Source organism: Poecilia formosa, unplaced genomic scaffold, assembly GCF_000485575.1.
Source record: "Poecilia formosa unplaced genomic scaffold, Poecilia_formosa-5.1.2 Scaffold3, whole genome shotgun sequence".
NCBI classification, from domain to species: Eukaryota; Metazoa; Chordata; class Actinopteri; order Cyprinodontiformes; family Poeciliidae; genus Poecilia; species Poecilia formosa.
This window is the reverse complement of record NW_006799942.1, coordinates 4,428,754-4,500,842: the sequence shown is the minus strand read 5'-3', so window position 1 is coordinate 4,500,842 and position 72,089 is coordinate 4,428,754. Positions and strand designations below refer to the sequence as shown.

At 36.6% G+C, this 72,089-nt stretch overlaps 1 long non-coding RNA gene across 1 annotated transcript; it reads right to left on the bottom strand.

The window, feature by feature from the left end:
• Positions 1-32,521: 32,521 nt before the first annotated feature.
• Positions 32,522-40,242, bottom strand: LOC107836901 (uncharacterized). The gene is made up of 3 exons (XR_001662877.1): positions 40,156-40,242; positions 35,818-35,936; positions 32,522-32,848 (listed from the first exon to the last, which is right to left on the bottom strand). It is a non-coding gene; the product is annotated as an uncharacterized LOC107836901 (long non-coding RNA).
• Between the last annotated feature and the right edge of the window lie 31,847 nt (positions 40,243-72,089).

Genomic DNA, 72,089 nt, shown 5'->3' with positions numbered 1-72,089 from the left:
CCTTAACTGTAAAGACAACTACAGATATATGCATCTACAGATTCTTAATTGTTTGTTTTCTCCTTCTCTGAAAACTGCAGATGTTAGCACACCACAAATCCTCACACCTGCAAACTGATTACATTAGATGGAGTTAGGTGGAGATTTTGTTATATATTACAAAATGAGGCTCCTGCTTATCTTCACATTGATTAAAAAGCAAAGCTCGCCCAGAAAACTATCTCCAGTCCAGAATGGTGAAAAATGAATAAATCATAGCGCCTAACTCAAACAGCAGAAGGAGAAAATGAGCAATTTCCTAGAAACCTTTAATTTTTTTCCCCGTCTGTGTAAGGATGAAGGGTTGTTTAGTGAATTCCAAGCAGATACTTACCTGATTGGAATTTGATGCACAGCAGAAGAGGTAGAATTATGAGGAATGCAGTAAGAGAAACCATTTTTGAAATACAACCTTTGACTCCAGCATGAAGGAGAATTAGAAAGCACTGGATACAGTGTATCTGAAGAATAAATTGCTTATGTAATTTGGCACATATGGGAGTATTGAATTCTATATATAAAAACTAATAGAATAAAAACATGCTTTTGGCTTGCATTTTTCATCTTGTGTTAAAACCTAATGTGGTACCAGGTATTTTTTAAATATATTTTTACAGCAGATCTATCACTCTGCCTTGTAATGACAGACTGCATGAAGTAGGCTAGGATAAAAAGTTAATCAGCCCAGAATATAGATTGCTTTATTTTTATCTCAGTCATTTGCAGTTGTGAATTGGACAAAAGGTTTTTTCTTTTTTCTTTCTCTTTCTCTAAATGATGGAATGAATTGCCCTATTTAAAATGTAGGTTATGGCCATTGCTCTGATTAAGACAAAAAACATGCCGTAAATGCATGCATTAATCCCGGTGGCCAGGCTACGTTATTGTAGACCTGCATACATTTCCACACAGTGTTGTGCTGTCATGTGCATTTTTAGACTTAACAGAGTGTTTATATTTCAGCTTGTTAGAAGAGATGAAAAGTGAATAACATTTTACAATCACAGTAAATAGGTTTTGACTATTTCCTGGCCTTTTTCTGTGATCTACAGTTACTTGCGTACTTCAGAGTATCAGGGCCAGACTGAGAGGTTTTTTTGTTTGATTGTTTTAAAGAAAAGTTGGAAAAGTAGGAGAATACATTTTTAACTTTATGAGAGCTCTGCACCAAACTGCATTTAAAATGAGGAATACTGAGCATCTTGTGAAGTTATAGTTGGCATTGGTTTGACAAATAAAGACACACTTGATCTTTCAATGTGTCCACATCAAATTATCAGCCTCCAGACTTTGAAACGATTATTCACACAACTGTTTATATCAAAGACAGAACCAGACTTGCTGTGCTGGTCATGTCAGACCTTAATAACCATCTTTTTTTCTTTGATAATTTAAAGATGTGGGTCTAGTATATTCTCGTAATTCACTATTAATTAAAATGCAAAGTGAAACATACTATATTATTTGAAAGACATTTTCAAGAAGGTCCTTAGTTCAAGTTCACTCTTCTAAACACTTCATCAAAAAGTATTTAATTTATTATAGATGCTAACATTATCCATCAATTTGCATATGCATTTTTATCATTTGCAATCTGACCTTAGCAGGCAAATTTACATTTGTTTAGTTCTCTTCTGTTCTCTTTACTACAAAAGGCACTTTATTTTGACCAAACACTTAAAAAAAGATAGCTCTGTACTGCACTATGAAGTTAGTGTTTTTCGAGAAAATCTTGTTTTTGTTTAAGCACATTGAATAGAAATGGCCTTTATTGTCCCATAATGGCTAGATTCAGGTGTAACAGTAGCAAGAAGAGATATGGAGTCTCACAAAAGATCAAAAAGTTTTAAAATACATTTAGATCAAAAAGTTTTAAAATGCATTTAGTTCTCACTAAAACCAGGAAGATAGAGGACTTAACACCAGTGTTATAGTCCCTACACTGACTCCCTGTAGCTCAGAGAATAGACTTTAAAATACTGTTGTTAGTTTATAAATCACTGAACGGTTTAGCACCACAATACATTAAAGATCTGTTATTGCTGTGCCAACCATCTAGACCCCTCAGATCTTCTGGTTCTGGACTGCTCTGCATCCCCAGAACCAGAACCAAATGAGGAGAAGCAGCATTCAGTTTCTATGCACCACAAATTTGGAACAAACTTCCAGAAAACTGTAAAACAGCTGAAACACTGGGTGCCTTTAAATCTCAACTTAAAACCCACCTGTTTAGAGTTGCTTATGGCTAAATTAGGGTTAGAGTGTGGGTTTTGATGTCTTCAATGTTTTTATCTTTACTTTTTATCTATTTATGTAAAAGTGGCGAGTGATTGAGGGTCATTGCGCGCACAGAAAAACCCTGTAAATTCTAGACTCTAACAGGTAAAAATAGTGCACAAAAATCCGTGTAGGACGGCGAAGTCCTAGCGCAAAAATTTGCGTGACAGGTGGACGGAGCCTGGTGCTGCAAAGTTGGAGACCTTGTCCTGTTAGGCGACAGGGCCTGGATGATACCCGTGTTAAACGGACGGTGGAGTCCGGCGACGACAGGCGCTTAAATTCCATAACAAAAGTATGTTTTTATCTTTATTTTTTTTATAAAATCTCTCTCTTTCTGTTTATTCAATGTCACATGCTGTTTTTATTTTGTTTTTTAATTATGTAAAGCACCTTGAAATGTCTTGCTGCTGAAATGTGCTATACAAATAAAATTTGATTGAAGAATCAATAATAATTATAATAATATACTGTACAAGATTATAATCTAAAATATAGTGCAGTCATCAGAAAAAGAAATGCCGTACTCACAATCCAAGGGATGTGCAACTGAGTTGGATGACTTTTTAAATTTTCATGTGCATCTGTATTGAACATTTAAATAAAAGAGATACTGATTACAATACAGTTTACAATATCAGTGCATTACAGGAAAACAGATGTGAAATTGTCAGGATCTTGTGTTGCTTGAGATTGTTTTGGCTTTTGTCATTTGTGTTCCTTCATTCTATTAGTTCTGCATTTTTTTCTAGTTCGGTTCTTTTTAGTGATTGTAGTTATGCTTATGTCTTATGTCCAGTCCTTTAGTTACTCTAGTTTTGATTATGTCCTTTATGTCTAGTTATTTTGTTTGATTAATTTCCTAGTCCCCAGTGTCACTTCCTTTTCCTCTCTCTGCCTCAAACAGCGTTTTAGTGAAGATGATAAAAAAAGAGTGACAAAAATGAAGAATATATGGATTAATTACAGCTAGCAACGTAATAGAAATATCCAACAAAAAAAAAAAAAAACAATTTCCATCATTTTCTATCATCTAATCCTAATTTAGGGGCAATCACTTTTTCACATGGGGCTAGGTTTCTTTGGGTAGTTTTTTTTTTTTTTTTCCAATAATAATATGCCATACTATTAACAGCTTGATTTTAAGTGTTACACAAATTAATTGAGATTGACATAATTGTATTGGGTATTAAAAACAACTAATTTCAAGTGTGGTTCATTTATTCATATTTATGGTTTCTCAAGCACTCAGAAAAGGAGTTGTTTCTCCTTAATTCAAGATATTTTATATTGCTGCATCAGTAGGTCTTGCTTCCCACCAGTAGCATGCTCCAGTACAATAACAGATATAACTGTGCCTAATTTAGGTTTCAATAACAGTTTGCGCTTGAGTCTTTAGTTTATATTATGTTTGTGGCAAAAAGAAAGAAAAACACAATAACCAAGTCTCTAAAGATGATGTGCGGAGGACTGCGTCTGCCATGCCCTCTTGAATTTAGGGGAGGTAAACAAGCAATTTGGATACAGACAGGGGAAGATGGTCAACTTGTCATAAGTGTGAGTTGAGAAGCATGTATGCTGGGCAGGTTGATTATTAGAATGTATTTTAAGTGAGCCCAGCAAACCAAATGCATGGTAGTGGTGCAGGGAGCAAGACTTAGGTGCAAGATGACATGAGAAGCTGAGGGAAACTGAATAGTTAGTACAGAAGCAACGCAACACAATAACACAACTCAAAGTTGTTTCATTCTTTGAAATGTGTGGAATCGGTAATTTGAAGTTGCAGTGATTGGAGTGATGTGAACATGATTGGTTTTTCTTGTAAACCGGCACCACATAAATAAGCTGAATTAATCAGAAAACAGTTTCTAGTTCTTTCCCACAAATACAGGCCTTCGCTTCAGGACCAAGGGAGAGAAAAGAGAGGTCTGAAAAACGACATCTGGGATGTCTAGACCTTTTTATCGAACAAAGTCTTTACCTGTTTGTATCTATGTTCCATGCTGCTGTTGCTGTGTGTGCAGTTGCTTGTGTGTGTGTGTTTGTGTGTGTGTATTTACAGATGTGACTGCTTTGCAGGGGGACTTGCCACCTGGTGCTTGACTGGCATGTTTGCTGCACAGCAGGTATTGTGGGCACATCTCCTGAGGCATCATTACACATCCTTCCATTTTCTGTTACCAGCAAGTTCACAGATTTCCTCTAGTTGTCTTAATGGTTTGATAGTTAAGAGCACACCCTCACAGGACTAAAAAGTGCATCTGTGCTTTGTTGGTTTGAGTGAACAACAACTACTTAAGAGATAGCACAAGTGTTAATGTTGCAATTCAGTAAATTGGAGATTTGCATAACCGCATTTTGAAGAAATGTAGCAAATACAAATGTGTTTCTGCTATTTTTAAGAGTGTACATGTCTTTGTAGACATGCGTAAATGTGCTGTAAACCCTTGAGCCATGAGAGCTCATGGCTCTTAGTGCCCAGCCCCTCCAATTAAAGCATGTTAAAGGCTGAATTCTCTTTACTTCTCTCCACAGGGAACCAGCAGAGAAGGGTTGTCTAGTTTTTCACTCTACCCAGAGTAATAATTACCTGAGATAATTACTTTCCTCTCTGAAGCAATTAATGCCAATTCCAGGGGCGATGATTTGGGACTAAGGCAAGAACTGGGGTTATGCACAAGCTTCGAAGTTAACAGCAGGAAGTTTCATTTTTCCATTGTCTTCATTAAACACTTTCAGATATGAAACCATGAGACATGTAAGTCATGTTATGTGCTAATGAACTGCAAATCTGAAAAAAAAAAAAAAAAAAAAAAAAAAAAGAGTGAGGGAAACCTGAACAGAATGAAGTAATTAGAGCAGGTATGACACTTTAAGTTTAGCCCTCTCTGACGGCTCTTTTCTCTAACTTTGCATTTCGTCTCACATGCTACATTAACAGCTAAACTGACTGAGGTGGAAAAACCATTGTATGTTAATAAAAGCAAAAAAAAGTACATCTGCTTACATATCCAGTTTCGCTTGTTAAATGATAACAGTTATGCACCTTTTTGATTGACTGAAAAAAAAAAGCTCTTGGCAGTGTCACTTTGAACTTTATTCAAATGAGTGGGATAAGGATCAAAACAGAACATGTCTGGATCTGATCCTGCTGCGTGTGAGTGTGTTTGCCTTTGCATATGTGTACATGTGTGAATAAGCAAAGCTGATGGCTATCACATGCAGCTGCCACCCTGGGCTGAGTGCTCATACATCGGTGCCAGTCTCTCATCATGGGGTATGCAAAACACTCTGAGAGCAAAGAATATCCTTACGGCAAGAGTGCTCTCAAAATTCTTAAGCTACTTGTCGTCCTACCCAGCTATATTCATTGCTCCAATAGTCAAAGACCTTAAATCTTCTACTCCATATCAGTGAGAGGTTTACCAAAAATACCTAATTAATTGCTACATTTTATTAATATAGGATGGTTAGCCTATATCAATCCATGACAGAGAAGGAAATATATGGTATTTGAGAGTGTCAAACAGGGGAGATGGCATTTAGAACGTACAACACAGTTATAACTGTTATATACCACAGGGAGCATGGTATTGTTTCATCAATAGTGAGTAAATGACAGTGAGGGACACTTTTATCATTAGAGTGAGCAGGGAAATAATACCTGTAATGGCTCATTATGCCCATAATAAACACAGCAAGCTAATCTTCTTTCAGTGTTTTAGGCTGTCAGCAATAGATAATGTGGTTGTTAAATATTCATCTAATTACTGTAGATGAAGAGCCTTTCATGTGGACGCGAGATGACATTTTAAATGGCATTCAATAAATCCTCAGGTCTGCTCCTTCTTAGTTCAGGTTCAAATAGATTAGATGGAAATTTTAATGATATCCCATGGGGCAATTCAGTGTTTCTACATCAACTGTCAAGAAAAATGCTGGGATGTAAATTTAAAGCAAACTGTAATGGTGTAGGTAAACACAAAGATCATGAATTAGTGCTGTCTTGACAGACATTTTAAGAAAAATGTCTGTCTATTGTCTATATTTAAATAATGTACTCGGTGGCAATTTTCTTTTTACACAATAAAAGCATCAGGCATGGGGAACAGAGATGGTAGATAGAGGTTTAAAATAACTTAATAAATGACAGTTTTGATTCATGCAAAAACTTGTGATTTACTTGGCACCGTGTCAAAATGTATGAAAATACCTATAATACAATAAATTATGTACTCACTTGAATAAAGGAATCATTACATCAAATAAGGCTGCATTGTTGAGTGCACAATAAAATTAAATCAAATCATGTCAGTAATTTTGTTATTGATTCTTTCATCTATGTGTTTTAGTATTAATGTAATTGGAAATATAGAACTTCTTTTCAGCAGCACTGAAAAGACACCAAACAATACACAAGGTGGTATGCAGACATATTAATCTTTTGTTCTAAGTGAAGCATGTTTCGTCTGTTTTTTTATGGCTTCAAACAAGATGAAAGAGGACTGAGAGTGACCACTAATGTTTCTGCTAATGTGAACAAATTATGTTTTATCATTTCTGAGCCTCATTCTTTCCGCATCTAATGGGTTGTTATGAAAGCTGCACCACCCAGTGGCTCAGAGGCCTCAGGCTTGCGGCATCAAGGAGTTTTTTTTTTTTTTTTCACCAATTCTCTTCTATGATTGCTATGTTCTCTTTCTACCAAACATTTACACTCAATTTGAAAAAAAAAAAAATCCTCCTTCAGAAACTGCATAATGAAGCAAAGTTGATGAGTTTCTTTTTAATATTCTCCTCAGTCTACTAAAAACTTTCTCTTCCACCCTGACATTTCCCTAAATGAATCCCCATTCTGAAATGGTATTTTACCTTCGAATAGCAGGTTAATTGATGGTAAAATTCCTTTGCACCTTGGATGATGTCTTAAAAATTATGAGATTCAAAGTTACTTCTTCATTCTTGCAAAATTGTATGGAAGCAATGTTTTGTTTTGTTTTGTTTTTCAATCTACTTACAAAAACTCATTTGTTGGTAGTTTCAGTGTGTTTGGAACAAAATATTCAGTTTAATAGAATGCATTAAAGCCTATGACATAAATACTAACATAATAAGATATTGACACATTGCACCATGTTTATATTTTGTCTATATTTCCAGTGTCTAAATGACCTTCTGTTGCATCTTTATTGTCTGGACCGCTTCCTTTATTCTCTTTCTTTTTACTGAGGAAATGTTATTTAACGCTGTGAAGTCATCTGTTAAGACGGATTGCAAACAGTTGATGTGCCAGTCCTGTCTAGACAGGAGCACTTCCATCAATTATGTTGGAAATACAAACACAATCACTACAACAAAAGCAGGATTACCAACACTGTAAAGAAGAAAAAGAAAGAGGAGGATGACGCATGATTAGGATGAAATTGAGAGTTGAAGATGGTAAAAAAAAATCCCAGACAGTGAGGGACTTCATAGTGTCAAGCTTTCATTTTGATTTATATTTTACAATGACAAAGAAATACAAACATTTGAGACGGTATGATATCATGCTATTTGCAGGGCAAATATGTGAAATGTAAAATAATTTTTTTTTTTTTTTTGCTGCAAACACACAAGCTTTCAGTGAAATTGTGTTTACAGAAATTGCATATTTTGATTTTGCAGCCTCTATTTGAGAATGGCTACAGGCTTACTATCATATTCTTTCTCTATTCTCTTTCATGCAGAAGATTTTTTTTTTTTGATAGAAATAATTTTAAGCTTTGACATGTAGATGAAACAAGTCACTTGTTGAGGCAGAGAAGCTGCATAACCAACTAATGAGGATGCAGCCAGCCGACTGAACTCAACGAATGAGGACACATGGGCCGCGGTTAGCTTTTTAGAATCAGGCTTGGCAGCTTAACTTATATACAATCACAACATTTACACTTGCCAAGTAAGTTTTTGGTCACAAGAGCTCAAATAGCCATTGCATCCTTTGATCCAGGCAGCAAAGCTGGAGGTACGCAGTGAAACCTACACTCATCAGTAGATTTATCTGGTAAATGTGCTTCAGAACAGATTTAATTCCTTGTGGTATAAATTAAACAAGGACTTGAAAACACTTTAAACTAAATCAAATTCCTATGGTTCTCTATCTGAGTTGAGAGCAAGTGACTGTTGAGGGATCTCGTAATTTTCATGTAACCAGTTTCAGAAAACCTCAGCTTTGTGACACAGTAAATTATCTTGAAGAAGATAATGAAGAAAAAAAATGGGGTCCTAGAAGGATGGGCATGTCAGCAAAACCTATGCAAGCTGTCAAGTTTAAATACTTAATCAGTATCTCCTAGACTGCTACACCATCAGTAGCAGTCTGAACGGTTGGAGAAAAAAGGCAGGATGGATCCATGATTTGATGTTTATACCAGTAATGTTTTTCCAGTCTAGTATTGTCCAATTTTGGCCAGCATTCGTGAATTGCAGCCTTAATTGAACATGTTAGATGACTTGAGTCAGCTATGTGATCGTCTTCTGCCAGTGGCATGTTGTATACTTCAGTTGTAACAGAGCTACTGTTCTATCTCAGCCCAGTCTGTCCATTTTTCAATATGTCATAAACAAGGGATAATTGCTACTCAGTGGATATTTTCTCTTTTTCAGGTGGTGTTGATTACTTAATCGGAGAGCAGATTGCAGTGGATGAACTTCCTTGTATGTGGCTGACAAAAAAAATCTAAAGATATGCTGACTTTATATGCCCTAGCTGTCCTTTAAAACAAAAGAATAGAATAGAAAATTGAATAGAAAATTAACATTAAACACCTATTTTACAAGGTGTTAAAGAGAGAGCAGAACAGTGAGTGTAACTTAGTAGGACTAATAGTCATAACTTCTGAGCGTAACCAACTACTCATTGACCTCTTTACTAGTTTAATGTTACATTAACATATATAAAAAGATTTATTGAATTTTCAGTTACAATTATATAAAAATAAAACTGAAAAAAAGACTATCTATCCATACAAGAAAAACTTGAAAAACTAAACCTAAATTAAACTTTAGGTTTAATTTCTTCTTAAAAGAAATTGTATGAACTCAGTGCAACACTGAATAAGGCCATAACTAAATAGTTGCATGCATTATTTTTCCTACTTTAACTTTCACCCTTTAAGATGTTCAAAAAGAAGAAAAAAAGGGAGAAAATTTCAAGTCCTATTTGACTTTCTGTGATGCAACAAAGCTCACCTTGACCAAAATGTAAAAAATGGAGGAGTTCAGCCTTCCATGTCTAGTGACTGTGCAGAGGTTTTATACAGTGAATATAGGAGGGGGAATAAAGAAAGCTGACGTAATGTCTGATGACGGGCTCTACAAATAGGCATCCCGCCAGACAGTTTAAGATGATATGTGGCTAGATCAACCTCCTCTAAAAGGTTTTTCATACTAGCTCAAACCAGTCGGCTGTTCCTTTGCCCAGATGTGTGGATGTCAGGAGGAGAACAGCACACAGGCTTGCACTTTTGTATGTTTCCCCATTTCTCATCTTTCCGTTGAGCTGGAAGAATATTCCTCTGTATCCCTAAAGGTTCTGTCACCAGGTTGTGGTCTTTCTCAGTCCTTTAGTGTTCAAAATGATATATATATTTTTTTGTTTTTGGGGACATTCCTTCTTTTTTTTATTATCTCAGTTTCTGTTGCACTCTGCTTTGAAACAAATATTATTCAAATTGCACTCACATGAGGTCTGTGTTTGAAATCTGCTGAATTCAGTGTTTGTTATTATGCTGATTTGAAAATCTAATACCTGTGGAGCCAAGGTAGTTCTCTGAATTAAAAGGGGAAAAAAAATACTGTTTATGAACTGTGATTATACACTGAAATATAGAGATTATAAACTACTCTCAACGTGTTTCATGTTCACATTTGGTTGTGAGATATCAGTTGCTCTTTTTTTTTTAAATTAACATATTTGGACTAAAGCTGATTTCTTGAAGATGGGCAGATTTAGACTTGGGTTTCACAAAGTTATTACTCACCTGTGGTCATACATAAAGATTGAACTAATTGATAATTAAATTGAGCAATATTTGTCTGCTGCCTGTTTTAAGGCACATAATAAATTTAAAAAAATCAATCTCAACATCAATTGAAACATAATGTTCTACTTTGTAAACAGTAATTAGATTAATGGATGAAGAACTCGACTTTGACTCTGAAGCCTAGATCTTCTGAGCTTTTGCGTGTTTGCAGTGTTGCTCTCCTGATCCAAGCTGTCTGATATCAAACAGGTGGTGATATTCAGTGGACCACTAAATATCATTGACATATTTTAAAACTGTGCCTTGAATTCATCCTCACTGACTGTCTAGCCCAGGACGTACATTTTCCCATTGACATCTATATCGTCACAATAGTTCTGACTTCCAAGAACGTGGTGGAGTATAGACATGTGAGAACACTGGGCTTCAGTTTCATGGTGTCTGACTCTAAGTAACCATGACTTGAGCAGCACCGGTCCCTAGCGGCCCTGGCAGTCCTGCATTTTGCCAATTATTGTTACAGTTAGTGTTGATTTAATAAGAAATATACAGAACAAACTGTATCCCATAAAAAAAAACAAATAAAAGGATGTGTGGCAATCCTAGGATATGTTGTGTAATTTCATTGGACAGAATACAGGTAGAATTGGAGCCAGGAGGAAAAATAAAGATACTTTAATAAATGAACACAAAAGGACAGATGATGAGGAACTGATAGACAGATACAGGGCAGGGAATCATTAGCCACTGAGAGTAGGAGCTAATATAAGGAGCTATGGCAGAAAGACAGGCACAAACCAGAGAATCCAAAACTGAGTAGATGTTAAGTGAGGAACTTAAATACTGGGGAGCTTGATTACTGACAAGAGACAGGTGGCTGATTGGTTAAAAGGGTGCAGCTGTCAGAAGAAGGTGTAACAGGTTGAGTAAAGGAGGTTAAAAGCTCTTCTATGCTTCATCTAAAGCCGAACTATCGACACTCAGTCACATGGTTGCAGGACGTTTGCACACACTGTTCATACACGACAGACCACCTGGGGACACCCCTTTCGCTTCAGTATGCATATCAGTAAGCAAAATGGTCATGGAGACCACAGACAGTCTCCTCTGTGTGCAACGACTTCAAATTCCATCCTGGGGTTTTTGGAGGTATTTTGTGAAGAAGTACAAAACAATTAATCAATGTCACCCGATGATATTGGCTCTAGTGGCCTCTACTTGAGAGTGGTCAGACAGGAAAGCGGGTTATGAGAGAGAGAGGGAAGACATCCAACAAAGGTCGTCAGGCCGGGATTCAAACCTTTGATGGCCGTGTCAAGGACTATATGGATCGTGCACATGTAGTCGTGTTGCCTTCTGGTGGAAAAACCGGACAGTGGAAGTGAACTGGCAGAAATGTAACATCAACATTTTGTTTGGAGCATTTTTTTTTGCATTAAATGCATCCACAAACGTCTGATCAATCACACAGCATATCACACAGAGCTCTGTGTGAAGCATTTTGATGTGGGTCTGGTGTGGACGAGAAAGAAGACTTGCTATAAACAAGATAACGGCATTTTCGTCATGTGAATACATCAACAAGAGCCTACTTTCAACGATAGGTTTGATGAACATGAAAGGAGTTGTGGAAGGAATAAACAACAACCAAGGACAGAAGCTTGACACGAATTCATGGAAACTAGACTCAAATATAGAAAAATGAAATGCATCCCACGCGGGAGAAAAGGATTCGAATCCCACATGGGGCATAATATATCATGGGATATATCGGGCTCATAACATCATCTCATAATCATTGTTGGTCCTTAGGCAAGACCATTAATGCCAACTGTCTACCTCATGATATGATGAGCGCGAATAAACAGAGAACCAGACTGGCTGAGACGTTGCCTGGGTAAATGGGCTGCTGGAGCAACACAGCAATGGGGACAGGATGAGAACAAGCAACTGTTGGAATGTCACTGCTCCAGTAACCCTAGCTTGTGGGTTTACATGAAAAGACTGAGGGGAAACATGGATGCTTTGATTCCCACAGTCTAACTACATATCTGCATACATTCAAGTCATGAATAAAATGGATGAATTATGCACTTTTTGAGATTAACACCTATTTCAGACGTCTCTGCAGGCTGGCAATTTTCTTCTTTTAACTAAGTTTTTTTTTTATGATGTTAATTAAGAAAAAGGAGGGCGTGTTCAAATTTTAAATAAAGTCAGAAGATCAGCACAAAATTTAAAGGAGGAAGTAATGGATGTAATAAATTACTGATGTAAAAGATTTAGGATAATTACTTTCTTCTGATCAGACATGCTTCTTGTCATTATCTTGCCATAAATGTATGAAGAAAAAAAATCTTCTACAAAGGTGCAGGCGTTAAAGTATGGATACTTCCAGTGTGCCAATAAACTCGTTCTGCATTTTAATTAAGACTGGATCGCCATGGAGTCATTGGAAGCTGCACATCCTGAACGAACAACTTTAAACGTAGCGGCAGCAGCCTCTGAGGCCAGTGTGCTAATAGAAAAGTTAATTACATCAGAAGCATTCATGTTAATGTATGTACATTGACAGAAGCGATATAATAGAAGGTTAGAGGAGTGTGTTCCAGTCCCCGGATACCAGACGCATTTAATTGCTTTGTCTTGGGTTGTGCACTCAGTCATCTTGACAATGTTGTAAAATTCTCTTCCATATACACTTTGGATAGATTTCAATTTTGATAGACTTATCTAATAGTTTAAGTGTTCTGTTGCAGTGTACACAGAAGCATTTGGAAATTACTGTATACATTTGAGGGGATGTTACTGATACGAAAGACAGACAATGTAAAGATTAGCACAAAGAAAAATAAAACACAGAAAAGAGATGACCTACTCCCACACACACAAGGACATAAAGCCTATGCTGCATTGCAGTGATGTATAACAATGTTTATGTGACTGTTTGTTGGATATAATTCATGGTCAGAGACAGAGAAATCAAGGTCTCTACCAGTTTAAGTTGTGTGGATTCAAAGTCAATGTAAATACCAATGCGGAACAACTTAATATTCACACCCAGTATCATTCCTGAGACAATCTGCACAAGGAGATGTTATTAACATGTTATTAACATGTTATTAACATGTTAATACTAATGAAAGACATTAGTATTTTGTTGTAATTCAACTTAAAGTGGCCAAACTTAAAGAAAAAAATGGTCAAAAGCCCTGAAAATCTCCTCCAAATTGTCAGCCAGGGATCACCGAGTTGTTTCTGGAGTACATCAGTTGCCATTTTTTACAGAGAAATTTTATTTTGACATTTATTTTGTTTTTGTGTGTTTTCACCAACTTCAGCTTGCAGCTTTGTGAAATGAACCACGGGGCTTAAATTCAAACCCGTACACTCTGGAGAATTAACTTTAGATTAGACTCTTTTAACCGGATAAAAACATTTTAAATTTGTAATATTTGGCAGTTTGACCTTATAATTTACAGTAAAATTGTATAATAGATAAATCAGTCATGTAAACACGAATAGCACTAATAACTTAAAACAAAGTCCGAAGAATGTTCTATCAAATGTATTTTTGATCTGATTAAATATTTTAGTCATTTTCTTTAGATGTCTTTTAATTTTTAATGATTATATAAGAGCACAACAAGTGTAAAATGCTACTTCAATAACTTGATTGATGAAGTGTTGTGCCACAAGGCTTCTGCTATTCATGTCTGTTGTTGCCATATGTTTGGCACGCTCATTCTGGCCAAATGTAACCTGGCAAAAATGTTTCTACATCTTGGAGTAGGACACAGAACAGACTGGGTTTGAATGAGCTGGCAACTTAGGGTGTGATAAGCAGACAAACACACTACAAATGCTAACACCGTTAAACAGACACATTTTGAAATAATCTCTGTGAGAGATAAATGATCGGCATATTTCAGCAGAGTGGAAAAATAATGAACCAAGTAGAACCAAAACAATTCGCCATCCATCGTTTGTCTGAAAGTCTCCAAAACGTGACTAATAAAATGTATATTAATCCACCCGCTTCAAGAAGCCTTTTCCAAAAATCCATGACCCAAAATTAATTATCCATTACAAAACAGAAAAACATTAAGAATGACTGTTTTACGTTTGAATGTTTCTCCTAAAGAACAAATAACTTAATTGACAGGAAAAAAAGACGGCTGTTTAACATGAATATTGCAACGACTTTACTATATTATAGAAGCTCCAACGTGAAGTACAGTCTCAGAAAGGTCACATATGTTGTGGCAAACCTGACACGTGAGGTTATTGCTGATCAAAGCTGTTAGGAGACAACACAGGTTTTTAGTTTTTGTTTGCAAGGGCACACTTGTTTTCCAGAGGAACTTTGACCCCTAGTACCAGTGCACAAGAATTCCCACATAATTTCTATAAAAATATTTTAATGATTCTAAAGATAGTCTCAAGCAAATTGTTCAATGCATTTCAGTAGGTCACATGCTTGATATTGATAAAATCTTGAATTCATTTAAAAATTCAAAATAATAAATGTGAAGTTTATTCATCCCAGTAACTGAACCATACATTACTGCATATAGGTTTAATACACAGAGTGATGCCCTTCAAACATGCACTTCTATCACTTTACTTGATTATATCTTAAAGGTAATGAAACCCATTCTGGAGTTTTGGGAAATTTTCACAAGGCTTGGACTGTTTTCTAAAATCTACTAAAGCTTCCTGTCAGCTCCCTAGTTGTTAGGTCCATCAGAGAAAAATGCAGACATGAAAGAAGTCAACAGTAACGCGCAGGTTACAGTGGAACAGGAGAGCAAGCTATGTTTTATAGATGTGTTGCTCTAGGGATAATTTCTTTAACTGAGAGGATGAGGAGGTTATGTTTCTTTATAACCAAGAAATAGAGCAACTGCCTAACACAAAAAAGAGGGACACATTCAGGCTGCATATTTCCCATTTCTGACTAATTAACCACCATCTTAAATATTATTCTATGTTCGACAAGTTACACTAACTAAAGCCAAATTTCCGTCGTCAAATCTCAAAAGAATGCAATCTGTAGGTTTGGGGAACACTGTTGCACTTGCTTTGACCCTTCCTATTCGTGAGGACAGACAGTGGTGTTTGACCACAGTGGACAGATTCACTGCTGAGCAGAAACATGGAGAGGTGGACAGATGGATGGGCCCTGTGGACATATAGCGGGACATAAATCAGATTAATCATCTCATCATGTGTGAATAATTTGGAACTGTGAAGCTTCAGCAGGGTGGCCCAAGAAACAAACGCCCCACTGACAGGTCAATATGCTTACGCTGATGAATTTCCTCTCGCACTTCAGCTTCTTTAAGCACACACCACACACACACACGCACGCATGCATGCATAGACAAGAAAAAAACTTGGTTTTGAGTGCATGATTAACATAAATACTGGAAGAAAAGATATATTGTTTTATATCTTTTGTTCTGCCACTTGTCAGTAATGTTGACATCATTACAATTAAATTGAAGATATAAGCTGGTTTTTGAAAATAAATGAAAAATTGCAAAATTTTGCCCCATAAATATGACCTATTGCTTACTGCATAGCAAAACACAATGTCGAGTATTTGTCAAAAGTTTACTTGTGTGAAGGACAGCTCAGCAGCAAAGTATACACAGATAAGAGATGACCAGCTCAGTATGTAATGACCTCTCAAATGGAGTACTTCAATACACTCATCCTTTCTCTGGCAGGAATCAAAACACACAAGGGAACAGAGGGGGGAAAACAATGGTGTGTCACCTCATGGCTGCAGAATAAAATGAGAGATGCTTTATGATGCTTCCCTTTTCAAACATGCAGGTGTGCTGGCAAGCAACTCAAAGTGTGTGCGAGCGTGTCGGCGTGTGTGTATGTGTGAGTGGTTATCCGCTCACCTTTACTGTCCTCTTCTGAGCTGCCCTTGATCACTGAAATGTCCTGCGTCATCAGAAAAAAACAGACACATCAAAACAGAGAGTGTTTGCAAAGTTGTGAGAAACGCTCTCTGGGGATTTGGTGACTTTTGTGATGTTCAGGGGCCCGTTGGAAGAAAGGGAGAGAGATGGCAGGAGCGCTCCACTGTCAGGCTGCCGGAGATAAAGAGGAGACGTTATCACAGCAATCCACTTCCATGACTGTCCATATGTCATAACAGCCTGCACTCGAGTAATCTTCAGTGGATGCAGGATACAGAACGTTTATTTAAACTTTGATTGTCCACTGCCAGTCCTAACGGTGCAGGGAGCCGCTGAGTTGACACTTTGCTGAAAATATCCCAGAGTTGGGGCAAACTTTGCAACAAAGTTAAACATGTTTGCAGCAATAGTTGTTTATTATGTCATTTCTGCTCATAAAAGAAAAGCTGGTGATAGGGTAACTTTTGGCTTATCATTATTTTTTGTGTGTGTGTGTGTTTAAGTTGAATAGTTATTGGCTTCAGTAATCAGAAAGTTTGTAGGGTTGCCTTTGGTTTAAAATGTCATCCTATGGAGGTTGGTGAATCTTCTGCAGACAAAGTGTCTGCATATGATTTCATACAATTAAATAATGGTGTTACCATCTGTCATAAGACTATGGCAACCAAGCTTAGCTGCAGCTAAATGGTTCCACACTGTCAAATACGTAAGCTGCTGCTTTCTTTATTTCTCAAAACAGTCCTGAAATGTTAGGCAGCTAAAAAAAATAGTGTAATAATGCTACAGTAATAGTATCTTGAGAAATATGTTATTTATTATAAAAATAAAAAAAAAGACCTGTCTGGGGGTAAAATGGGCATCATCTGCCAAATATATATTTAAAGTTATGTCTTTCATATTTTCTTGTGGTATTAAATATTGTGAGAACTGGAGAATTGTCAATGGAATCTTCAAATTCTTCTCTGTTCACATTCCTTTGATGTGATCATTACCTCAAGCTTTCTAGCACTACAATAAAATCCGCAACACAATCTCCCTGGAGTCTAGATGAAGAAACATCTAAAATGTCAAGCCGAACATTTATCAGAACTACTGAAGCTCCACTAATTGCTGCTCTTTCAGGCAACAATATCCATTTGAACCTACGTCTACTACAGTAAAGCATCAACAGACCAAGGGAAAACTTTTGAAAGGTCAATGTAAGGGTCATTATATTCTATTAAAATAAATCTAGAAGACATTTGCTTCAGCTGCTGAGTTGGTTGTACAACAAAAATTATCTATTTGATCAAAAATGATGGCAATAAGCCAGATAATATCTCGCTGCCTGAGGCAAGTGCATCCCTCATACATTATTTAACCTTAAGCACATTACAGATGTAGCTCTACTGACAGACACACAAACTCATCAGTGAGCATCAGGCCACTCTCAGGAAAGTAACCATGTGTGTAACCATTCTCAGGATGAATCTAAACACGCTGTTCAATCAACCAGTTTCTGAGGGAGAAATGTAAAAATATTTACCTGCTCACAATCTGTTTGCTTGGGGGAAAACAGCTGCAGGTATTTTGATTATTAGGCATGTAAATGAAGAATAAAATGTAAATGTGTCCTAAAGAACTTTGAAACAAAATAAATAAGATTTTCAGGGAACAAGGCCTTTTACAGAACATGACACATTTCCATGTCAGTTGTGTGGGTTTTAGAGACTATCAAAGTTAAGAGGCGTGGAAGCGTCTCAAGGCCGGCACTGAACTGCACTTATTCACATTGCAAGTTTTTTAAAAGTTACTCACACGCCTGTTCCATCCCTGCTGGTACGCTGAGACACTTTTTCAGCTTTTTCAAAACACTAGAGACACAGCAAAAAGAGTGTTATTGCAAGGGGAATTATTAGCTTGAATTTTAGACCAAGAGAAGAATATTTAATATTTACTGATGTAATCTCCCTACCACTGTCTGATTCTCACTGTATAATTTAATTTCGCCCAGATATGAGTGTGTAATTTTACTGAATGTGAAGCTGAATTAGGTTACCTCCCCAAACTATAGTCCTGCACAAACAAATAAACTTATTCATCAATCATTCATCGAACATTCTGTAACTACAGCGGTCTTTATTTGACTTACACAGTTCTGTTGTCCTTACTGTGTTGAGTTTGTATGTTCTTTCTGTTATATAGGTTTTCTCCAGTAATTCAAGATTTCTCAGACAATGTACAAACATGCATGTATAGGATTAAGAAGTACTCATGATTGATTCTGACTGTGGATTTGTTTGTTGGAATAGTAATGATATAAATTGTAAATTGCATGTTTAGGCTACTACTTTTATAAATGTGGTTCAAAAGTAAAAGTTTAGCTGCATCTCACAGCCTCCTGGTGTCTTTCGGCAGCCTGTACATTTCTATCCTTCGAAATAAAACTGCATTGTTTCCATCCACTACCACTCTCCAAAAGCATTTTTGCATCATTCACAATCTCTATGATCCTTTGTAATTTTTTTAGTTGCCTAATATACACTAGCCTGTGACATTTTTTTTTAGCAAGCCAAGTGAGAAGCAAGCATTAGAGTAGAGAGAAACGGGGATTTAAGTCACTTTAAAAATGGCATGGTTGTTTGTGCCAGACAGGCTTGTCAGTGTATTTCAGAAACTGCTGATGTACTGGGACTTTCATGCACAACCATCTCTTGGGTTTACAGCACTCTGAGTGGTTGCTATGAATAGAAAAGTGCTATAAAAATTCAGCCCATTTACTATTTATTTACAGAGAATAATAATAAAAAAAAAGAAAAATAGAAAGTGTCCAGAGAGTGGAAGTCGTGTGGACAAAAATGTCAAAGGTCAGAGGAGAACGGGCAAGCTGTTTTGAGATAGGCAACTGCAACTCAAGCATCTCTTTACTCTTTCAAGCAAGGTAGAGAGAATAGACATTAAGTGCCACTCTTATCCAAGTACATGAAATTGAATCTACAATTCCCATGGGCTTACTAAAATTGGACAATAACAGACTTTGAAAATATCCAATAAGCTTTAATTTCAGCTGCAATATTCCAAATCTGAAATTAACAAAATGGAAGCATGGCTCCGTCCGACCTTTTACAAACAGTTGACACCGGAGGTGATGTTTGACGGATTGGGGGATGTGTTCTCAGTAGGCATTTAAGTACCGATTGAGCAAAATTTAGATGCCACAGTCACCCTGAGTATTGCTGACCATTCCTTAATGACCAGTGTTTTGCTGGGTGCTTCTAGCAAAATAATCCATCTTGTAACAAAGTTCATGTTATCTCAAACTGGTGTATTGAACATGGAAGTACTGTAACTTCACTGCACTCCATTGGCACTTATTCAGCCATTAGAGCATTAAACCTCTTACACTTGGGAGCGACTACGTATGCTGCATTTTGAGGAAATTGTAGTCAACAATTTTACAGCAGAACTATGGAATCAACATGTTAAAATGACACAGTGTTTTGTATGAACTGTGCAATGCTGTGAGAGTTCTAGTGGAGTCAGCTGCAAGAAACAAACCACGAAGAAGACAACTTCCTTTTGTCTTCTTTGTGTCTTTTGCCACTAGTAACATCCGACTGTTGATCATGTGACTTGTGTGGTGTGAAAAATGTTTTCACTGAAGTTCTGCTAAATACAACTATTTGAAAGACCACCTCAACCCATTTTTTTTTTTTTTTCAAAATTAGCTAATTTATTTTTGTAATTTCAATTTGCACAATTCTATGGTTAATTGAAATGGAGCAAATTCATTTTACTATGATATTGGTATGGAGCAGTGGTTCTCATGATGAGGCAGTCAAATATCATGAGGAGTCATAAAAGGGGAAGCCTCAGCAGAGCGGATGAACTAAATACTAAACCTATGATCTTTAGCAGGTTTACTTAATGAAGTCTCTTCGCTTATTTAAACAGCAATCTCATTGCCTCTTTTCAGTTTCTCTGTCACTGCTCTTCAGAGTCTCATGCAGGCTCTTTCAACTCAATAACCTTCAAACTCAGACTTTTAAAGTTTACAGCATGTGATGACCAGAGAACAGATTTTGAGAATGGGATTCTGTGTGTGAGCGTGCGTTCAGCAGGCCATGAGCCACACAGAGGCTTTTCTCTCTTCTTTTGTTTTCACTCTGTAGTCATCAGACACCCAGTGCATCTTTATTCTACCCTGTCATGTATTTTTTTTCTTTTAGAAAGAAACATAACTTTACATTTCTGGAGTGGGTCAGCAGCCTGGGTTAAGAGACCTGGTGGAGAACTTAATCAAAGTATGCAGATTTTCTAAGAGAGTAATACAATTTTCACAAATGTTCTTATCTAACTTTTATCAGTCTGCTGTAGAAAATGTTTTTGTTTTGTTTTTTCTTGAAGCCATCTGTTGGAGCAACAGCATCATAGTCCTCCACTGAACAAACTGAAAAAAAGAGGGCTGGCTGTGTGTTTTTGGGACAATTGTGCAGCCCCTAAAGCTGACTGTGGAAAGACAAATGCTGCGGAAGCTGCTCTGCATAATGAAAAAGAGTGCATGTTGTAAACACAACATACTGGTTAAACAGCACTGTCTACAGTTGAGGGATTCTTCCACTTCAATGCAGCAAGGAGCAATGCAGGAGCATTCAACTCTTAGCATTATACAGTGTACAATGAATGATAGATAATAATAATAATAATATATGTTTTTAGATTATTTATGTTTTTGAGATCTCAAAGGACTGCAAAGGGCTAAGCCAAATAAGCATTTCCATTGGATTAAAAAAAAAAAAAAATAGAAGGTTAAAATGAAAATCTGCGAAAGTGAACCAAAAATCTCGCTAAAAAGAAACATGTTTATACCCTTCAGAGTGTGAGGGAGAACATTTCATAGAGGTGTTGCAATAGAGCAGAAGGCCCTATCCCCCATGGTCATCACCCTGGAGTGGGTAGAACGAGTTGTGTTTTGTGGATATAGGTGGAGGTGTGTACATAGATGCACTGGTGTGTTAGGAGGGAAATCTTGCATTCTACCCTAGCAGAAATAAGAAGCCAGTAGAGAGAGTGGAAGATAGAGAGTAATATGATCATGTTTGCGCACTCTCATCAAGCTGCAGAGCTTTGGATGTACTGGAGCCTGATGAATTTTAGCTTACTTCGTTTCAGTTTTTGTTCCTCCCAAATTTTGATTTGAATTTTCAGATTTCCAATCTCTTTAACCAGACTGGATTCAAGAAAAAAATTGCATAAAAACCAGCAGAATCAACTGTGTAGCAAGAATACTCACCAAAACCATAAAAATATGATCAAGTAAAACCAGTTTTACACTCACTCCTTTAGTCTATTGCCAGCCAGAATACAATGTAGGAGCCATCTCCTTACCCACCAGCACCTGATCCCGTCTGCCTCAAGGGACTGCTCACCCTGCATGTTCCCTCTGCTTGAAAGCCCAGTCTCTTCTATGAGAATTCCTCCGACTAAATATACAACCATGGAGGACAAGGCTTTCTGCTAAGCAGCCCCATGTATTGGAATTTGCTTTCAGAACACCTGAGGGCACCGCAGACCACAAAAACTTTTAAACAAGAACTTAAAACTTCTGTCCTTCAAATATTTTATAATTGTTACTGATTTTATCATTCAAATAAATAACAATAACATACTTCACCAATCCTGGTTTACCGACATCTAAAAAAAACAAACACTTGCATTATGAACCTACTCATAAAATGATAACGCGGTACACAATTTCAATCTCTAATCAGACTTTCTATCGACTTTTTCAGGATAGTATGTGACCTTTGCACAGTGCAGACTGACATTACTAGAACAATAAACTGATTTGAATAACTGATACAGCCGGAAAATGGAGCTCAACTTTAATGCTACGTTTGATGTGCTCTGGATTTCTAAGCATGGGTATGCTATGAATATCTCAGCCAGTGTGCAGTTTTTATTAATTCATCACCAGCTGCGACACCCAGCTGATAACAAATCTTTCTACCGCATTTGGAGAGACCACAGATAGAGCACACATACTGAGTTTGCAAAACACTGTAAATTGCTATAAAAGCCTAGATGGAACATGACAGCCTCTGAAATATCATATTTGGCTGGTTGTAGATTTATTCTTTGAACATTCGAATACATGGGGGGAAAAGGTGAATAAATATGGCGGAGAACCCATTTGTGTTAACTGTTTGAGGATTAGCAGCCGGCCCGGCCCCCTCCCTTCAATGCCACCCACCTTAATTTCCATACCTCTCTCTACTTTTTCCTCCATCGTTTCCATGCCATTCTACCTACATTAATGTTTATCTTATCAGTGAATGCAGCTCTGAGGGACAGTACATCGAGGCAGGCTGAGTGTAAATGGCGCTAAACTGGCCTTGCAGAATACAAGCCACACCGGGGGAGGTATCTGCTTCCGTGTGGTCAGAATATGTGCATGTCTGCGAGTCATATGGGCTGCTGAGCATTTGTGCGATTGATCTGATGATTTGGAGGAAAAACCAAGCAGACAGGGATGGCATTTGTTCCATGAGGAGGGGGTTCCACAGCTACCATCAGCCACACACACACACACACACAATATCACATGCACATAAACAGTATGCAAACTACATTGCCTGTGGCGTCTCGGATGCCCCCGGGGCTTTTCCTGTCCATCTGTGGTGACAGAATGACCACTCTGCCCCCTACAACTTGAGCAGGGCCAAACAGTGCCACACACATGCAAGACCGCCACACCAGAAGCTCGACACCAACCCACCACTTCCCCGCAGAAAGACAGCATGAATCTTGCTTGTCTAATTGACATTGTTCCAGCTAGCCAAACAAACACATCTTGTTCCTGTGGGCTCAGACACATTTAGCTCAAAACACCAATTTCTTTGTAAATCGCTGATGTGCAAAAACACAAAATCTTAGTCTAGTTTCTAATGCAAATATGTTAGTAAACTTGAAATAAGACATTACTAACTTTCAAGTAACTTTTCAGCAAGATATAGGAGCTTGTTTAAAGACAAACAATTCTTTAATATTAATGGAAAGTTCTTGTTCCATCAGCAGTTTATCTGAATGGCCTTTCAGCCAATGCAAAAACATATTTGGTTTCATTGTTGATAGTTAAACGTCGTTAGATTGGGATCTTCACAAGTGTATTTTCTTTCATTCAGGGGTTGAGGTGCACATTTTGCCCCAAAATANTGATTTAAGATGGAAAGCAGTGTTCCCTCCTGTCTCTTATTTTAAATAATGCTGTGCATGTGCATGTTTTCCAAGCTTTTAACAAAACAGCCCAGAAATGTTGCTATTGCTTTGAAAAGAGATACCGTAAGTTACCTCTGCTATTTCTTTAGCCATTACCCTTGACAGGCTGTTACTAACAAGCTGTAATTGGTTAATTGCTTCAATGCTCGTGCGACTGAAATAACTTTGAATGTCACCTTGTGTAATCTTGCAGCTTCTAAAGTAAAGTTAGTGCATCGCCAAAGGCTGTTCTAACTGACTGGCTTTAACAAAAAATGAGTGAGCAATTTACATCTATTGCATTAGAAAACATGATGTTTCTCTAAATACTTTAAGTTGCACCTGCTGGGCTTGAAGTAAATGTTTACATGCAAATACAAATATATATATATATATATATATATTTTTTTTTTACTCTGCTGTCTATCAGAGTTAAAATAATGTGTGGACTTACTGACAGAAACCATGCACACATTTCTAAGTCTCTGACATTTGAGTTGTCAGTAATGTCATAAACCATTTAGTTATTTGATCTTTTAAAAGCAGATGTTCATCGGTCTTACAAAGAGATCAATCTAAAATAGAATTGCATTTAGGACAGACAGGTTGGCAAAGGTCTACATGTGTTCCCAATTGACTGATCAAACTGAATTTCAAAAACCATGATTTAAAACACTGCAATATACATGAGAATGAATTATTTATGCTGCTGTACAGCTTCAATCAAGGAAATGAGATGAGCTAAGCCCCGATCATTACAGGGATAGCTTACATCAAAGCCTCATAATGTGTGCGTATGTGAATGTGTGTCTTTGCAAATGCATGCCCAGACCTTGTACATGATTGACCTGGAGATTACTGCAAAGAAAATTATATGATGGAAATGTATGAATTTAATGATGACAGAGGTGAAAATGGGTTGCATTTATGTCCGTCAACCTTCACTTGCTCTGTTGTTGATTGAGCAATCAACAACAGAGCACTGGTGTCATTGTACTTATTGTCCACTGGTGTCATTGTACTTAAAAAAAGAAATTGTGACTTATAGGGAAGTTCCCCTAACATTATGAGTGCTATCAATTAAAACATACATTTATATTTTTACCAATCTTTTTATACATTAGATGTCAAAAGCATTCATTCTTCTTTAGTGGGAGAACGTCTTGATGTTTTTAATGATTACAAAAGTTTCTAAAAGTTACCCGATTGTACTGACATTTCTTTTTTTGTCCAATTTAGCTGTAGAATTTTGCTAGACTATTTCAAAAAGTAAATCTTCTTTGAGTAAAATAATTCTTTTGTTGATCTGGCTGTAAACCTTGATTTAAAAAAGGAAAGCATTTTCATTTGCCTCTACAAAAACCTCTATTCCATGCTGCCACCACCTGGTTTCACTGTGGGTATGTTGATGGTAATCCGTAGCCTTTTCCTTATGCCAAATTTACCTTTGGGAATTACTGCAAAAAGGTTCAAGTTTGGGTTTATTAGACCGTAACACAGTCTTTCACAAGGTTTTGTGACATTTTCACAATTCGTGCATGTTTTCTTGCTACGCTGTATCTTGATTACTACATGTCGTATGTTTTGAAACTATGGTTAACAGCTAATGAATTTCTTTTAAACGTAAAAAGAAAACATTATTGTAGATCAAACTTATTTTTGATTAATTTGAATTTTTTCTGTGTTGTTAGAGAATTTTATGGCGACAACCTTCCGCAGCTCACCTGCACCCCTGCTGTGTCATGAGCAGAGCAGAGAAGGCTGCCGTGAGTCGTTTCCTAAGCACTGCAGTCAGTCTGAAACATTCGTCCATCCATCCTGCAGCAAGGCTTTCCATTCTCTCCTCTACGTCAACAAACACAACTCATTCCACGTTGGTCCATCGAGCTGCTGTTGAATCGCCACTGGGCAAGGCCTTATGTCTATCAGTGACATGGTTTTATACCCGAATGTGGGGCTGTGATGAAGTTTAACCAAGCTGAACTGCTGCAACCCATAGGAAAATCCAACTGTTTAGACACGGTTTGACTGAAGGATGCCAGCACTCTGACTATTTTAGCTAAAACAGCGCAGAACTAAACAAATTTACACTAAAACATCAAAATTTGCACAACAACAACAACAAATTTACAATGCAAATATATTACTTTTGGGATATTTGCTCTATAAATTTTATTGTTTCTACCTAGCAAATTGTGAGTTTACACAAGTTCAAGGTAGGAAAAGTTTTGAAAAATAGGATGTTCTCATTTTACACTTTTTTTAACAGGAATATGAAAAACATCTGAGATGCAATGTGGAAAAAAAGAACATAGTTTACTTTTGCAAAAGAAAAAAAATACTGACAAAATTCAAGGTATTTACTTTTTAATCTACTGGTTGAAAGACTTGCTTCATTTTTACCGATATTTGTTTAAGTTATCCTCCAACTAAAATGTCAAATATGTTTTTTCATGTCAAAACCGACATCCTGAACACCATACCCTAAATATTAAATAACTGCTACAAGTATCAAACTGGAAGATAAAATTAAGTTACAATATTGATGATAGAGATAACCTAGTAATGTGATCTTAAGAGGAATTCAAGAACAGTAAATGTAATAGCTTTGGAGGAGAAGCACAGACAGGTGTACTAAAAATTTAATCATGTTTGTATTTAAATGAGTAAAACTCTTTATGTCCATAGGAAAGAATATAATAAAAATATTTCTATCAAATATTTTAATTCTAATTCCTGTATGACATTTTACACTTATCTACAGAAGAATATGGTTTTTAGCCCCATTGTAACAGGCTTCCCAATTCAAAGACTGTCAGACGGTTTATTTTTTTTGGCATATATCAAGTCGTTAATTTGTTTCTGCTTTAGCTCTCTACAGCTACTGAGCTGCTCTAACTGCACAGACAAGATGGCAGCAGTACGTGAAATGCCATACAGCATCACTCGGGAGCTGTCCATGCTCCACTGGTGCACACACTGATACATATTCTCTGTAAGGGGGAAAGACTGAGAGTAACCCACTGCCAGTGACAGCCGAGGGCTCCTCTCCTTATAGGCATCAGCAGCATTTGGAAGCCGTTGGCGAATGAGCAGAATAGACCCGTCATTGAGACGCAGCAGTCGTAGTCAGCTGTTTCCACCTGAGAGCTGCTGAATCCATTTTTTCTGCCTCCTACATGCTCTTTCACTAGAAATAAGGTCAGGCTCCTTTGAGTGTCTCCCACGGTTGGCGTTCGCTGTTTACACAATACCTGATATAATTGGAGTCATGTGAGCGCTTTGGAAAACGTTTCACCTCTTTTGTAATCATAGGTCGCATAGAGGCAGGATAATAAACGGCGGTGTAGAGGTTGGATGTGGAGCATGTGTTGGGACTTATTAAAAACATGAACTGCTGAGAAAGAAAGGAATGAGGAGTAATCATGGAAGAGCTCTTAGCTATTTATCTATTTACTGGCTTGATCCACCATAATGATGTGTGCAGGCAAACTAAATGATTTTTTTTCTCCTTTTCCCATGTTTTATTTATTTATTTTTTTAGTATTTTTTTCTACTTTTCCTGCCGTTATCTCCATATTCTTCACTTCCACCGTTTGAGGAGTCACATTAAAAATAAATAGAGAGAAATGATGGGCAGAGAACTCTAATTGTTTGGACACCATACTGAACTTTAGAGGTCTCTATTGAATTAATGGGCTATGATTTTGTTATTAAAAATTCATGACAAGATCGTCTGGATGTTGGCTTTATGTCTGCGAGTAGTGAATGCCCAGCTAGCTGAGCCACAGAGGAGCAGGATGAAATACAGTCACTGTAAAGTGGAATAAAGTCTGATCTTATTTAACTCCTGAAAAAGGGCTCTTAAGAGACAATTGAGTTTAAAAAAAATTGTAAAAAGCTGTACAGAGGGTGATCAACACCAATTCAGCCATATCAAAACTGAAGTTCGTAAAAGAGAGCGGCTCTGTGCAAAAAGAAGTGATCATATATGCATAAACCTTCCTCTGATACTGACATGCAACATTTACATAGAAGAACACATAGTTACACACCGGCTCACTTAGATGTAATGGAGACTTGTACCCTTTCTTCTGTCCCTTTAGGAAAGGATTGCAGGCAGCAGTTCCTATTTATCAGACTGCCAGCCATCTGAAATCAAATTTCCCCTGAAGACACCGTGAAATTACAGATATTTTCTCTCCCAGTCCACCTCCCTGCCAAAGCCCACAGGATAAATATCACAAGTCTAAGCCTTTCAAGTTGCTATAAGCTGGCACGCTGATGACATTTTGACCAGGCCTGTGTTTTTTCCCCCCCTAAAGCTCCACTCCAAGTTACACATGCACTCTGTTTCTAGCACACACACACACACACACCTACACACACGTGTATGCTTTGTCCAGAGTTTCTCACTTCTTTGTCTCCCTCTAGCCCTTCTCCAAGTGACAGGCTTAGCAGTGCAGTGATCCATGGTACTACCCGCCTGTTTATCCGGGCTAAGTGCTCTTTGCTGTGCCACTCCACTTTTCTCCGTTGTCTCAGGCCTATTTGATTGATAAATATTGCAGTCAGCAGGCAGCGTCAGCCTCTGACCTTAAGATAATGGAAATAGTTTTTGAAGAATATGACAAAAGACCAAGGACTACAATCCCAACCAGTATTGGGTATGTATTAAGAAAGGTGTGGCAGATAATCTAGATGCGGCAGTTCATACCTTATGGTCTGTATACCGAAATGTGTTCATTGGCCATGGAGGTGTCCCTCTTGAGCATACAATCCTTATGGAAATTATTAAAAACTCTTGAAATTTTCCAAGTTTTGTTGGAATTGTATTTGATGATAGACCAACAACAGGTGGCACCGATGTAATTGAAATGACAGGAACAAGGTGCGTGGTTTTCAAAATATTATGCAAAATAAAATCTGAAACCAGTCACTATTTTGTAGAACCACTTTTGACTGACATCACAACTGGAAGACTTTTGAGCCATTTCTCTAAAAGCTAAGGATAAACAAGGTATAGTTTGTTCAAGAGGATGTGCAGTTGTTTTACTCTCACACACAGCGATGTGGGGCTAAAGGTTCAATTTTGGTCTCATCTGATCAGAGGAGGACACACGTTTACTCTGGCCCCTGCATGGCCTATTCCAAACTGAACAGTTGAAATGGCCTTCTCTTTCATAAAGACCAGATTTGTGGATTGCACTACTAATTTTAATCAGTTGGATGGATGAAAAAAAGCCCAACATCACACCATACATTATTCCAGTATACCTTGCAAGGGTTTGCTGTAACCTTTGTAAATTATTATACATTTTTAATCAAATTCAAACTATCTGACAAACTCATCTAGTTCCTCATCTTTGATCTTCTTGGAAAAATCTATTTTGTCACAATTTCCACTAGTGATGCATAAAAAATAAAAATAAAAATGCATCAATTATATGCTTAGCTAGTTTAATGTTCACCATCTTGAATCTCTAGTTTGTTGACAAGTCTGTCCAAACTCTTGGCCAAATGATGCCTCAGCAATCAACAGGCCGAGAGGAGCCATCGCCTCGGAGCCATGCTGCCAACAGTAACAAACAGCTGTCATATTATTTGACGTGTGAGTTTGTGCTGTCACCTGGTCGCCATGTTGGCTGGTGACCATCAGTAAGACTTTAGCGACACCCGTTGGAGAATGGCCATCTAGGTGAGGCGTTTACAGTGTCAAAAATTCCACCATCAGCTCTGCTTTCTTATCCAGAAAGCATAAATTGTGCACAACTCTGTCCAAAACACAACTAAATAAAAACGACTGTTATAGAGAGCAAGTAGGATTCTTTGTTTTATCTTCTTCCACCTTGTTTTTCTATTTTTTTTTTTTTTTTTTTTACTTTGAAAAACAATCTGTTTTGAATATTGTAAGTATCGGGTGTAGGCTTGTTATCAACAAAGACAAAGCTACAATACTGCCTTCATCTTAAAGAGTTTTATTTTACAGGCTAATGCAGGACTACATTCCTGAGGATTTGAAATACAATTAAATGAGGGTTACTTCTGCAACTGGAGGCCGTGTTGTTTAGCATGTTTCCTATATCCCTTTCCCCTCTTGAATATCATTCACAAGCCAAACACCAGACTCCTTCTGAAACCCTTGCTCCGAGATGAAGTGGCTGCATCTGAGTCGATAGTAATGGTGCATTGTTCACTGTGAGACCTACAAAAAGCCTCACGGTAAACCCTTCAAGCTTTGTTTGAGAGACAACCTGAACGAGACAAAAGAAAACCCAAGTAGAGAAGGCTTAGAGTGGCACAGCTAGAACCAACAGCTGTATACAGAGTGATGGAAAGACTTTAGATGCTTCCCAGCTGTCTCTGCTGCCAGAAAGTCAGCAAAGGAAAAGAGACTTGTGGAGCCCACAGCAAGTGACAATGCAAGAGATGCGACACATTGCCTTTAGGGAATGAAGGCTTGGGTAAAAAAAAAAAAAAGAAACACATGTTTGAAGAGCCCTAAATGGGCTGATTAAATAAATCAGTAAAAAAAAAAAAAAAAAAAAAAAAAAAAAAAAAAAAAAAAAAAAAAAAAAAACAGTATTTAAAAGGTCATAGCTACTCAATCAGTTCATAGATTTTGTTTTTATTTATTTATTTAGTTTTTTTTCCTGTCGCTTTTGCTAGCAAACAGGTGATTTATTGTAGACTTTGGTATTAGTTTTTTTTTGTTGTTTTTTTTTTTGGGGGGGTTAACTTGTGCTTGTTATCAATAGCTAACAATCCTTGGAAAACAGAACTATTTACTTTTACATGCAATATTTAACTTAATGGTGATAAAACATGTCTCCTTCAGATGGGATCTAAGTGTATGAGATCGATTTTGAGATTTAGTTTATGCACGCAAGTGCTTATCAATGCTCCATTATACAGATTTATTTATGAACCACTGTAGAGTGTTTTCAATTCAGTTCAATTAAAAAATACTTAATTGATCCCAAATGGAAATTAAATGATGTTGTAACTCATATTAATTCAATTTTTCAAAGAGTTATTGTAGAGAGTGATGGCTGTGGGCAGGAAAGATGTCTTGTGGCGCTCTCTCTGTTACAGCAGATATAGAAAGTAAGCTATTTTCATTTTTCACCAACATGTACCATCTTAATGCTCAGGTATATTAAACTTAACCACATATTGAATAATAAAAAGCTAAAATATGACAAAACAATGCCTGGGAGCTGATTCACACAGTGTGAACTCACAGCTTTCTTGGTCAATGCACTGCAGACTTATATTGCACTATGGTGTCATCTTTGTTTACATGCTTGGTGTGAGTTACAGTTCAGCATGCTGGTCCAACAACAGACTTTAAATCCATCTCCAGGTCCAATGAGCGTTACCCTAATGACTCTATTAATCAGCCTATTTGTGTTGCAGATATTTTCATTGTTTTTAAACTGTTTAACAATTAAATACTCAAAGATCAATTTACTTGTACAACATTGGGTATTCTTAATTACATTTTTACTGGTACACAACATAGGAAAGACTATCTTCAGTGTTTATTTTAGCCACTGGTGATCTTGTTACTGAGTCATCAGTTAACAGAGGGGAGTTAGAAAGGTGAACCAGTTGTATCACATTTCTCCACGGGAGAGATGGGTCTGACTTCCAGGCATACAGCAGTCATTTGATCTGCAATCTCATCCAATATTCTGTTATATAATGTCTCAGAGACACACATGACATTTCAGCTCAGTAACTGGTTCCCTTACTCTCTAGTCTCTTGTCCATTTATTTCGCTGTCTCCGCTTTTCCAGCTGAGCCCACAGGGGCAGTGACCTCATCTAAGCCCAAAATCAGTGACCACTGGGTTTCCTGTGTGTCTGAGAGGAGATGAGAGTGCCAGACACCTTTCTTATTAAAGCTGTGTTTGGCCATCAAGCTGAGGAGAGATTCATTGGAAAAGTGGGTGGGTTGGACCAAGTGGCATCTCTTTTGTCAACTCCAGCATTACACTCTAATTGGCTCCCATAGGCTTTGGGTCTGCTGGAAAGATTGCTCCAACACATAAATAAAACCTACTTAAAAACACGCATAACATATCTATGCCTACGAGACTAATCTAACTTAGAACTAGCTAAGAACACATAAAAATGACAGGAATCAAAAGATTATGTTTTATATACATTTGGGGCAGTCATGTTTTCATGACAACAATGCCAACAAAGTTGGATGTCACAAAATACCCTTAAATTGCTTAGTCTTCCACAAAACAAAAGGTCAATTTCTCATTCAAATATCAACCAGCAAAACCACAAAAATGAAATGTTATTCTCATGTGAGAAAATCTTATGAACATTACTTATTGTAATTGAATCCTGGTTTTAACCCAATGTAAAATACATCAAGTTCAACTTCTCCTCCAATATACACACTGACTTTTTCTTAGGATACTTTACCTAACTGTGGATATAGACATGGTCCTCCTCTGTGTATCAAACAGCACCAACCAGGCCTAGGACTGAGGCAAGGGATTCACTTTAGGAGATGACACCACTAATCACTTAAGCCAAGGCTATACTGGTGTTACAGTTAATTAATACGGTGAGTTGTGAAAGAAAATTACCTTCCCAGGAAGCCAGTAATTTAAATTAAATGATCCCATGGACCCGTATGTGAAAACATAAATGCAGAGACTAACTCCCACTCTCAGGAGTGTTTTTTTTTTCTTCCCCTCCACCCCTTCCATCTTACCTTTTGACTTTCTGTATTCAGCTGTTCTTCCTGGGAATATCTTGGCTCCATCAAAATTGACAGTAAAATGAAAAAAAAATGAAAAAGTGTTGTCATTTAGGAACTCGGCAAATTATCCTGCATTTTTTGCTCACCACTTACTCAGTCCCTCCAGGTTTTTATGTGACCGGTATTGTCAACTAAATCATTCGCTCGCTGACTTGGCCTGTCATCAACCATATCCTGATAGCAGATTCACAGACTATAGATTAATTTACTTTCTCATATAACAATGTTTAATTACACAGCCTTCAGATCAGCACCATCAAAGACAGAGATTTGTGCGTTTCCTGCAGATGTGAAGTCTACATATTGTCAAATTCATCATCCCAATAGATGAAAATGGTTTATTTTTTTCCTGTGAGGGGATGTAATTACAGAGGTTTAGTGAGTTGGAGATGAATTCAGACAGAATCATACATGCACTCATCATTCCTTCTTGCAAGAGAATTTAGCTCCCTCAGCTTCTGCATGTAAGTGGGTACAGAGACGAGTCATCTTCCAGATCTCTCTGTCAGAGGTTGTGTTAGACTTTCTTGATGTCCATCATTTTGACTGACAGCATAAAAAAAATCCTGTCATAATCCATTTTCACTTGTCAATTTTTAAATAATAATGACATATTCAGTTGCATTTAATTTTTATTTGGTTGAATTAATATTTAACAAGATGAAGAGAGAATCTACATTGTGCCGTTACACATCAAGCAGATATATACATATTTTCCTCAGTCTGCAGTGACAAAAAGGTAAAGGTAATTTTATTTATATAGCACATTTTCAGAAACAAGGCAATACAAAGTGCTTTACAGGACTTTGTATTGCAAACACAAAGGAAAGAGCAAAAGAAGAAAAAGCTAATAATGTTGATCCATGGTATATAAACTAGATACTTCTATTCAGGGTTGGTAGATAAGTATAAGCAAGTATCCTCTGGTCTAATTGCTTTTCTGGTTTGGAAGAGTAAGAGTCTAAAAAAAATGAATAAAAAACCTCCCAAAAAAACTCACTTTGAACCTTGTCTGTCCTCACAAGACCTGAGGATGACTGTGTGTATCCTGCTGGACAGGCAGTGAACAAAATATGGATTTACTTCCATCGTTTTAGCAAATAGAAATATTTCAAAATTTAAATAAGTGGACAATAAAGCACTTTAGTTCTCTGTTTTAATATGGCTCATTAATAATTGATCTCATAATATGCTTGCTTTATGCTAGCTATTCATATGTGCACAAAGGTCGGTCTTCTGTTTGATGAACTAAACATTCAGGTCTCTCCTGTACAGCTGTTGGGTGATGTCAATTGAATCTAGATTTACTTGCCGTTTGTCCTGTGTAGGAGTCCGAGTTTGAGAGCCGATACAATCGAGGGCTGGTACAGAAAAAGAGGCTAAACGTGTATTTGCATTAGCAAAAATCCATTGCTCATTCCTCTCTCTGTGTGTGGGTGGATGTGAGAAAGAAATGGGTTGTGTGAATGGGTCAGCAGGGAAATGGGTGAAAAAACAGTCATGTTGCATTTCTGACATGTAGTCAGGTGACTTGCCATCCCACACCAACACACACAAACATGGAGAGAGAGTGAGTGAGAGGGCGAGACAGAATTTTCTTTCACCGCCAAGCTGTCAAAGACATCAGTGACATTTCCATGCCAATCACTGGCTCTACCCATGCCAATCAGTCTACCTTTGTGTCTAGATATCAGTCTCAGTGTGGCCCGAACCTTTATGTTCCTGTCTCCTTCCTTGTTAATCCTATCGTTTGACCACTGCATTGTTCTGACTCTGTTCTACATACAGAAGCACGAGCAAATAATCACAAGAGTAAAGTTTGTAGTAACCTTCAGTGGTTTCCCATTACATTGTTAAAAACTGCACTAATGGAACTTCATTTTGCGGTGAACAAGGTCAAAAAAAGTCTTTTCGATGGTATGTTTTCCAAAGAGGTGAAGATGAGCAACAGTGCTGCCTCAAAAATGTGTTAGTGCTTTAATTTGCTGCAACTCCCAACAGGACTGAATAAAGTAGATAAGCCCTTCTCAAAGATAATTCTGCAATGTTGTCTAACTTTAAGAGCATCAGGCGTTAGGAGCTAGAGGGCAATGCTCAGCAGAACCATAACATCCGTAGGAGCTCCTGAAGTTCCATATGAGGGGTGTGAAATTAGTCGAAACACTGTTGATGCAAGTGAGTTGCAGTAGTCCACTGAGCTTTGGAGATTTTCTTTTGCATATTCAGCAGCAACTGCACTGTGTGGGAGAAGTTTGCTCAAGTTTTTTTGAAAAACAACATACATTCTGAGAAAGAAAAAAAAAGAGATGAAGAATAGGTTGATCACTGAGCTATAATAGGGGCATGTCCCATAGGGTTGGATAAGGGCTCATTAATATGCAAATCAGCCATGCTTGCAGAGCAATGTCAGAAGGAGAAGACTTTGTATATGGAACTCTTTATCTGCTAATTGTTTGTAATTGCTGGCAAAAGTGATTGATTTAGATGGATGTGTCAGAGTGTGCATGTAAACACATGGAGATAGAAAGAGAGGCAGTTCAATAATAAAATTGCATTGGCATCCACTGGGGGAGTTGGAAAAATTAAATGGAGACAGTTTGCCTTCATTGCATTAAGTTTCTACAAAAAATATGCAGTAGGTTACATTGCTTACTTTTTCTTTGTGTGCAGTCCTCATATGTAGAACGCAAGGATTAGGAGTGAAATTAATGGACTATTGGTTGTTTGTGTGCAACTGTATATTGTGCTGTTTTTTTTATATTATTATAATCCCAGAAGGAATTTCTCTAGTACACTGGCATAAAAATAAGTCTAAATTCCTCTCCTAATGAGCCAGGTTGCCATCAGTGGGGTTCTGGCTAAGGCATGCTAAGGCATGAATCGAGGTTATGTTAATGGAAGGATAAACTGATGATGGATAAGATGAAGTCTGCATCTTCAGTTGGGCTGTGCAGAATGAATAGAAGTCAATACAATGCCATAAGAAGACTAAAAGGTCATATATAATCAGCAGTTATGTTTCCTCCAAGTAAAACCCAGAGATAATTAGAAGAACATGAAAGAAAAACACACAAGCCCCAGATAGCCGAGAACATAAAAAGATGCTTAAGACTTGTGACATTATGCTTGGTATGCATAACGGACATCAATGCATGACACAATGGCCACACAAGGAAAAGAAGTAATGATAAAATACCTCCAGCTCTAATTTGAGAAAACAAAGCATTGTTCACAACTACAAAGCCTTAATAGACAACATTGTTATCAGCATACAATATATTAGTCCTGATTTATGTGTGTTGTTTTTTAATCAGAAAAGGGTTGTAAAAACTACCAATATGCTTAAAACCAAGATAAATGCAAACTGTGATTTGTTTTAAATCTTAATGTATTTAAAATTTGGTGTAATCTGATCCGAAAAAGCTACGTGCTATAATTGTAATTGACTGAAAATTGTTTTTCCCCTTGCTATTCATTTCTAGCTTTATCATACATTACCAAATCAAGCTACTCACCGAAGAACCAATTGCATCTTCTGTGATGATCCAACTAGATCTGCTGTAGGCCTCAGACAGGAACTGGAGGTGGTCTGCATCCAGTTCCCACAGTAGAGCCAGCAGGCAGGAAGCTGCAACTATACAGGGAGGGGAGGGGGAACAAAAAAAAAAAAAAAAAAAAAAAGAGGACTTATAAGGCTATTGGATGTAACACCTAAAATCCTCTGTACCGTGGAGGATTTCCTAGTTCACAGCAGAGCTTTATGGGCTGGACACACAAAGAGTGATGAACGATAGAGAAAGGTGAAAGTTTTCCACAGCAAAAGTTGAAACTTTTTTACATTTTGTTGTGTTGCGAAATTTTGAGCCTGTATGAGCTCGAAATTTCACATGCATGAACTTCGCCAGTCACTTAGCTGTATGAGGACAAGCGACTGTCGCCTCATAGCACAAGTTCCATAAGAAATGAATTAAGAGGGATATTTCTATTTTTTTAAAAACAATTAAAGATTTATTTTACACCTTCATAAATATATAAATCTGCCCAAGGCACTATTCCTGACGAACCACAACAGCATGCATTTATATTTCAAGCTTACAAAGTTAAGCCTAGTGATTAATCAGTGCCACAGTGGGATTAATCTTATTCTGTATTTGAAATTAATTGAAAGCGCTACAAAATACACATATGTTATAAGTTAGGTACTTTTCAAACTTTTCCATGAATAGACTAAAAATTTGTAAAGAACCAATAAACAAATATGTGATGCACAGCATGAAAATTAGGAAAAGGTTGCTAGAGCAGAAAAGAAAAAAAAAAGATAAGCTCCATAAATTTTTGAGAATTTCAAATATTTGTTTATTTGAAAAAAAAATAGTTGGAGGTTTTAAAATTGTTATCTTTGTTTGAATTCTGCATGCTTAGAGTAAATATGATTTGTTTGAGGTGGTTGGAAACTCAGCTGATTAACATACAGGGCTTCATTGGCTATTCATACTTCTGTTATTGGTTTTGGCCTATAAGATGAAAGTCATGGCTACGTCACAGCATGGGAATGAGCCATTAGAAAAAGAAACCCCAATATTGTTATCAAAATTCAATACACTGCATGTTTTCGTGACAATATTTTTCAGGACAATTCGTTTGAAACTTTGGGTGCCGTTATTTTAGTTTTGAGAAATGTATTTTTTGTCTCGGTCAGTCACATACACATCTGAAATATGTAATAATTCAGTATGTATTCTAAGATCAGTGCTTCCCAGCTTGTCTGAATGATTATTAATTGCTCCCTCATTTGTCTTAAAGCTTAACCCTAAAGAATTGCAAATTACATTAATAAACAGAGCTTAAGATCAAGGGAGTTTCCATATGGCTATAACCTACTTAGCCTCAATAGCTTTTGATGTAGCCTCACAATATGACCGATCTCCTCGAGGAGAAAGTTGGCTTTAGAGGATTTCAGACACCACATCCAACTAAACCCCCTTTATACATGCAACACTAGTAAGCCGTGCACTGAATAATAGAAGAACAGCCCTTGGACGAAGTCAATTCAATACATGGCTTTTCTGTACTGGTCAATATTCCTCTGTCAAGGAAAGAAATTACAGTGGAGAGATGCAAAGAAACCACTACTTTCTTTCAAGGATGTTACCTTTAGCCTTTTGGAACCAGAAAGGAAAACACAAGTGATGGAAGGTGGTGGTAAGTGTGACTCAATATCAAGGAATATTAACTTAAAATACAGAAAACAAGAAATGAGTTCATTAAAAAAAAGGGGGATGTACCCACAGCTCTTTTCTAGTTTAGTTGCCCTTAAAGTCAATCACTGATTTGCAAGTGAATAAAGCACATTTGACAGAGAAAGCATTGGCTAACCTGGCAAAACAAATCCGTCGAAGCAGACATAAGTTAGGTCAGAGACAACAGAGGTCGGCCCTTTCAAGTGTTGTAAAAATAAGGTGTCCACACTGAAAGCTTTAATGTCAAGTTACCTAAATGACATCAAGTTAGCAGGATTTGTGCATGTGTCCATGAAAGTACATAATCGGTAGGTCTCCCTACCATCTGGGTAAAAGTCAACTCCATGCCCAGATTCAAAGGACCAAAGGGGATAGGGAGACACTCTCTTCATTTTTCTTGATGCAAGACCTGTAATCTGGGGAACCATCTGTAAGAGATAACCTTTACGGACATGGTTCAGACCCCCATGGCATATGATGGAGGAAAATAGATGGAAAATCTCAACAGTGTCTAATTGTAGCAATTCAGCCTAATGTGTGCTACCACCAGTGATGCATGCTAATCCCTTCGACATGTACTTCAAAATCAAAACACAATTTCACTATGAAGGATGCAATGACATATTTGAAAAGAAAAAAAATCCTTTTGACACACTTCTTTCAAGCATGAGGGAACTTCTGCAGTATGAGGAAAAACGTGTTATATTGAAGGGTAGCAAAGACAACGAGCCAAGGATGACATTGTCGGAAAACATAGGAGCCACACTTTCACAAATGATTTTAAATATTTGTGAAAGTAATTTTCAAATAGAAATTTGTTAATTGTTTTTCCAAGTTCAACTATGTTTCCTCACAAACCATTTCAGTGAAAAAACACACCTCATTGTATTTAATTTCTGGTTTACCATGATGCAATACACTTGAGCATTTGCTTTATTATTAACTTATATAACTGCTCAAGGATACCTGCGATCGATTGTCATGGTAAAACTATGCAGATCAAGGTTTGTAGAGAAGAATGAACCAATGAAAGAAGAAATGAGAAAGGAAAGAAATAGAGATAAAGGATATAAGGATAAAGATCACATATCAAATGACTTCCAGAATAGTCTTCGACATTAATAACTTTATAAGAGTCTGTCTCCAATGGAAACCATTTTCCAATGTACGAAGGCACATTTTTGTCTTCAGAAGTCTTGAATCACCTTCAACTGTCCCACATTCTAGTTTGAACTACCTACTTGCTCCAAACTTGCTAATGCACATTTGGAAAACTTCAAAAGCACAAATGACAAGAAAAATTTGGTCCTTTTGTGAGTATTAACATTTGGTAAGTCAAACATTAATTTATTCATATTCAGTTAAAATAAATTTTCTTCATGTAAAGGAAATTTGAAGACATTTTACAAAAAAAATTATGTTTCGCTTCAAGTGTCCAGTTAAAGGAATTGCTTTTTGCATCTTCTGTTCACCTCCAGGCATCTCCTTTGTAGAAGAGGACTTAAGCATGTAATCTTAAAGTCTACAACTTATCAGCAAATCTGCAGTTCAGATCTAAGTCAAAATAGCTGATGACCAGATAGATGCATCTAGAGCAGCAGCACCTTTCAGCTTTAGTAGTCCCAAATTAGTCATCGTTTCCCAGCTCGGGACTCCAACATTAATGAACACTACAAGTAAAAAATGAATAAATAAAAAGGATGGAAGATGTAAAAGAGTTAACGAAAGTGTTCATGTTCAATCATCTTGTTGGTTATATCGAGTAGCATAGTCAATGAGTCACTGACTTTCTGCCCCAGGCGGTGGAGCTAGCATGGGCGTTTTTGAGTAATGAGCTCAGGGGGACAGACCTCCTGAGCAATAAGCTGTGGCTAGCCAAGGGCTAATCACTGGTAGCCAGTAGGCCAGAGGGCTAGTCTCTCAACAGCCAGCTGAGATTCTACCACCTCTGACAAGCATAGCAAAAAGGAAAAACACAAACTCATGAACTCTGACATGCAACCTTATATTCATAATTTCTCCCAGCTAAAGGATTATACGTTTAGTGATAGTTCCATTTGGCTGATTAGCTCCCCCTAAAAAAGACTGTAGCACCACATAAACTGAAGTATACTGCTCAAAAAAATAAAGGGAACATTTCACTTTAATTTTTTGTGTGGCTCCAAATCCAGGCCTCCATTGGTTAATAAATTTGATTTCCACTGATGATTTTTGTGTGATTTTGTTGTCAGCACATTCAACTTTGTACAGAACAAAGTATTCAATGAGAATATTTCATTCATTCAGATCTAGGATGTGTTATTAGAGTGTTTCCTTTATTCTTTTGAGCAGTGTATATTGATGTGTGATTAAAATATCAAACATTTAATTCTGCTGTGGTTTTGCATCATGTTAGTCAATTTAGTTGGAACAAAACTACACCACTCAAAATAAAATTTTGTTTTATATTCCTAAGCCACATCATTACTTTCTAAAAACTAGAAAATTCTCATTAGAGGTGTAGCAATGGTAAGCTTTGTGTCATGACATGTAGTAGACCCAAATGCAAAGCAGCAGAGATGTGGAGTTGATCATGAGAATATTGAATGGAAATGAAGAACAAAAATAACTTACCAAATAAAAACTCTGGGAGCCAGGACAGACGACAAACCATAAATCCAAAGGAGCACCAACAAGGAAGCACAAGGAGTGAATGAAAGAGGTTTGATTAAGTACTGGGAGAGTGAATGCTGCAACTATAGACTTGGACTGACTGACCAACTATAGACTTGGACTGACTGACTAACCGATTGCAGGTGTGAGGGGAGAGAGATAGGTGGTACAGGGGGTGAGGGAGACTACTCACTAATTTAAAACAGTTCATTTACTTAGATTGAAAAATCACAGCTTTCTTGCCAATATTCTCCACTGTGCATTACTGTGACTACCAAAAACACATTTACTGCACTGTAAAGAGCAATTGCACATTGATTTATTTTTGCACAGTAGAGTTAAAACACTTTGGTGTTTATGTAGCCTGTTGGGGATAGTTTTGCTTGTAGAATCTGATAGCTTGAAGGAAAGTCCTGCAATAACAGTGTTTCACACATATAAGGAGCAAGCTTTGTCAAAAAGCTAACCCAGTAATGGCCAATCATTGTGAAATAGTAGTGGACTGGCATTAGTAAAAAAAAAAGAAGAAAAAAAAGGCAGGACATCGTCCATCATTTCCAACGTTTTAATGTATAAAACCTTGGACTATTCTAATCTTCACCAGCTTTTAAAGTGAATGAAATCAAACCTCAAGTCTCCAAAAGCACATCAGTGCACAAAATGTGTGCTGAAAATAAAGAAATCTGTAAAGCTAAAACACCTTGGCTGTTAAAAAACAGAGATAACTTTTAGATTACGATAAGTTACGTATGTATTTATTTTAAGACATATTGAATTACTTACATCACTCTGAAATATATATACATTTTATCTCTTATGATTATATTTGTATTCTTAATATTTAACATCTTAGAAGCAGTACCTTGTCAACAAATAAGCAACTTTGCCTTGAGGATCAATAAAATATATTCTCTTCTGTTCCATTAAGAAGACACGTTGTCACTGAGGCAATTCTTTAAAGTTGGCTATTATTAAGATTCCATAAGTTTGCATTTATGCAGGCTGGGGAGTTTCATACATGTTGTATTTAACGTTGGCAGCAGCAGGTTCTCATAAATATGTGTTACTTAGCACAGACAATTACACATTGGGATTTGTTTCTTTGTGGCCCCATAAAGCAAAGCACACAAGAGCAAAGAGTGCAAAACCATTTTTAAAAGAGCCTGAAAGCTGTGTTAAATATTTATCAGCCTCCTCTGACTCACCAGCATTAATTCTCAAACCTCAAAGAAGGTCCTCTGCTTCCCTAAACTGTACACTTTGACAGGTTTTAGAGGTGTGCTGTTGAGCAAATTTGTGTATTCTGTTTGTTGCCCAAGAAGCGTCCTCAGGGCTACATGCATGTTCATGAACGTTGATGCATGTGTTGGGAATCAGAAGTCTGGGAAACTAAAAATGTTGTTCTTCAGTAGGTTTAACTTATAACAAATTATTATAATTTTTTATGGCAATTGATCATAAATCTAATAATTTAGATTAAAGAAATGAAGTCGGGGCACCACTCTCAAAATAGAGAAAAATATGTAATATAGCTCAAAATAATCTGTCTCATTATTTATAATACCTGCCTAATAAGGCCTAAGATTTAAAACAATAATAACTGAAGACATAAATTCACACGTTTAAGGAGTAAACAAGACAACTTCTTTGAAATGTATGAGTTTATAGACAAAATTAAATTAACTGCACAGTTGAAATATTTCATTCAGTCAACTTGGTAAGCTAGCAACACACAACTAAAACTACTGAGGAAAACATAAAGTGATGAAACCAACACTATTAATAGTAAAAAATAGGTTTTAAAAAAATCATAAAAATGATGCAGTGATGAAGAGCTAAATTTACTTTTGCATCTGGTCAAATCCATGGAGGTATTGCTAGTAAAGGTACTGTTAGAGTGAGCATTTGATTATTTGCAATTCTTCTGCTTTTTTATTGACTGTCCACCCAAAAGCTACTTGTCTACTGCTCTTTTTCTGAATATGGCTCTAGAGTTTCTGCTGTTGGATGATTCGACTTATTTCCTTGTAAGCTGACCCAGTACTTCAGTGCTAATTGTGTTCTTCTTAATTCTAATGGCTTTTCTCCCATCTCCACTTTAACTGCTGCTGTTGGGTTGGTTTTGAATGCTTCTGTACATATTCTTAGTGCCTGACGCTGAATATTATAGTTTTTTAAATTGTGTTTTTGCTGCTGAACCACTGACAACACTTAAGTAGTCTATGTTTGATCTGATCAATCCTATAAATATTTCCAATGTGAAAATGTTAAATCAACCTGTGAAAATATTAAAAGTGCCTGGGGGCTTTGCCAAACTGTCCGAGTTGTCAGTTTGTGTGAGGAGTCTGATGGTTTGAGGAAAGAAACCGTCAAACCCGCTTTCACGGACAGAATATGAGGGCCTGAAAGGTTTGGTACCTCTTCCACATGACAAGAGGTGGAGGAGTTTATGTGAAAGGTGTGTGGGGTCATGCGCGAAGTTGATAGCTTTGCAGATGAAGCTATGGTGGAAATGTCTGTCTAAGAGGAGAAGAAAAAACTCAAAAGATATTCTCAGCTGTCTCAGTGCATGCAAGGTCTAACAACATGATACAGTACAATTTCCTCCACCAGATAGTGAGCAGCAGCACAGTGTGCTTTTGAAAGCCCCTCTGAAAAAAGAGTGAGGGGGGATAGGATTTAGCGTGGGCTTCTGTCAATTCCTATTGACCTTGTAGATCTATTTCTCTCTAATTCTGAAAGGAGTCATCAAAAGTTTCAAATGCAAGCCCTTTGTCTCTCTTTCATAGAAAGCAGTAATATGTTATAATACAATATATTACTTTGTATTATAATATAATACTATCAATCAGTGAAGTGGGATTAGAATTTGTGCAGAGTTGTGTAGGAAGGCATTGGCCAGGCTAACTAGTTGTGGTACTCTGGACAGCTTTTCAGATACTGCTGGTTATGCCAATAGCATTAAGCATAGAGTTAGTGTGAAAAAAGGAGAATGTGTTAACTTCTTTCCAAACTACTGAAGTGTGTGCATTTGTATAACAAACTTTAGATATGGAAATTGCATCTGTGCAACTCTTGATGAGTTTTCTACAAAAATAATCTGTCTTAATGCTAAAACAAATAACAATCCTTGGTCGGAGTGGGCAGGCCTTTAAGTAGTGTAGCCTTACAGGCCTGCCCAAGTGTTTTAGTCTATGGGGCAAACTTGAAGCTAAAATTGGCCACGTTCAAGGGTTTTATTTTTTCTCTCTGTCCTTGGCCCCAAACAAAACCCTCAATAGTTATCTGAAGGGAGAGAATACAGCATGTCAAAGAACTGAACTGTGATATTAACTGAATTGGTGGTGTTTTCTTTGTAGTCAGGGTCATAGTCAGTATGTCATCAACTTTTAAAGGATTTCTATTTCAATGTAATTGCTTCAGAGGATATCAAACATGGTGCAGAATTCAGGGTAATAACTGCAAGTGCAAAGTAGTTTAAATATGGCAAGGCACAGGTAACAAATCCTCTGTTGAGCCTGGTTTCAGCATTGAAGTAAACCAGAACTTTGTCAAGAGATGACAAAAGAACCAGTCTGAAAACATAAAGCTTTCATTTCCTCAGCATTTTTGACATAGCGGTGAAGATGGTCAACATGTCTGTCCTCTGTGAGGTAGGAGGTTGCATGTTGTTTTGGGGACGCAATATAGGAACCCATCCTAACAAAGAGGTCCTCTTCATCTATTGCACTATGAAAAGTCTACTCAACAGGTAGCTGAGAAACGATGTAATCAAACATTAACATCAACTGAGTCCATTGCATGGATGCAAGCTAAAATGAAAGCCCTTGATAGCCTCTCCGGAATGTAGCAGGTTGCCTTGATTTCCTGAGTTATTAGTAAAAGTGGACTGGGACAATTGTCTGCTTTATTTTGTGCTGGGCAAAAGATAAAACATAATGAAAAACACCTTAATTATGAACACACAAGCAAAAATAAAATGTTTTGAATAGGCTGAACATTTGTTTGTTAATGTTATTTGTCTTTTCATTCCCAAGTCACAATTACCCAGACCATTTTCAGAACTGCTAACATCTGATGGAATACTAAACCTCCTGTTTCATCTAGTGTTTGTTCTTTTAAACATGTGCAACCTGCTACATCTGTAGAAAACTGACCAGTGCACGTTGTTGGTGTGCGTCATACCTGGGCAGTTCTGTATGCCTCCCCATGACTCATCTGCATTTGTGAGGTGACTAGGCTATTATATGAAAACAATAGGAGCAGCAAATTACGCGTAGGTGGTCTGGTAAGGTCAGTACCCTGAACGATGAAGTATTTTAGCTTACAATATACAACAAAACTGTTCAAATTTTGGATTTCTCCATTACCATAACCTAGATATTTGCCTAAGTGACTTTTTAAAATTGATATAAAAAAAACAAAAAAAACATTTAATTTGTTCATAGGGTTCTATTTAATAAATTTCTTTATGTGACATCTCACTTCTATAAGTTTCTAACTAGGTCATGAACAAGTGTTCCTTGTCTTACCTGTTCAAGTACTTCATTTTTGTGATCATCATCTAATCTGACCAGGTTTTCTCAAGGATTCCATATAACTGCATCTGCTTCATCTAAGTCTAGAGAAGATTCAGCAGCTTCAGAGGAGATGTGTGGATTCAAAGGGAACTTATCACTAACTTCAGAACAGTGGTCAGGGTAATCATTACAAGGGTGCAGTTGATTCCAAGTGTTCTCGTTATCATCACTTGAATCAATGTCCTTTTGGATGAAACATTCTTTAATAGGGATTGGGCAGACTGCATGAAATTTGATTGTTCTGGACTTTCTGTGGTCTTTGGCTCATATACTGCTTTCCTAGTTACATTTAGGGTTTAGGAAAAGAAAAAAAAACAAATGGGAGTCAGTTATTGGTTTCAAGTGGCAGCCTTTTATGTTTTAACTACCCACAATAAAACTAAGGGATATTCCAATACAAAATATAAAAAGTTAATACCACAATGATATCACTTTATTAAAATAGAGCATTTTACCAGAAGCATGGAGCGTTGTTTTCCTCGTCTCCTAATATGTATTGAAACAAACCTGTTCAGTAATGTCACTGCCAGATGACTCCCCAAAGTCAGCTAGATCTGGTATTAAGTCATCCGACTGACGTGATTCATCGTGAACGTGTTTTTTCAGTTATGCTGACAAAAATATCCTCAGAAATGATTTTTTCCCTGCATTCATCCACTTCAGATGACAACAGAACTGTTGAAAGTGTTTCTTCCCTTGTGCAAAAACAGTAGATTCAATTTGTTTTCTTTATAAAGATGGTAGACAGTTTGATGTAAAGGAATCTGGTTTCTTTGAAAGTCACAGACCTCAAAGAAAATCTTCAATCCCCTCTTTCCATTTGAAAAAAAAGAAAAAAAAAAGAAAAAAAGTAAGAACATTTCCAAAGCTTCAGAAACAGCTGTAGTTTTATCTGTTGTTTTGTGTCTTGTTCCTCCACCATTTGTGGTTCTCACTTGACGGTATTAATTGATGTTTAAGTGACGTCATCCAATTAAAATTTTTCTGGAGGTCTTTGCTGCCGCTATCCTTCTGCCTGGTTTGTGGAACAAACCCGATGTACCACAAAGTCTTTGATCAAATATTTTTAGCTCCAGTTTTATCTTGCACGGTCTGCATTCTCTATTTACTTTACAGAAAGAACACGCAATTGTCACTATATGAAGTTAGATATTTTGCCATTTGTTTAACAATCATGTCAGACAGCACAGGTTTGTCCAATTGCAGACATAAACAACACATATTTTACCTGGCACTTGCAAATCCATTCAGTCAGTTATTCAATCACCCAAGCAGCAAGAGAAATTATGGCTAAAGCAAAAAAAACGAGAAAATCAATAGTGTCTAAAATATGATTTTAAAAAAAAATTAACATGATAAAATACATCATGCGCAGCTGGAAGAACATTTGAATAAAAGAAGAGCAAGTGTAGTAAAGAATAGAAAGATTAAAACAGCATAAATTATATGCAGTTATTGCAGCCAATCAACCTGCAAGTCAGCGCTTTTAACCATGTGAGCATGTTGAACTGCAACCAAAAATCTTATGGTTGTAGAATTTAATCAAAATTATTTTCCACTCACTGGGCTATATCATAGTGAAATTTGAGTGTCACCAAAAACTCATCAAAAATTAAAGAGCACTGTTGATTGATCAAACATGGAATAATTCAACCCACAGCTCAGAGAACAAAGCACAACAAGGTAATTGTAGACATGGGAAATGAGAGTTGAAATAAAAAATAATAAGGTTTGTTGATCAGACAAGTTATGTTAATCAAATTATAATAATATTTCTGTACCGGAAAATAACTCCTCATTCTTAGCTGCTGTTTAAAGATAGAAAATGTTTTAAACATTTTGAAATTTATACTGATTTAATCTATGTTTTATAGAAGACAGCTTTAAGTTAACAGATGAAACAATGGCTTTTAAAAGAAAAAAAATGTTTAATGGGTATGCATAGTAGAAAAATCTAAAAATAAAATGGTGCTATAGAAGAAAGCAGTAGAAAGGACAAGCCAACCAGCTAAAGGGTGATGAGGTGTCCTCTCTGCAGCTCCCGCTGAGCAGACAGCGTGTGGCAAGACAAACAGGCAAGGCTGTCAACTCCAATCTTCTCTAAAATCACTGAACTTCAAAAAGCTGAAGTGAGAACATGATTTTATATTTCTTCGCTTTAAGTATATATCAGCAGCTTTTTTGTCACACAAGGGATTTTTTTTCTTTTTTAATGCTTGCAACTTTTATTGCCCTTGACCACGTCTTGCTGCATGAATAATATCCCATTAAATCTGCAGTGACAGTTGAACTAAATCATGGCCAGAGATTTTAGAAAGCCATTGACAAGAAGAAAGCCAAGTCCTTACAATTTTCTGGGGCCAGACAAGAGCACATGGAGTGTGAAGTACTTAAGAAAGCTAAACACGGTCGACTTTTACCTTTTACAGAAATTCAGATTAGTCTGTTTGAGAGCCTTTCACACTTTCTCTGCACGTCTTTCATAGCAGAACATCTACAAAACATTTTAAATCAGAAATTTAAAGGTCATTTTAACAAAGTTACCTTATACCAGTGGTTCTCAATTATTTTCAGTCAGGCTGCCTTTGGGGAACATAATTTTTTTCATAAACCCCCTGAATATCATCAAAATTTTAGTTATTAAATAATTACACATTTGGTAATATTTAATTAGTACTGATATTTAATCATTAATTATTTTTTTTATCAATCATTGGACTTTGTGACTTGGTGGGCAACTTTGTATGTGGCTATCATGCTTTTTTATTTACTGGTGATCAAAAAATGACCAGACTGTTGGCAATACTAATTGAGTTTTTGTTGAAAAAAATCCAGGTGCTTATTGATATAGCTTCCCAATGTGCCATTTAGCTTGTTTGGTTTTATGCTGTCTGCTACCACAGATTTTAGGCAGAAAACACAAATGGCTCATTTTTCATTTCTGACCATACTCACACGAAACACAAGTAAGCTTCATCGCATTTGTTGGTCTTCAGTTCTTTTCATTGCAACAAACCTCTCCATTTCTCTTCTTCTGCCAGGTCTGTAGTCAGGCTACTTCTTCTACAGGGTTGAACAGGCAACCTCTTGATTAGTTTGAGCACTGCTGCCACCTAGTGACTGTAGGCCAGCTTATCGTCCAAGCATGAATAAAAACACTAATACCAAAAGGTCCTCTCCACTCCCTTCGGATATGGGTGTGTCTTACAGGAGCACTCGCTGTATGCTCATGAACAGGACACAGCAGGGCTGCAGCCACACTACATATCGTTGTCGCCATACAGCCCATAGCGTCTGAAAAGTCGCTAATTATAGTGACAAAGTTTATAAGTTAGCAACAGTGCTCCTTTCGTCCTGACCACTCATCCCCACACTTGGCCATGCCTTTCAGTGTTTCTTGGCTCTGTCCATTTTGCTGAATTTTTTCTAAATTTGTCAGGGGCGGAGTTATGCTTTCAGATGGCAGTTAGTTAAACATTAAACTTTCAGACAAAGCATCTAATAAAAGTCTGAAAAACATAAGCATTTCTGAGATTTTGGAACATGACTTGCCTGGAATAGGAGATTATTATTACTAAATTTCAGCAAAGTCATTTCAAGGGCAGCATTAGTATTAATGTGATAGTAGGTGAAAGTTCAAATGTAATGCATGCTGTGATGGCTTACTTTGCACACACACACAACACACAATTTACAGTTTAGTATGCTAAATTGCAAAATAAAAAATAAATAAAATAAACAGGAAGGAAAGGTAAATCGTACTTTCACATAATAAACAAACGTAATAAACAGTTTCCAGAGCTTAATATTTTTGATAGGTGCATGTTCTGTGGACTGTGGTTTAGCTCCCTCACATTATGAACCATATCCTTGGAGCAAAAACATGTTTTTGTTTTGCCCTGATTCCATTCGTTAACGCCGAAATTGTTGTGTCTGGTCAGCATTTTTAGATTCAGGCTTAATTAAACAACACCTCTGTTTTCAAAAACTGTCCCCAATCTTGAGGTCAGAATCCAGATAAACAGTCTTGCTTACCACCCTGGACCAGAGACTGGAGAAATATAGCTGCATAAATTCATTTAGTCTGTCATCTTGTTTATGCAAGTTGTATTAGTGTGTGCATGTGTGTGTCTTTAGTGAGATGAAAAGCAATAGGGACAGCTGGAGATGTTTGTTGAGACTGTGCTCCCACTCGATCACAGCAGGAGGTCTGAAAATTTAGCCTCACAGCAAGAAAACTTACAAATACGATCAGCATGCACAAGTTTATATATGTAGAATGTTATATTGCTGAACTTATTTATGCGGCATGAGCATATGTCTAAATTTATGATATGCTATGAATATGATGGTTATACAACAAATTAAGCTTCAGCTATGTTTATCGTTTAAATATCTTAAAACCTACATAAGTGTGACTTTTTACCATCATTAAAATACGTTTTTAACTAAAATTAATCCTCTTTTTTTTTTCTTTTACATTTTTATGTAATACAATTCAATTTCACCGGTGAACGTACTGATTAATAAAACCAGTGACAAAATGGAAAAATCTTTGTTACAAATTAAATGTTTAGTAAAGTTTTACTGTTAACTTGGTCAAAATGAGAAAATGGGCAGGGATAGAAGTAAGCACATGGAACAAGGAGTTTGAATGATCTAGACAGATTGTGTTAAGAACAATGATTCCTCACTCAGTATTCTCTAACCTTGTGAAATATCAGAGCAGAAGAACAAGGACCGTCGTATTGTGCATTATCAGTAAGGGTGTCAATACGTGTGATACTGGTGGTTTTGTATTGACTTCTCAATTTCTGATGTTCTAAACAGTAATATTATTTTTTTTCAGTATTTTGGAGTGAAGTGATTTTATCTTTAAAGGTGCATTTGGTAATGGTCACTATGTTATGACAGTATAATATGAGGCAGAAAAAATGTTATCTCCTCTGCCTTCCCCCTGTGGCCCTACTGTAATCTGCAGTTAAGCTGATCACACAAACTACTTCTCCGTCCAACTGTCCATTATTGTGATGATGTGCTGAAGGGGGAGTGTCAGAAACATTAGGCACTTCTTAACGTTCCCGCAGTCTTAGTGCGTCGCTCATGAGCAGCGCGGCAAATGTCACGGTCGCACAGTGGGGAATTGGGATCCCCACTGTGCCATCGGTTACCAAAACCAAACATAAAAAAACGTGTAAAAGTGTACATGGAGTCAAAGTTGGGTCCACATGCCCCTTTCTCTTAAGACCATGGGAATGTTAAAGAGACAGATGCCAATTTTAAGGTGTCAAATTGTGAAGCCAAATTACCGTTAAGCTGTGTTTAATATAGACAGGATGTCATATCAAGTGATAAAAACTGAAGGCAACAAAGTTACTTGGTCCAAAGTCAGCCTGGATGTTACGTAACCCTCCAAACCTTAATCTAAAGAGAAAATAAATGACACAGAGCCTAGACATATGAGTAGCCATATAAAGCTACTTGAAACACTTCCAACCTCTTGTTGAAAGACATATTGCTTTTTTTTCTAAACACTATCACAAGACAACGTATGTGAGAGAAGCAAACTAAACTTAGCTGAACCCTAATTTAATCTAATTCAATCCCTTTCCAAAAATGAACATTCAAGTAAGAAATGAAAATTTCTAATTTTTTTTTTTTTATTGAAACAAAATCATGATCTTGAAATATTTGTTAAGTCATGATGAGTTATAGACACACTGTAGAGGATTGAATCTGTATTCCATATTTAGCTGTAAAACTGGTTAAAAAAATGCACCCATCATGTGGAAAGTCTTTCGATTTGAGTAAATGAACAATAATTTAGCTTGTAATTGGGGTTAGACAAAGGTTTTGACAGAAATGGTCTTGTCACAGCCCTAATATCTTCATGTCATGGCTGATTATTAAATGGTGGTGGTAATTTAGATCCGGGCACATTTTCAGCAGATTGTTTTTCACTGCTTTGATACAGATCAAGGGATTTTGGCCTCCTTTTTATGTCTATAAATAAGGTTTTATGCTGTGCACATATTTTATTGCAATAAATCTCATATGCAGGTGTGCATGTTATATATATATATATATATTTATATATTTTTTTTACAATCATTTACCTTTATCTTAGTGTAGAATCTAAAGTTTTCCAACACCTTTCACTTTGTCACATTTTGTTATGCTACAACCATTAACTTCTATCTAATTTCTTAGGATTTAACATATCAATACATGTCAAACAAAACTCACAGTAGATCACAGTTGATGTATGTTATTCTGGTTTCTTCAGTTTTTGACGTAAACAACCGCATTTCTTGAATTTATTTGATTTCAATCTATTATGTGTTTCAAGACTGCAACTACAGATGGCAATTAGCATTTTGGCAAATCTGATGTATTTACAGCAACATTGTATGTTCATTAATATGCATTGTCACATTCAAATCAAATCACTTAATCAGTCAAAGTGGTCAGGCCTAGTTAAGAAAGCAAGCAATAAAGCTTTTTGATGCCATGCTCAGGGTTATTCTTTTATTGTCATATGTTTGGATGGGAAATGTCTAATTTTAGATGATGACACTTGACCTCAAATTCTGTTACAATATGAGAAATTTGGAGAAAAACAAAGCCAGCATGCATACAAAACTCCCAGACTAAAATTTATTATCATTTTCACCATTTTTCAATATGTATCATTTTCATTTTCAGTTTTCCTTAGCAGAGACAACTATACTGATGAGGGAAACATGGCTGGAGCTCCTTTAAATGCACCCAAAATGTGAAGCGACTGAGTTTGCAAAGAGAAATAGACCAAAATTTCAGTCTCACAATTATGTGCTACTTTGTGTTATTAAATCCTACATAAATACATTGAGGATTGTAGATATAATGTGACACAATGTGGCAAAGTTCCAAGCATATTAGCACTGTTTATTTCTTCTGTTGATTTATTTATGGTGCATAGAGTTAATAACCTGGTGGCCATATGGTAGCTTATGTCTTACAGTGTAACTGGACAGCATGTGTCTCTGGGAGATTCAGTGACTCTGCAAGAACATGTGAACATATCTGTTATTTCAACCTTGTTAAGAGACAACAACTGGCACCTAAAGTCCACATAGTCCTGTGACAACACAGCAAAGAAATGTGTGGGTGGTTGTGTGTGTTGCTGTGTTTGTGTGTTTTAGTCAAGCGTTGTCAGCAGAAGCCTACACTACCTGCCATTGGGGAGCTGATGCTATGCTTTTCTTCAGCTCTACTTCAACACGGTCCCTCATGAATATGAAATTTATGCATTCCTAACTTTTAAAGAAAGTTCCCCATCGTCAAGCAAGTCTGTGTGGGGGGTTTTAAGTGACATGAGGAATTTAGAAATAATAGAGAGCGAGCAGAATATTCACACTTTCAAGCTCATTTAAACCTAACCCTCTGATTTTTACATCTTTTGCCTTCTGTGTATTTTTTTTTTACTGGGTTTCTTTCTTAATAGCTTTGATGGACACTAACAACATCTAGAGAAATCGTGCTAAACTATTGCCTGAACATTGTTTTCTTCCAGATGTAATGAGACCAAGAGACTTTTTAACTTTGAAATGTTTGTAATTTATGGCAAAATTACAAAACATGGTTTAAGTATCTTAGCAGCACTTTAAAACCCTCTTTATGGCATGCAAAATGTAGATGGGAACTGAGCAACTGGCCCCTGTCAAGGCAGGTTCTCTCTGGAGCCTTCAGCACGAATTTTAACATTAGTATTTCAATATATATAGATATATGCTTTTTTTTTTTTTTTTTTTTTTGTTCTTCTGCATAAATGTATTGCAAATCCACAGGCTAAAATATTCCCATCATCCCAGATGTGTCTGAATAGAATATCTGTGCAACAGAATGCCAAGCAGAAAGCCAGTTGCTGCTAAGTGGCAGAACAGAGTTGGGCCACTTTCTTCCACTTGCATACACACCGCCACAGTAAGGGATGGTGCTGAATTAATGCAGAAGCCGTTACTCCCGAGCCCTATGATCACTCTTCTTTCACCTCTACCCCCATAGCACTGTCATATTAAATTCAGTTTTCACCTATTTCCTGAATCTGTTATGAGTTTAACTCTATTCATCTTCAACACACCCTGTGGTTGAGGGAAGAAGCTGCCGGTGCAAACTCTGGTTACTGCTCTGAGAGAATGGATCTTCCAGCTTCAAGGTAGACCCCCCATCTAAGCCAAACAAATCCTGAAATTTTAATCATTTCGGGTTCATGATGTGAGCGGTTGCACAACTATGTGAACGTGTGAGCACATGCGAGCTTCATACCTGGGTGTTTCTGGTTATTATCTTGTGTGCATGCGGCTATGTTTGGGTGATTTATTCTCTCATCTGTTTTCTGGTGTTTCAAACCATCTGTGGCCACGGCAGCACAGCAGATATTGGCAGTAAAAAGAGAAGAAAGGCTCTGATGTGCACATGTTACTACAGAAGTTTTTTTGGGGGGTTATCTTTTTACTGTGCAGATGGCAAGAGAAAACACATCATACCTCATTAAGTCGCCATCTAAGTACCATTTGATTAAAACAACAAGGTTTTCCAACTTTTTTTTTCCTGTTATTTAAACAGTATTGTGACAGCAGGAATCTCAAGAACTATTTTTAATACTAATTGCACAATTTGTATGCTTCAAACAGTTTTGTTAATAGCTGGAATGCACACTGTGCAATACAATCTTACTTTTTTTTTTTTTTTTTTTTTTTACTGTCTCCACTCTGATGATTTATACTTTGTGTAGAGGCTTGGATATATTTATTTTCAACATGACCAATAAAAATAAACTTTGACTTGGCTTTACTATTAAGGTTCCATTTAATTCTGGTCTCTACTTTTTGTAAAAGTTTGTTGAAACCTAGCTTCTCTGATTATGATTCCTTTTTGAGATCTATAATGTATGATTAAATATGACCTGACTGGTAATATTTTTAGCCAGTAGGGTTATAATTTATAACTAACTCAGGAATGTTGCATCAGCAATTAGCATGGTTCACGAAGCAGTCTGAGAATGCAGATGCCAACACATTTTTTATTCATTTTCTGCTGCCATATCATATAGCATAATTACATAACACTATAAAGCTTAAAAAAAAGACAATTTTACATGATACATCCCCCTTTGAACATGTCATAGAGAACAGTTTCCTCATCCTCTGTCTGACACAGTGACAGTAAACACAACCAGTAATCGTACAGTTTGCCCAAAAGATCAGGACATGTGAAAGAAAGAAAATAGTTTCCTTCAAAATGCTTTCTACATCTCTGTGTTTTCTTCTCTCAAAATCATCATCCATAAGGAAGATGAGTCTTCCTTATGGATGCACAACTTGGTAACTATTACTACGGTCCGTTCATTGACTGGAAAACTCTCAATAGCCATTTCTTTGTATCTCCTGAAGCTGATTGTGCTCTATTAATTTGAAATTTGTGTTTTTTGTTGTTTGTTTGTTGTTCCCTTCATTTTCTCTGCTTCTTCACAGCATTTGACTTGATTTCACCAAAAGAAATGAGGGACTTAAACTGTGGTTTAAGCCAATTCTCCTTGCGTGTTGCTTAACAGTGGTAAAACACACCATGTTTGTGCATTACACAAACACTTTGCATCTATTTAAATCAAATTTGTTGATCTGCATTAAATCTGTCTGATATAAATGATGGCAAATGGCCTGCCCTTGTGTAGCGCCTTCTCAAGTTCAGAGGACTATTCAGTCATTCACAAATTCACACATAATTCAAGTTTTAATTTATAACACTGAGCTTCTTTTAAGATGGATGATGTCACATATGTGATTCTAGTGAACCAACAACCAACTTAAGTAACTATAACTATTTTGAGGCAAAGTATCCTTATTGAAAGATTTAACCTGTCTCCTCTTGGTTAAAACTTATAATACAATGTGAAGAAAAGGATAAAAAAAAAAGATTGTTCATAGACTGAAGGAAGTTGTGGGTGGATGGGAATTTGATTCTGTGTTGTTACATATTCAAAAGGAAACATGAAGCAAAGCAGAAAAATTGGATTCTAATTGGTATTTACCAGGATTGATGGTGTGTGAGATGAACTCAGTGTTGTGATGACAAGAAGTGATGTAAAGAAGCGAGTTAGGGAGAGATTTTTCTTTTCATTAAATGTATTATCATGTTCCTAAAAAGAAAGGAACAAGTCTGGAGGAATCAGGGGAAATCAGGCAGTCAAACACATAAGAGGTTGTCGGTTAGGCTGAGAAACTTAAAACATAAGTAAGCTCTTAGGAATAAACAGAAAATAGTGTTTAGATTCAGAAAGGTGAAGCCTAACAGCAAGGGAGAGAATAAAAAGAAGGATGTCAGAGCTGATGTTGGCTTCTCTTTTTTCCCTGCCCCTCCTCCTCAACCCTGGGCCCATTAAATTCACTTTAACGTCAACTACATCTGTAATGTGGCATCTCAGCACCCTTTCCACCTTCCCCTATGACACTGGGATAATCTCTGCTAAGCTTTCAGGAAAGAGGGATTTTATCCCTCCGCTGACAGATAGACCCCGAAAAGGTGAGAGAGGAGAGAACTAGCTGGTGAAGGATAACACCATGAATAATGAAAAGCTGTCAAAAAAAACAAAAAAAACTGTCTTCTCATTCTTCTGCTCCTTAGCTTCCCTAACTAGTTCATTATTAAACTGTAGTTTGGCCTATAAGGTTTTTTTTAGGGCACCTTTATATATATATATATATATATATATAATTCATTTATTTTAAATTTTAGCTTGTGTAATATTTGGTTCCATTGACATATAAGAGTGTACCAACATCCAGCTCACAAGACAAAACGATTCACTACACAACAGGATGGGGCAAGACTTCTGCAATACTTTTGGGGCAACTAAAATAGGTTTTGATATAAATAGGCAAACTTATTCGCTTTGTCGCACAGCTTCTCTTACCCCCTCTCCGCTCATCCCCACACTTGGCCGTGTCTCTTTGCTGAAATTTTTCAAACTTTGCTAGGGGCGGAGTTTTGCTTTCATCTGAAGCGTCCAGTGCTTAAGTACTCTACATTATGAAGTAAAGTTATTAAATCCAATCTATCTGTATAGCAGTCCTTCAGATGGGTGCAAATAAGAGGTGTCAAAACAGATGTCAACCTCAGCACCATTAGCATCTAACATTTAAGGTGTATTTCAACAGTATACAATTTCTGTTTTACTTACTGACCAAAATAACTTCCATACAAATTATATAAAAGTGTTTTTTCTAACTAAAAATAACATGTCCAGATTTTTAGCCTGTCCTAAAATCCTAAACACCGAGGCTTTAAAAATCTCAACACTCATACATAAAAGCCAAAAAAATAATGGACACTACCTGCTCTGAATCGCTTTCACTATGCGGTCATCATATTTGATTTTACTTGTTGCCAATACCTGCATCAGAGCTCAGAGCAAAGTGTTTTCGTTTTTCTCTCCCCCGTAACTCGAAACCTCAGTCTGTGCTGTCTGTGTAGGACAGTCTTATCAATTTGAGCACAAATATTATACCTGTCTGTTGGGTTAGTGTCAGATCACTGCTCCAACTGTTTGGTGTTCAGTAGCTCAATAAACAGGTGACTGTTTCAAACTGTGAGCAAAAATTGTGGGGAACTCCGCTGAGACACCTTTAGCGTGGACAAGACAGACCCGATAGAACAAGAGCCCCAACGTCGACTGACACGAGCGACTGGACGACACCAACAGCAGCAGCGGTTGTCCGTACGACAGGTGGGAGCGTAAAAAAAAAAAGTCAAGTTAAAAGATGGTGTGAAAGAAGTAAGAGGAAGGAAGAACACACATTTTGCACACCCACTATCTCTGGCTCTAAGGGAATAGTTGTCAGATAAAGATCACAAGAGAACCTGAAAGATTTATACATAAAAAAAGGACTTTCAGAAATGTGCTTCAACCTGCATTTCTCCATCAGGTGTGGGAAAATATGTTCATTAAAAATGGGGGGAAAAACAGTTACATTGTTAAAGAAACAAATATTTGAGTAATACCGAATAAATTCTGCAAATGTTTGAATCCAAAACATTTAAAATAATTAGCCATGAGATGAAAAAACTCAGTTCACTGTATCTATCTGGGTGTTGGGCACCAGCAAGTCTAGTTTGGCTAAGAATAACATAAATAATTACTTAGGACAATTACTACTAAAATTAGTCATTTAGATCAATATTACCACATTTATGAGAAAAATAATAGCCAAATAGTTCAGCCTCAGTTACTGTCTATAAATGCCTCTCTGATAAGGCTTAGATTGTAAAATATAATAGGTGAAGATATAAGTCCAGCATTGGCATTCTTCAAACAGCAAGTCAATAAACAAAGACAACTTCTATTCAATATACAAAAGTATATTGACAAAGAGAATTCATCAGTTTAATACTTTAATCAACAAACTCACAAAGCTATAAACACTCAAGTACTGAGAAAGGATAAAAGATTGATAAAATTACTAAACTACTAAAAGTTAAAACAGTATAAATATAAGAGGAAAAATAGATCCATTAAAATGCTGCCATGATATCAGAATTCAGCATTAATTGTTTTAATTGAGAAACCATGTTTATTTAATGAGGAATTTGGAAATGAGGTCAAGTTAGTTCCGACTAATTCTGATTGGTTTGCACCAGAAAATGCTTTATACTCCTAACTCAACACTAGAAATATGTAATGAAAAAAAAAGCATGAAATAATCCATAGAACAATCTGTATGACGACAGATGATAAATGGTGATCCACTGCCTGCCCTACAGAGTAGAGCATTATGAGATTTTGTGAAACAAAATTTTGTTATACCCATGTAGACAAAATGATCCCTCTTTGTGTGATGCAGGTGTCTCGTGTCTGCACAACAAGCTGACAATGTAGAATCAGTTGTCTGATAATAGTATTGATAAACTGAGCAGCTTGTGCTGCATATGCTTGGCTGTTTGGATTCTTTTTCTGGTCCTGTGACGTCAATCCACCTTCAGTTCTCAATTCCCCCCTGCTTTCTTACAGACATGACATTGAACCGGATATGTGGACAAAACTGACCTAAACACCCGTTACTCAAATGTCACATTTATGCTGGAAGAACTTAATTCACAAGCTCATATATTTCTGAGAAAGGTGTGTGCTTATTGGCCAAAAAAAGTTGGTACCAAAATAACTCATGGCTGCAAAAGATTAAAAAGCAGCTTTATTAGAATTCACAACAACCAGAGAATGTGAGATAGAAATTCCTACGACCTCATTTAGAAGCAGGGTTTTCCATTAGTCAAGTACTGTTGACGCTTGCTTAACCAAGGGGAAAATGGGTTTTTAAAACTGCCACTCGTGAATATGTTCACTGTGTGTGTGTGTCTGTGTGTGTTCAGAGTGAGTGTGTGCTGTTATGTTTATACTTTTATGTATGTGTATACATTTATGTGTGTGGGCTTACGAAAAAAAAAGGTACATGCTGCACAACAGCTCAAAGAGCACAGAGGCCCCCCTCCTATAGAGTTGGTCTTTATACCATGCAGAGTGATTTAGCAAATAATAAGGAATGAGTTTTCACTTTGTGGTTCTCTTGGTTTAAACATAATTTGCACGCTATAAAAATAAAAACATGGTGTTTATAATTTACAAACATGTGAAATTCGCATTGAATCATATTGTTCAGCATTCATAGCAATGATAAATTTTACCACGAAGAGTCAGTGAAGTTTAGTCTCTGTGTTAGCTTAAGAAAATAAACAGCCTCTTGTTCAACAATTGACTTCATACACAGGGTCTGGATCCTCAGCTGTTGAGAAACAATTGCTTGCTGGACTCTGTCGGAGTTTTAACTTTTACCCAATCGCTAACGTTTTCCCGTGACGTATGTATTGAACCAATTCAGCGCTATGAAGCTTTGAGAAATCGCGTGGACAGCAAACATTCATCATACACTGCAAAAAGAGAAGTTAATTTTATTTAAGTTTTATTTCCAAATTTTACACTACAGAGAACAAACTCTCACTTGAAAGTGGAGTCCAAAATGTTCTCACATTAAAGAACGCAGGAGTGTGGCATGAATAAAAATGACAGTGACATTGCGATATGAACATTTACGACTAGAAAGCAGAATTTACCATTTTAACACATGCAGGTGAACTCTAAACATCGACCAAAGTGAGCGCACACCGTTTTGATCTGTACATTTCCTCCTACTGTGTAAGACAATGCAAATCTTCTGAGCAACAGATATCAACATGCACCAGTTGAATTTATGTACACACAGCTTGAACCCAGCTTCCAGCAGTGAGATTCTGCAGCTGTACTTTCTGATGAAAACAACCTTTATTGTGACATTGAAAAGCATGAGAAAAATTAAAAAGCAGATTAGGCAATCATTTAAACTCTTTCATTAGTGTGATAACATTAAAAATTATAATCAGGTAGTTGGGAATTTTGACATTTTTGTTCTACCAAAAATAATTAAATTGCCACAGTGCATTTTATGAGAGCATTTGGTTATAATCAGCAATTACTTTAAAATACCTGGTAATTTAATGGAATGAAATATCTGCTAATAAATTAACCAATATGCTTTTGTTTTGTTTTTGTTTGTTTTTTTTTTGTTTTTTTTTCTTAAAGTTCCTTCTTTAATCATTTAAAGGGATGTTGGTCTTTGCGTATAGCAATTACACAATAACAATAGCAACAAAGGAGTTGAGCACCATCAAGAAGCAATAGCTTCTGTTTATGAGGTCACACTGCTCACCTTAAAATGTTCTATACTAGCCTCAATCTGATGAAGCAATATCTCATTGTTGGCGAAACAACACCACAAATTTCACTTTATGCTACTGTAAATAGATTTTTTTTCGACCATGAATCTTTTACATGATTGTTTTTTTTAAGTTTGTGTTTTTAGAAAAGGAGACAATGACAAACAGGATGAGAAGGTGCAGTGCAAAACTACATAATCTGACCAAGTATTTTTTGTCCAGTTTCTAGTGCAAATTTCTACCTGAACAAACAAAAACAAAAAATAACTTAGAAGCAAAACATCATTTGTAAGTGTCTTGTTAAAAGTGAAATAGTCTGTGGTCATTGAATCAAAGAACACGATTGTGTGTGAAAGCACCCAAAATTAGGAATCAGCTATGGAAATATGGTGAGGAGATTGATCATCAGCTAATGCTAATCACATCCATTAACTAAAGGGGGTGTTATGTATTTTCCAAGCATATAGTACCATTTTATAGCAGAATCAAGTTTCACATAATGTAAGGTGCTTTATGCTTTCTTGTTGGAATCCCCAAGATGAAGGTAAGAGCTGGAGGAGTGCTGTTTGAACTCAATGATGTCTGGGTTTTACACTTGAACTTATGTTTGCAACTTCATCCCAGATAAGTGGAAGACAACTGATGGATCAATATAATGGCAAAGTATCATATTTTTAGATTGTAGTCATCGCTAATAATGTGTATCAAGAGGCTTTTTCAATTGGAGCTACAATGTGAGGTTCAATCTTCAGTTTTACTTCAAGCAGTTTGCTAAAAGTAAAACACTTGGCTCTTGGCATTTCACGCTGCAGTGCAACTGTTAAGGAAAATTCACTGTAACTCTATCATTAAATTTATTTTGCCTTTGACTTTTAGCTCCTCAAACTGCAAAACCAAGAACTTATTGCTTTAAGAATGACAGTTATGTGCGAGATAACATGATAAAAGTTTATTTACATGTGTGTCCTGGAAGCAGTCTGTCCCTTTACAGTGTTGGCACTCATAACCTTGTGGTTAGAACATCTTGTATTGACAGGAGTGTGTCACTAAAGTAAACTGTAACCCATGAGCCTACTAGGATGTTCTGGAAAAGCAGCTGGTGGCATTTTGTTGTGACTGGATAATGAGTGATTTTGGTTCCCTTCTCACCAGACACATGTAAAAGCATAAAAGATTGTGCCAGATTGTGTTCAGAGTGACACTCCAAGAGATTGCTTTGTACTCTGTATGACAATGTACTTCTGACCAGAATAAACTAAAGAAAGACACTTCTGATTGAAAGTCTGACTTCTTCACACTTTGACAAGAACAATTTTTAAAATACCTCAACAAAAGTTAAAAAAAGATCCCACCCAAGTCTTCAGATGTGCTCAGTGATGCTGTATTCTTATTTTGCAGTAAATACTTTCCAAAACATAAATATAAATTTACGGACACCCCTCCCCCCTTCCCCCCCACCAAAAAAACAAACAAACAAAAAAAAAAAACATTATTGATGTTGAAGCAATGAGAAAGTTTTGGAAAAAAGAAGATGACATCAGTTTTGTACCTAAAATAAGTTTTAGTAAATGTGACAATTAGTAATTTAAAGAAATCATCCACTATTTCCATGGAAAACAATATTTTTACCATTATCAAAGCAAGTACCTACAAAGACACTTGGCCCCTAAAAACAAAAGCATAAACTCCAGTTATTTGAACGTGTATAACATGTTATGAAGTGAAGTTTTCCATACTAAGCTGACCAACCAAGCAACACAAGCTCAGAGGTCATTCAGAGTGTTATATTTTGGAAAATAATTATTAGACTTTTTTAATGATAATGGTACAACTAGAGAGGTAACCAAATAACCTTGTTTTATTAAAAAAAACTGTTGTCATAACATTATGATTGAAATAAACTTCAAAACTGCACGAGTAATATGTTTTCAAAAATGTAGGTGTATTTTTCTTCTCCTTTTAAGTTAGTGTTTTTAATGTGACCACCTGAACTTCCTGTCTTTCAACAAATCAGGATTTTCTGAGACATACTAAAATCAGATATTGTTTCCTTAAAGAGTCTGTGACTCATTATAAAGATTAAGTATTGGACTTTCATTTTGTGCACTAAAAGTATTTAAAAATAAATATTTCTCACAGACTACTATAAGATCAATGGCAGTGCAGAATGTCGCAGTTTTCATCGTTTGTAATTGGGTCAAATGACAATGTAACAAGAGTAATCCAAAGTGTAGCAATTGTGACTGAATACACAGAAGAAAAGGAAATTGTGAGTGATTTTAGCAAAGCAATTTATTTGCTAAATTGAGTGATGAAGAAGAGGAAGCTGGCTCTAATGAAGGGCTGCAACCCTATTTATCTGAGCCGTAATGTTCAGGAAGCGACTATGACTCCAACCTGTCTACTGCATAAGTTTTCCTGTTTCCCAATGACAGCTGGAGCCCAGAAAAATGTATGTCTGATCACTTACTTCACCTGTACTCCCACTGCGCGTTTTAAATATTCATTAGGCAGTTTTTGTTCCCAGCATCAAGTATAAGATCTGCTGCTGCTTCTCCAAATCAGCATCACCTAAGATCTTGCATCCATCCCAGAAGCACTACAGGAAGCGAATAACGATGGCTTGGCTCCCCTACCATGTTTGAAAGATATAGATATTATCCTTATGTCTTTTTGACCCCTTGTCATATGAAACAAATGCAGGCAAATAATGAATGTGACAAACCCCAGTTGGTTCTGCCAAAAACTATTGACCTTTCAACAGCAATTAGTTCAGGACATTAGGGAGGAGTGCAAGGGAATGACTTATGGATGAAAAGATTTTTTTCACCCCTGGTGTTTCTCTTGGAAAAGAATAGACAATACCTACTTTGACATGAGTTCGGGAGAACTTTTCCCACAAAAGTGTAGAAGAAGGGGAAAAACTATATATATTTTCAAACATGGAAAAAGTTGAAGGTGAACTGTGTTGATTATCTCACTGATAACCTTCAGTGAATACTTGTTTCAATACATGCAGCTTGCAGCAATTCATGAATTTTATATCACTTTGGAACAACTGCACATGTTTCAAAGAACTTCCACTGTACAAATGAACCGGTATTTGATTCTGTTCACCCAAAGAAAGGAAAAGAAAAAAAAATGTTCTATGTACTTTTTGGTATATCCTCATGTGACAAGTTCACTGGCTTTAGCTTATGAAGTGAAGTTTTTCTTTTTTTTTTGTTTTGCTTTCAGCACTTAGAAAAGTTGGCTCAACATATTTCAACAAACTTACTTGGTATCAAAGGTAAAATGGAGAGCTGACTTTCATTTTTTCATAATATCTTGGGACTGTGTGTGCAGTTCTTTTGTGCTCTGCTCTAAAACCTCACTGTGGCTTTTGTTTGAAGCAAATATACATGTTCACATCCATGTCTATGCTACAGCTACTTTTCAAGGGGCACACATCTAACATTTCATGTGCATCAGATGTAAAAATACATTTGAGGAAAATGAAATATCATTTACTTTAAACAAATGATATGTTTCACATCTCTTGAAAAGAACCTTGTATTCTGGCAGAAGAACATCTTTACCCTCCTGTTATGTTCGTTTCTGAAGTACACCAATAATGTTCCTGGGTCAATTCGGCTCATGCAGTAGTGTCAGAAACCAAAAGAATCCTCCAAAACATTTTTGTATCTGATTATTAACTTCAATACTAACCATTTAAATCAATATTTGTGCAATGATGTTTTTTTTATTTTTTATTTCTCACAAAAAAAGGATCAATGACGACAACTTACTCATTTGGAGTAAATGAGTAAAACACAAAAAGACAATACTTATCCTTGAAATTAATCTTTTGTAATTTTTTAAATATTGCATTTAGATTTTCTTTGTTATGGGTCAAATTGAACCGCTGATTAAAATCAAGACAAATGAGTCATGCAGAGAGTATTTATGTTTCTCACACTTCTGCTGAGTGTCCACTCAGTGAGGATGGAGTTTGCCCACGGGAACAGAAAAGGTTCCCTTCAAAAGTTGTATGAACACCTGCTTTCTGGCAGTTCATAGTGAAGTAAAGAGAATAATGAGAAAGCGGGCTTGTATGCATGTTTATGTATGTGTGTGTAGGTGTGTGTGCATGTGTGTGCATGTGTGTGTGTGTGCGGTGAAATGTCTCATAGTTGCAAGGAAACGTAGAATCGGTCTTTTTTTTTTTTACCCTTTTTGCCCTTCAACGTGACTGCTGGATCAAATTGACCCAGACAGTATCTATGTAATATGTAGACCCATGGGGGTGTTACAAATGTGTAAAATGAACCATTTTCAATTTACATGTTGAGTGTACTTATTAAGACAAATAGAAAAAAAAAAGTTTAATGCAGAAAAAATACTTCCAACTATTTTAAAAACAATTTTAAACTTTAAAACAGGTCAATTTGACCTGCAACATAACAGGAGGGTTAATATAGATTTAAAATACGTTGATGTGGATAATAGTTTGTTGCCTATTTTCCAACACAATGAAGGTAAAGAGAAATGAAGAGCTTTTGGCTTCCCTATTTTCTATTTAAGGTGAGTCACATTTCTCATTGGAACAGTATATTTTCCCAATTTTGTTTGGAATTTTATTTATTTATTTTTTTATGTAGTTGTTCATTATTCAAGTATAATTTTGTTCATTTTTCCCCCACTCTAGCGTAATAGAGTTTACTAAATTTAGGTTCAGAAAAGACTGGCAGATGGAGACCTATTTCTTGAAGACAAGTTGAGTGGATTCCTGTAATAATTAAATTTCTCATCTACATTTCAGGGTAGTTTAATGGCAGAACTAGATTTTTTAAGCAATGCCCATTATTAATGTTGTGAAATAAGAACAGATCTCCACACCAGGGTTAGATTGTATTACCTCAAGGTTCACAGACCACATTGTATGTACCACTTCATAGATTAAAAATATTTAAATAACCATTCATCAAAAAAGCGAAGCAAGTTGTTGAATTTAATAACTTACTTATAAGAATTCATTAACTTAATAATGTGATTTTCGCTTCAATGATTCAGATTTGTTTTTTCAATGCACCAAAAATAATGTTGATCCAGTTGAGTACCAATCTCAAGCTGTAAAAGCTGTGCAAAACCTTGTCTTTTCTATGGAACAAAAAAACTCAGTCAACTAAATCTAAAAGGTTCTTTACAGTACCCTTTTCCCCCCCCCCAAGTAATAAAAGAAAGACACGTCATTGTTTCTGTTTCTTCTCTTTTCCTTTGTGTAAGATTATAGCCATCACTTAAAACCAGCACTGAAAAAATAATTTTCGTCACAGGAACATCCCACATACTATTTCCAAGAGTTCTGTTTGACTTCCCTTTTCTGTGAATCTTGGCTGATGCAGTATGCTTCCGTTTTGGTTCTTTGGGCATTTTAAAGAGTTTTTCTAGTGAAGGCTAAAAGCAGATTTTAATACTTAAAGAGCTACACTTAGCAGTTTTGTGTTTTTTGTAACAAAGTTAACCCTAATAACATTTCATCTCCTCCACAATCAGAACACACTAAATATACAAGTGTGGATGTACACAGTGTAGACTTAAGCTGTGCACAGCCGCGGTCTGTCTATATGCATGTGTTGTTTTGATGGATGTCATTCTCAATAAAATGGAATTGACTTTGAAATCACATAAATCAGTTTACAAACTGCATGTATTGCAGAAACAGTAGGTTAATATCCTACTCCTCATGTCAGTAGGTTACTGACATGAGGAGAAAAGGGAGATTTGAGTTGCACATTGTTGGTTGATATGGATATACTGTACATTAAACATGATTGGGATAAAAACACATATTGATCAGGCATGATTCTGCTCAGAATGAAAACGTGTAACTCATTAAAACAATAGTTGGTACAGAGGTATAAATAATTATAAATCCATAGTCAGCATACAATTAGAAGTAAATGTAGACAACTGTGGTGTGGATGATGAATTAATATGCATATTGTATATTTATAGATAATGCAGATTGCAGTGAAATTCAAAAAGCATTCACTATATGCATTTACAATATATAGTCTTAGGCATTAATCTTGACTGACACTATTCCTTATTCATTTTACAGTTTTATCCTATAGTTTTGTGTTTTATTATAAATTATTACACAAGAGATTAAAACAGGGATTGAATGATTTAGCTTGCGGCTTTGAAAGGAAAGTTTAAATGTTTGCTTTAAAGTCTGCCAGTCTGAAAAAAATGTCAGTTGTAAGACGCTGGAGTTGAATGTCGAAGCATTTAGACTGGAACACTTAAATCTTATATAAACCATGAAAATGGCCTTGTGTCATTGAACAGACAAATACAAAATGTTTCATGTGGGTGGCTTTGCTTTTTGCTGAAATAACTATTGACATATACAACATACACAACAAAAATTAGATACATTGTGCTATTGTAAAATGTGAAAAATCAATTTCAGTCTGGGAATACTTAAAAAGTAATGCTATGCATGACAATGTGTGTATGTTATCATTTCTCTGTCAATCTGGTCCAAAAGCAGGAAACCAAAAATAATTGCTCGGTCCATAAGCTTTTGTGGGAACAGCAATTGCTTGTTCAATTTAAGTGTTTTTTTTTCTTCTTTTTTTTTAGGTGAAAAGTTGACTTTAAAGTAAAGTTGAATGCAGATAATGGTTAGAGTTTGTGAGTGGGTCTAGTAAGTACAATATGTCAATGGTGGTACACTGAATGGTTTATCTGGTGCACTTGTTATATTGCTTGTTAACACAAACAGAAGATAAGCCAATTATATTTTTCGGAAACTCAGTGCATTTAGGCATATGGACATGATGAAAATTTCTTGCTGAAGTTGCCTGGTCGATGCATAATGATTTTAGCTGCAGCATTCAGTTGCTACGGTCAGAATTTGTCATAAACAAAATGAAAAGAAATTCATCACACCTTGTATCAACAAGTCAGGCTTCCGGTGATGCTATAGTAATGGTGTGGGAGACATTTCACTGGTATACTTTTACTGGATGCTGGTTTCGCAGTATCCTTAGAATTATTGAAACAACACAGCCTGCTTAAATATGTTCATCCCCTTTATTACCACAATGTACCCAATTTCTCAGAGGATGAAAGTAAACCATGTCACATACAAAAAATGTCACATTTAAAGATAACCCTACTATGTTGTCTTCCACAGTCACTAAAGCTTAATCCAATGGCTATCCTTTTTGAGGAGGTGGAGCAACAGATTCATCACTGATGTGCAGTAAATAAACATGGAGTAACAGTGTGATGTTATCATGCCCGCTGTCATGTCAATATGGACCAAAAAAATTCAGAAGGTTCCAGACATCTAGCGAAATCAGTGTCGTGAAGAATAAAGGCAGTTCTGAAGGCATACAGGAGTACATCCAAGATCTAGCAAGATGCACCTCAGTCTCTGCTCAAGCACATTTCTATTGCTGTGATTGTTGGCAGCTGTTGCAGACATGTCTTGACTGAAGGAACAATGAACTCTGAAATAGCATCGGCTCTCTTTCTAATGGACCTTCTCTTTTAATATTTAATAGACATAGTCAATGCCTTTCTTTGTGACTTGGCTTCTATTCCAAGGACAGAGAAATATGTTTCTTGAAGTGTGCAAAATAAAAAAGAAAAAAAAAAGGTTGGAGTGATTCACGAAGTGACTGACAGTCAGATACACACACTGCTTCAGCTCACTGTTTATGTGTGTATTTTTGTGTATGCACATCTGTGGGTTTAGTACCTGGTGTTGTCAGGTTTGTGCCCCAGGCGACTTATAAAGCAGCAATCGCTGTGCCCGAGGCCACAGTAAGGCCTTTACGGTCTCCTAATGGAGCCATGGGACTGTTTGTGTGCACGGAAGATGGTGTGTGCATAAGAACAGAGGCAACCGTTTGTCATTTCATTTGTGTATGTCTTCAGTAGGACAGCTCCCTATATGCCGGGGCAAAAGAGAGAAGAGAAAGGAAACTGCATATAAAAGAAAAAAAAATCTGGTCGTGGTTGCACAAAATATTCTCTGGCATGTCACATCTTTGGTCTCAGGGTGTATTTGTCCTTATCAGGAGGGGCAAAACTTTTTTTTTTTTTATCGCACCTCACCTCAGAGCTTGCTTAGATTTGTGAAATATTTTAGGGAAGCGGTGATAACTCCCCTTTATCTAAGTTTGTCTGCAATGCGGTCATTGTGTGCCAGAATGCTGCTGGCACATCAAGCGCTTTCTGGGAGCCTAAAGCTTTGTTAACAAGTTTGCAGCACAAAAAACTAGTGAAGGCTTGAGGATGGATGTGAACCTCCACTGAGGAGCTAAGAAATGTATATGTGTGCCTGATTGTGTGTGTGTCTAGCTAAATGTGAATGAGTTCTGTCCATTGCTCTAAAATTGTCCAGGTCAAAGATATTTATTGAGCTGCCTTAGATGTGTACGTGTGTGTGCAGATCCTCCACACAATGTACTATAGCTAAATGTTATTGCTGAAGTTTAAACTTACAGACTTTATTTCCCCATTACCAGCTGCTTCCACTTTCCCTGCCTATTCCTCTACCTCATATTCATTTTCATCTGCTCATGCACCATTTGGATTCATATGCAATCCCCCTTCAGAACACATCTCCTGTAATTCTCTGCTTCTCTTGGGAAGCACCAGTCAGGAAACCACTTAAACATCAGGCTACATAGGGTGTTATTGCATTTTGACATGCTTCATATTATTTCACCTTCAATTTTGCTGCTTTGGCTAGGGACGCCAGATTTTTCTTTCTCCATGAATTTCCTCGTCTCACCCTTTGTCCTTATCTTCCTGTCATAATGTTTTCAAGGTTGGAGGGCATAGCAGCAGGACATATTGCGTTGCACTTTCCAATTTCCATGCTTTATTCATTTATTGACTGTCCCAGGTACAATAAAATTGAGCTGCAACAGCAGAAAGGGACAAGGGCAAAAAAGTGGAAAGACAGTGGGAGATTACTCACGACACACTTATGTTGCACGTCATGGCCAAAGCAAGAAAAGAGTCAAGTGATCTAATTTTGCAAGCTAAACTTTACCTCACCCCTGCTTTGCCCTCATCTTCAAATGAATTTACAGGGTATTGATTGCGTTTTGCCCAGAGTGGAGGCACATTTAAAGTTGGTGTTTTAAGAAGAGCTAAAAAGAAATAAAATAAAATAAAATAAATAAACCCTACTAAAGTAAACCCAGACAGAACAAATTGTCCTGAATTCTGTCTAGTTTGCTTTGACTGGCATTTGTTTTAATATAGTTGTTTCAGGAGATGAAGCCTTTTAAAACGGTCTACAAAGAAGGAAACCAAAGTGGTTGAGAAATTCAATCTTAAGTGTAGGGTGCAAATATCAAATTGTTTTCCATAAAATAAAGAAAAGAAAACATCATCCATGCTCTGGGTTTATCTCTGGAGATGGAGCTGAGACTTTTTTGTGAAATTCGTTGCAAACAACTATGTGACAAACTCTATTGCAAACTGAAGTCAAACTGTAATCAAAGTATTTGCTGGTGACTGGATTAATTATCATAATTATCACTATCCTGTTTTCAAAATGTTATTCACAAAAGTATCAATATGACAAAACTGGAAAGCTGCTTAGTGACAACCCCTTTGGCAAGTGATCCTCGCTTGTAAGTATTTTTAGTTCTGTAGCCAGTAATTTATGTGCATATATATTACCTAAAAAAAAAATGCTATTTGTGAAATTATCAGAAATTGTTTGTATTGTTTTGTTTCCTGATAGATTTTGTGTGTTTTTGATGTAAGGGCTGATGAGACTTCTTGAGCATTATGAGCTTGCAGATCCTAATGAAGTGTACCTTCGACACAAGAAACACAAAATAACTGAAAGTGCTTTGCAAAAAAGAAAAAAAAAAGGGAACAGGAAGAAGATTAAAAACTCTGAGACATCAAAAAGATGAATGAACACAACATAAAAGACAACAAAAAATTCAAAATGACTCAATTTAAGCTAATAAGTCAGTAAGACATGATAGAAGTAAATAACTGAGCCAATCTTGAGCTTTTAAGGGTAAGCTTAAGCTTCAGTAAATGGATTTAACAGTCAACAGTTTTTGCACGTCTCACATTTTCATACATTTGGTTTCAGAGCTCCAGAGTAAAGAAACGCCACCATTTTTCTATCATTAAATATATAATTTTAAAGAATGTAGATGTAAAAGGAAAGACATGCAAACATTTGTGTATGCTCCTTGCTCAGTGCAGGAACTGCTGATCAAACTTTTTACCTTCATAAAAAAATAAACAGACTTAATTCATTATCTAAGGTATCTCCGCCTTTTTCTTGTAAAGTGACAGTAACAATCATACTTGATGATTGCGCTTGAAATACCTGACAGGCAGCAGTCAAATGGCCGGTGTTTGAATCAGTTTCTGACCACTCTGGCATTCCCTGCCAGCTATTCTGCTTCTGCTGCTCAGTCTGCCCATCTCCCCTGACTCTCTGACGGGCAGATGTTTGGGCTGCAAGGTGAGTAGGTGAGTCCACTGGGAGTCCTCTCCCCAGTAATTGGCTGTCACACACAGCTTCCCAAAGTTGGCAAATCGGATTTCTTGGCATCCATGAGCATTGAGGGCAAGGCCGGGGATATTATGGCAGGATGAAGGCTTTAACTGCAGGTATAAGTGTGTGTGCTTAACCTCTTACCAGAACTCGCTGTTCCGCTCCCACTTATCTGCGTCTTTACCTGTCTTTTTTCATTTGAAACCCTTTACTGATCGACTACTTGGAAATATCTTACTTTGGTTATCTCTCTGTATTTTTGTTTTTCTTCCTGTGACGCGGTTGATATTTGCTAAATATCAGCATTTAAATTTGCCAATATTTTCAGCTCTGTTTTAGTTTTCATTTCAATCAGTATTATTCAGTTTTTTTCATCTTTAAGTTTGGGGGAATTTAAAGATCTCCATATGCAAAGATGCTCAGTATTTTGCAGTTGTTTGTGCTGACCTAACTCAACAGAAAAGTGTATACACTTGAAATAGTGAGTTGAAATGCCATAGCAGCATAACTGTCATGGTTATATTAAGCTTCTTAACTCACATGAAGGAACACCATCAGCTGACAAGTGAAAATTGTAAGACTCATTTTACAAGGATAAATAACAATTGATTTCTGGCCCTAAGTTTGCTGGAGAAAGAGGCGAGTAGGATCCTGTGACCTTGGACTAGGCAGATCATTGAGATCAGATAGAGCCATTTTCATCACTGGAATACTTTGTACCATCACTGTCCCTGGTTATCTTTACATATTTTATATTACACCGTGTATTGTTGCTTTATAGGTTCAGTATGTATTTTCTTTATTGTTTTGTGTAAAGAAACAAGGTTTATTTGTTGAGCCATGGAAAGCAATTAAGCGGGTCAAGTTTAGGTCAACATTTCTTATGTGCCTATTATGATTTGCTGTCATTAATCAAAGAAAAATAGGTTAGGGTTAAGCATAAAACACAATTTCCTTTGCTTATTTATACATAGAGCATTCAATCCAACTGAAGTATAAAAGGACAAGAATATGTTTAGCTATGAATAACGTGGTTTATATGTCAGCTTGTCTTTTAACCCAATTAATGTAAAATATCCTTGTGACAGCTAGTAATTCTAATTAAAAAGAGTCATTGGCACCATTATAAATATAAAGAAATAATACTGATGAAGTGATCTGAAATAGGTCCTCCTTGTTATTGTTATGCACTTTTTTGTTGTTGCACTGCACAACATGAAATGCTACCATTTCTGCATGAAACTAAAGCTAGATATTTTTTTTTTAAAGAAAAGTTGTTCTTTTTTGTATGTGAGTCACAGATTTTAAAACAACATTCACCTGTGATAATAAACATTAGATCTTCTCTAAATTAAAAGAGCATTTCGCAACTGATTTCCCACCAGTCAAATTCTGGTGCTCAGAGATCACTTCCAGATCCGACAGAGTTCTGCGACTTTCACAGACAACAAGATGCCAGCTGCTACTACTTTTGATTGGATTTCACGCAGCTCTGCTCATTCTGTTGTGTTGGATTTTGTTGTGGTAAAAAGAAAAGCTTCCGCTTTTGTCACACCTTTGTATCCACACAGGATGAGGACAAAATCACTTTTCCACACAGCTTAGGTGTCCGTTCTGAGAGGTTATCTTCCGCTTCAGGGCATTAAAAAATAAGGTTTCACTGCTGAAGTCAAAAGGTGATTAATGATTGTTCCAAAGTCATTAATCTGGAGAAAAATCTGGGAGAAAAATCTACAATAACGGGAGGAAAATCTGCAATAACGGGAGGAAAATCTGCAATAACGTATGATTTGGCCCACAACGTTCCAGAAATACTCGACAAAAACAAGTCTGTAGGGTGCCAGATTTTTAATACTTAAGCTTTTTAGTAATAACAGCCATTGCAGTTAGTGAAATGACCAAATAACAGCAATTGTAGCATAAACAATTTCTAAATGATACAGGTTATTCTTTTTAAGTATTTTACCTAGTAACAAAATATGAAGCAA